The sequence below is a fragment of the Corythoichthys intestinalis genome, chromosome 5 (genome assembly GCF_030265065.1).
Source record: "Corythoichthys intestinalis isolate RoL2023-P3 chromosome 5, ASM3026506v1, whole genome shotgun sequence".
Classification (NCBI taxonomy): Eukaryota; Metazoa; Chordata; class Actinopteri; order Syngnathiformes; family Syngnathidae; genus Corythoichthys; species Corythoichthys intestinalis.
In genome coordinates, this window is record NC_080399.1 from 52,343,444 (window position 1) to 52,415,532 (window position 72,089).

Consider the following 72,089-nt stretch of genomic DNA (forward strand, 5'->3'; position numbering starts at 1 on the left):
CAGGGGTATATAGAGTGAGAGTATGCAAAAGTTTGGGCGCCCCTGATCATTTTTACGACTTTCCATAGTAAATCACTGATTGTTTAGAACAAAAATTTTAGTTAAAAATAAAGTGGGGCAAATAAGTATTTAGTCAACCACTAATTGTGCAAGTTCTCCCACTTGAAAATATTAGAGAGGCCTGTAATTGTCAACATGGGTAAACCTCAACCATGAGATATTTGGTCAATACCAAAAGTTCATCTCAATACTTTTTTTATGTACCCTTTGTTGGTAATAACGGAGGCCAAATGTTTTCTGTAACTCTTCACACGCTTTTCACACACTGTTGCTGGTATTGTGGCCTATTCCTCCATGCAGATCTCCTCTAGAGCAGTGATGTTTTGGGGCTGTCGTTGGGCAACACGGACTTTCAACTCCCTCCACAGAATTTCTATGGGGTTGAGATCTGGAGACTGGCTAGGCCACTCCAGGACCTTGAAATGCTTCTTACGAAGCCACTCCTATGTTGCCCTGGCAGTGTTTTTGGGATCATTGTCATGCTGAAAGACCCAGCCACGTCTCATCTTCAATATACTTGCTGATGGAAGGAGATTTTCACTCAAAATCTCTCGATAAATGGCCCCATTCATTCTCTCCTTTACACAGATCAGTCGTCCTGGTCCCTTTGCAGAAAAACAGCCCCAAAGCATGATGCGTCCACCCCCATGCTTCACAGTGGGTATGGTGTTCTTCGGATACAATTTAGTATTCTTTCTCATCCAAACATGAGAACCTGTGTTTCTACCAAAAAGTTCTATTTTGGTTTAATCTGACCATAACACATTCTCCCAGTCCTCTTCTGGATCATCCAAATGCTTTCTAGCGAACCGCAGACGAGCCTGGACGTGTACTTTCTTCAGCAGGGGGACACATCTGGCAGTGCAGGATTTGAGTCCCTGGTGGCGCATTGTGTTACTGATAGTAGCCTTTGTTACTGTGGTCCCAGCTCTCTGTAGGTCATTCACTAGGTCCCCCGTGTGGTTCTGGAATTTTTGCTCACCGTTCTTGTTATCATTTTGACACCACGGGGTGAGATCTTGCATGGAGCCCCAGATCGAGGGAGATTATCTGTGGTCTTGTATGTCTTCCATTTTCTAATAATTGCTCCCACAGTTGATTTCTTTACACCAAGCATTTTACCTATTGCAGATTCAGTCTTCCCAGCCTGGTGCAGGTCTACAATTTTGTCTCTGGTGTCCTTCGAAAGCTCTTTGGTCTTGGCCATAGTGGAGTTTGGAGTGTGACTGAGATTGTGGACAGGTGTCTTTTATACCGATAATGAGTTAAAACAGGTGCCATTAATACAGGTAACGAGTGGAGCCTTGTTAGACCTCGTTAGAAGAAGTTTGACAGCCAGAAATCCTGCTTGTTTGTAGGTGACCAAATACTTATTTTCTACTCTAATTTGGAAATAAATTCTTTAAAAATCAAACAATGTGATTTTCAGGTTTTTTTTCCACATTGTGTCTCTCATGGTTGAGGTTTATCCATGTTGACAATTACAGGCCTCTCTAATCTTTTCAAGTAGGAGAACTTGCACAATTGGTGGTTGACTAAATACTTATTTGCCCCACTGTATCATATAGCAGATGAACACAGTAATATTTGAGAAGTGAAATTATGCTTATTGGATAAACAGAAACTGTGTTGTGTAATAATTCTATAAACAAAATTAGACAGCAGCTATTGTGCCACACTCTGATGACGGTACTAAGGACCTTCTCTGCCACACAGCTATAGAAGCTCCTCAAAACACATCACCCCAAGCACTTTGCAGCTTCTGGAAGATGTACAGACATTGGTGAACTTTCCTCTGCACACTGGAACTGTTCCGGCTCCAGGTGAATCCTTTGGAAAGGTGGTCTCAAAGAGAAAGACTCTGTCAAGTGGACTATTTGCATGTGAGGTAACAACAAGTTTTTATTTATTTTTGTAAATCACTCCTATGAGGCGTGATCGTTTCTTCTAAAGAGTTTGTTCTGAAGTTGCTTCTTATCATGTATTTCTGTCTTTTCCTGGTCCATTGCCCACAGTGAGAAAAACAATGATGGCCCTTCCATCGGGCTATTTTACATCTGGGAGTTTTCTGTCAACTGCTGGGGCGTTGAGATTTCCCTTCTCAAATGCCGTTAAATACAGCATCCTTGGATTGTCAGTCACTCTTCTTCTGGTGGCACTGGGTATCTTGGCCTGGCAGGCCTTTAGATGCTTCAAACGCCCATCCACCAGACGCCCTCAGTCTCAAGCAGGTGAGCAAAGATATAATTAATACAAAACATATTTTTTTCTTGTTGGAAAACAGAAAACATTTGATGAATAGAATTGTTTTATCTTTGCTGCAGTGAATGGTCATTTGTTTTACGGAGGCGAACTAACAGGACAGTATAGAGAAATTCCAACCATCAAGGTGAGAAGTGACTGCAAAACACAATTTCAATCTGCTAAATTGGCATTATTCTTGGAAATAAAAATAAATATATTATTGATTATTGATATGCTTTTTTTTGTTCTCGTTTTTACCTGTCCCATAGATACAGAAAATGGAAAATTTGACGGCCTCTATGGGCTGAAACAGTTTAATGTACCACATGGAAGTTTAGTGTATTATGCTTATTGTTGTTTTTATTGTGAACAGAAAGAAAGAAAGAAAGAAAGAAAGAGAGAAAGAAAGAAAGAAAGAAAGAAAGAAAGAAAGAAAGAAAGAAAGAAAGAAAGAAAGAAAGAAAGAAAGAAAGAAAGAAAGAAAGAAAGAAAGAAAGAAAGAAAGAAAGAAAGAAAGAAAGAAAGAAAGAAAGAAAGAACGGAAAACAAAAGCATAAATGTATATTTATGCTACCTAATTGTTAGTAGTGTCTCGAGTGGTAGGGTACACTCTGGTTAACAAATACCACACATTTATGTGCATTGTGTACAGTATTTACCCAGTAAAAGATGGGTAACTTCAGATATGTTTACCAGTCTGAAGCCAAAAACCTATTAGATGTAAAGGACAATTAGGAGTAGGACATGCTTAAGAAAAATAATATTACTGTAATTTAAATGCATATGCAAACTTTGTAGGTCGAGGATTTTGATGCGAACATCTTGGGAACTACAAAAGAAACAGGAGACAAAGTCTGTATCATCATCTTTTTGCTATAAATTTCACATCTAAACCTGCTAGAATACTTTAGTTTAGTTTATAAAAGTATAGCATTTGTATGCCTTTGCATGGCAGTCCTCTGAAAATACCAATGATTCTGTGGTGGCACTGTTAAAATTGGGCTAAAATAACATTTATCACATAGGGAAAAAAGCAGTGCTGTATTCTTTGCTAAACACTGTCTCACAATCCATCTCCTCAGGGGTTTGACGGATGGCTCCATTATTCATTGTACTATGACGAGCAGCAGCATCATCTTGTGGTTACTATTTTGAAAGTGGAAGGGTTTCAAGACCAAAAGCCAACAAGCAGCCACCAATTGTTTGTCCAAATTAAGCTGTTATGGACTGGATGCGAGAAAGATGTAGCTCACATTGATGAAAGGGTAACTCACATCCTCATGATTTATTTAAATATATTTGAAATGTGAACAATATATATGTTGTAAAATGGGAACAAAAACAAAAGTGTAATGTTGTTATACAGTGGTACCCCTACATACGAATTATTTAATTAATTTTGTGGTTCCCCATTAACTGCGAAAAACGAGGACACCGTACATTACAATTTGATTCATTCGTTCCACAGCACAAAACCTAAGATAGATCCTTAATAAATACTTCTGGAACAATTACAAATGGCAACTACACATAGCAAAATTATTATGAATACAAATCGGAATAAAATAATAAAAAATAAAAAATTAATAATAATACAAATAAAAATAATGTAATGAATCGGGTCCTAATGTTGGGTTGTCTTTTGCATGCTGTTCTTGAATGCACCGTGTGACTGAAGATAGAGTGAGAGATGTGCGGAAGAGTTTTTACTTTCTGTTTTCATGTAGTTGTTGGAGTCGGCTACGGCGGACAGTCGTCTTGTTGTGTTGCACAAGTTCTAAAATAAATCATTAATGATGAAGCTAGTGGCTTCCTTGCCGATTACTACCCATCCTGTTAGAATAATAATTGTCACCTTAACTTATAAAGACTGGCCAACAGAGATCGGAGGAGGACTGTCGAGACCGTTGACATATTCCATCCAGCCGTATCGTCGAGCCAGTTCACTGACGCGCACACCACGCTCATATTTTTTGTTTTATTTCCATCTTAATTTCAATGCTAATCGTCACTTTTTTCCTTTTTTTTCACCACCCGCACTAGACATCTTGGGACCCATGTTGATTTCTCTTACAAAAAAATCCGCCGTGCGTCCGTCTTGCGGGAAAACAATAAAATTGCAACTCTGTCATAAAATGTCGTATTTCGAGCATGTTGTCACACATAACGAGACAAGTGACGAGCCAGATTTTAAGTTGGATTTTGAAAGGCTCGTATATCGATGAGATCTTATGTCGAGGTACCACTGTATTTTTGTTCAGTGTTTGTATGTACAGTGGTATGAAAAAGTATCGGAATCTTTTGGAATTTCTCACATTTTTGCATAAAATCACCATCAAATGTGATCTGATCTTTGTCAAAATCACACAGATGAAAAAACACTCTGCTTTAACTAAAATCACCCAAACATTTATAGGTTTTCATTTTTTAATGAGGATAGCATGCAAACAATGACAGGAGGGGGAAAATATGTATGTGAACCCTCTGCCTAAGGAAACTTAAACAGCATTCGAAACCAATTTTACGAAACAATTTAAGTCAGGTGTGTGCCCATTCACTGACGAGTGGCTTACAGTTGCCCTGCCCACTATAAAACACACACCTGGTAAGAATTGTCTTGAAGTGCTCCATAGCTGGGTCAAAAGAGCTGTCTGAAGACCTACCATCAAGGATTGTTGATTTGTATAAAGCTGGGAAATTATACAAAACCATCTCTAAAAGTCTGAATGTTCATTAATCAACAGTCAGAGAAGTTGTCTACAAATGGAGAGAGTTTAGCACTGTTGCTTCTCTCCCAAGGAGTGGTCGTCCACCAAAGATGATGCCAAAAGTTTAGCGCAGAATACTCAGAGAGGTAGAAAAGATTAAAAGATTAGTACTGATCGATATGCCAGACTGATCTGCAACTACAGGAAGCATCTGGTTGAAGTTATTGCTGCCAAAGGGGGAGTGCATGAAATATTGAATGTGATGCTTCACTTACTTATTTTTCCCCCCCTCTGTCATTGTTTACATACTATCCTCATTAAAATATAAAAACCTATAAATGTTTGGGTGGTTTTATTTAAAGCAGACAGTTTTTTCATCTGTTTGATTTTGACAAAGATCAGATCACATTTGATGGTGATTTTATGCGAGATGTGAGAAATTCCAAAAAGGTTCAGATACTTTTTCATACACTGTATTTATATACTATACATATGCTGTGCATACATACTGTACATTTACAACTCTTTAAGTGTGGTAGTCATTTTAACTTACTTTAAGTACACTGATGCACCTGTACATTACAGCATTTTTAATTTCAATGCCCAATTAACAAAGTGACACCTTGCATCTCAAATTGTTGCTTTAATCCAATTAGAGTGAAGGGACATCACTTGCTCTGTGCACAGTGCTGCAGGACTGGCAGACTCGCATTGTAAAAGGCACCTGTAACCCATTGTTTGGAGACCAGTTCAGTTGTATTCTGCGTGATGAACAACAGCTGGATCATATCGCCCTAAGGATGGAGGTTGGTATGACGTAAATTATTTAAGACATTGAAAAGAAAGTACGGTTGTATCACCATGCTGTCAGTTTGGCATTATTGAAATCTTAGTGAAGTTAAGACAATAGGCTGTCATGACTATGCTTATTCAAGTGAAGTCTGTAACAAGTCCAGCAAACTGTGAATATTTTCCCTTTTGGTCTTCATGTTTCAGGTGAAAAACTTTGACAAATTCTCCAGACACACAGCATTAGGGGAGGTGAGGACTTCTCTCGGACAACTCAATATCTCCTACCCTCTTGAGCTAAAAGGAAAGCTCATCACTCCCCGGAAGGTAAAAATGCACAAACTAAACTTTTATTTTTGCACCAAGTTTTTTATGAGATGAATTAAAGATCATAGTTAAAAATCAAAAAACATTTCTAAAATATACAAAGTGACTATTTCTTTTAAATAATGTTCACAAATCTGTGACAGTCAGAACTCCTCCTTTGTTGAGATAATCCATTCCATCTCACTGGTGTGCGTATAGAGATACATACTGTATGCTGCACATTTCATTTGGCAGGATCTTGTCGGGGAAGTGCTTCTGTCCCTGAGGTTTCTTCCAACGTCTCAGAGGATTGAGGTTGGAGTGTTAAAGGTTCGAACGATCCATAAGGAAAAACACATGGATGCAGGTAAATGACAAATATGTGTGTGCAATATGTAATCAAACAAAGTACATACTAATGGATGTGCATTCTTTGTATTAAATTTCAGATTCAGCTCTCTATGTCAGGATCAGTGTGCAGTGCGACCGATGCAAGTTGAAGTACCAGAAAACATCCGCAGTGACGCGTGGCACTATGACTGTCTTCAATGAAGTTCTTGTTTTCTCCTTGCCAGAATTTCCTCTTCAGCAGTGTAAAATTTTAGTTTCTCTTTATGGGACTCACTTAAGTAAGAAATCACCAAAGCAACTGATTGGACAATTAATGGTGAAGAAGGACAAGAATTCTGAAAATGAACACTGGGATCTTATGCTCCGATCAGTCCGCCAACCAATTGCAAGGTGGCATGCTCTGCTTATCTGAGTTATTTCCCAGCAACTTTTTCTACATGTCTTAATTGTTTTTAAATTAAGTAGGTAGAATAATATCCACATAAGAGAGAGATTTTACCCCCTTCCCACATAGCACACGCATTTAAACGTATTGCGGTGCCTGGCAATAATGACGCTCATATGTGTTATATGTCATTTATGCTAACCCTGGGGCTTGGGCAAAAAAATAAAGCTTATAAATAAATGCATGTCGTCAAATAAAACCACGAGCGCAAGCTCATCTTGATCATCCCGAGACGTATTGTTATTTTATAATGAACAAAACAATACCCAGAGGAAGGTAGAATAGCCAAAAATTTTACTCATGTAAGAGTAGCGTTATTTCTAAATAATATTACTCAAGTAAAAGCAAAGGTAGCGGCAGAGTGGTTAGCACGTCTGCTTCACAGTTCTGAGATCAAGGGTTCAATCCCTGGCTCTGGCCTTCCTGTGTTGAGTTTGCATGTTCTCCCCATGCTTGCGTGGGTTTTCTCCGGGTTCTCTGGTTTCCTCCCACATCCAAAAAACATGCATTGCAGGCTGATTTAAAACTATAATATTGACCAACTGATTAAAGGTGTACCCCACCTACCACCCAAAGTTAGCTGGGATAGGCTCCAGTAGAGCCTAGTTCGGGCCTAAAAAATCCAGCCCGACCCGACACGGCCCGCCGGTATTGAGGCCCGACCCGGCCCGAGCTCGATCACTTAACTAGATTTGCAGGCCCGAGCCCGAAAAACCCGATTTTTTTTTTTTTTTTTTTTTTTTTTTTTTTGACTGACGCGGGAAAAACGCAGCAGCAGCAATTTATTTTCATTTCTTCGAGTTGGCAGAAAAAAACGCAAGTTTTCTTAATGTTTAAATAATCTACATATTGTTTTGAGAATTATCAAAGCATTCACACAACGAAATAACGCTGGGAAAGTTTGTTAAACATATTTCTGAGTGTGTGGGATATTGTTCTCACATGGACGCGCCTCTCTGACAAGGAAATGAAAATGAGGGCGGTGCCTTGGCCGTGCGCAAACGGTACAGCGGGAGGACAAGAAGAAAAAGCGGCCGGCGCCACGGCGTTCGTGCACACGCACAAGCAAAAGCGCAATACAGAGAGCCTGCTCTCCATTTTTTTTTTTTTTTTTTTTTTTTTTTTTTTTTGAGTGACGCGGAAAAAACGCAGCAGCAGCAATTTATTTTCATTTCTTCGAGTTGGCAGAAAAAAACGCAAGTTTTCTTAATGTTTAAATAATCTACATATTTTTTTTAGAATTATCAAAGCATTCACACAACGAAATAACGCTGGGAAAGTTTGTTAAACATATTTCTGAGTGTGTGGGATATTGTTCTCACATGGACGCGCCTCTCTGACAAGGAAATGAAAATGAAGGCGGTGCTTCGGCCGTGCGCAAACGGTACAGCGGGAGGACAAGAAGAAAAAGCGGCCGGCGCCACGGCGTTCGTGCACACGCACAAGCAAAAGCGCAATACAGAGAGCCTGCTCTCCAATTTTTTTATTTTATTATTTTTTTTTTTAATAATTTATTAGTCCGGCATGGCGGCCCGACCCGACCTGACCCGAACGTGAATGCTTAAAATGTGGGCCCGACCCGACCCGACATTCGGGTCGGGTCGGGTTCGGGTTCGGGCACAAAATCTAACCTCTAGGCTCCAGCACCCATGCGACCCTTGTGAGGATAAGCGGCTCAGAAAATGAATGAATAAAAAGTAGTAGTCATCCAACAATTTACTCAAGTACAAGTAATAAAGTATCTGTTGAAAAGAATACTAAAGTAATGAGTAACATTATGAGTAACTGATTACAATTTCTGATTGGTTTTGTTTTCTGAAAATTGGTGTGTATTTTTTTCTGATCACAACTGTATGAACTAATAATAATATACTGAACTATAACCTGTTATATGACCGTATTATGCCAAAAAAACACAAAAATCATCAAATTCAGACAAGAACAACACTATGACCCATTTCCCATTCAAAGAGCATGAGTGCCCCTAAGTGAAGAAAAAACATTGTTAATGGTACAAGGGAGTTATGTGTTTATTTTTGTGACATCTCATTGGTGAAACTGAGACAGACGCTGTCGGCATATCTGGCAAAAATGAAGTCAATATGTAGAATAAAGAGAAAACGTAATGATTGTAGTCTAGCCCAAAGTTACGGAGTAAGAGTAGTTTTTCATTTTCACAAATCTACTCAAGTATAAGACAAAAGTACTGCATGGGAAAACTACTCTAAGAAGTACATTTGTCTCAAAAAGTTACTCAAGTAAATGTAACGGAGAAAATGTAACGCGTTAATAGCAACCTCTGACAATATGCAGGCACACACAAGAGACTCCTCCAAAGTGGGATGTTCAGGAACAAAGTGCTCTGTAATACTGCAAGTGAGAAAACGAAGGAAGGCGGGAAAAACAAGATCTGCAAGAAAAAAACCTTAAACAGGCACCCTTCTTTAAAGGGAACTTCGGACTTAAAGACTCGCAGGCTCTTGACGTATGGAGGGCGCCATGTTTTAAACGCGCAATAGACGCTTTGGGGTGATGACGCAGATTGTCACTGTCACTCGACGAATACTACCGGGTTACTGCAATTCCTTGTACGTAGCAAGACGTCCAAAAGATGCACTCATTGGTTAAACTTATTGGTTTTTATTACCTTTTCATTGCCTCAAAATACTTTTTGTACGTGTTTCCCTCTCATACTTTTAAGCATTGTGTTTTCTTGTGGTAGCTCTAAAGCAGATTGTTGATCTGTTGACCACATAAGTCACATAGCATATTTAAACCAACTCTATTTGAGCTTACTACATTTAAGTATTTTCTTAAGGCATCTTTAAAGCCCGACGTGGCCCGAGCCTGATCAATTAACTTGATTTGCTTGCCCGAGACCGAAGACCCCCGAAATTTTATGTTTTATTTGTAGGCACGAGTCCAAACAAACCCTCGAAATTTTATGTTTTATTTGTGAGGACTCAGGAGAAGGAGGAAATGTGGGGATGCGATGCGTGGTTACGTTTTGTGTGATCACGTTTGTGACGATGCCGGTGCATATATGCATAATGATAATAAATTAAAGCCTGTCTTTTGTAACGAATTCTCCCAGTTAAACAAGACTGTAAGATGGATATTCATGAATTCATATTCATATTCATTTTTATCTTTTATATTTGTGTGTGTCACACTTGGATGGAAGGGAGCAGACTCACGTGCAGAATTCAGTTCAGTCTTTTATTTAACACAAACAATAAGAAGCAGGAACAAACTGAGGGCGCTCCAGAAGGAGGGAATAACGAGCTATAAAATAAAATGATACAAACGAGAAACAAGAGAGCCAGGCAAAATGCACTGGAGTTTACAACTACAACAAAGGGCTATGCATGAGGCACGAAATAACAAAGAGCTATGGCAAAATACTATGAGCAACTTACAACTTAGAATACTGTATCTTGGCTGTGGTGGCAACGAAGGGCGAAGACACTTTGGCACGAGACTAGGGAGTGACAAACAATATAAGCACATGAGGAATGGGGCACAGGTGGGAACAATAGGTAATCATAATCAGTGACAGGTGAGACGGCAGGAAGGGTGAGTGGTGGAAGCAGGAGGGTGAGGCTTCAAAATAAAGCAGGAAGAGACAATATACCAAAACATGACAACCCCTCACCCAGACGTGACAGTGTGTCTGTTCTAACAGGCGGATAGTGGATTTGACATTTATTTTAATCTCAAGTTGGAAGAAAAAAGAAAACAAGTTTTCCCAATGTTTAAATAGTCTACATATTTTTATGATCCTTATAAATACATTTACCCAACAAAATAATGCTGGAAAGTTTGTTAAATATATTTCTTGTATGAGACCAAAGCGCCACATTCGTGTACATTCAGAGAAGCCGAAACAGGTTTCTGTATAGCATCTTCAACAATCAATTTGAATCCTTTCCATCTATATCCCTCTGCTATCAAAAGTGTTTGCTTTTCAATTTCCCTGTCTTAAGTTTGTTTTTCACTATTAGCTGCTCCATATCGAAAAGGAAATACCAGGATACTCGCGGAGGGTGCCAGGGTGGGAGGGGAAGAGAAAGAGAGCAGGGCCACTGCGTTTACGTGCACAGGCATGGACAGCGCCTTCTCTGTTTTATCCAAATTATTTTATTTAACATACATACATCGTTTTAGTATAAATATATGAATATATATTTATTTTTAAAAAAGCGAGAGAGAAGTCGGCCCGACCCGACCGTAAATAATCACACATAAGTCGCTCCATAGTATAAGACGCACCCTCTGCCAAACTATGAAAAAAACTGTGACTTATAGTCCGAAAAATACGGTATAATTTGATGATACTGCATACAACCTATAGCAAATTCTTATTCAAATACTGTACTTGTGCTGCCTTATCTACTATGTACTACACTCCACCTGAAAGACATAAGTCTGACATAATTGCTTATTGTCAACTGATATTATTTTATTCTGGTAGTGTTGACAGGTACAACTTAAGCCTTCTACATTCATCATCACATCCCAAATATTGAGTCCGTTTAATAGCTCAGTACTTGGTATGTTAAGCTGATATTCGCCAAAGTGACAAGTAGAAGTGGAGTGTCTAATGCGGACTGTCAAATTAGATTGTTCTAATTGATTTAGCAATTTTATGTTAGTCAATTGCATTATAAATTGTATGTTTATTATAATTATAAATTTTCTCATTTATGTGCTACATATGAAAGCGACAATAAAATGCATTACTGATCCTGACTGATATCCCTGACTCTCATTTGTCTCTTTACCTATGTACGATTCAGCCGAGTAAATTGAGCTGCTCAAACTGACTTTGTTAGTAGGGAAACAATGAACACTAAAGTTCTTTTATTGGTAATGTTTTTGCTACCTACAGAAAAGATAGGCATCGCCAGTTTTCAATTAAAATTATTGTAAAATTATGATTTTATGATTTTGACTTCACATTCTAATTCAAAGAATACATTGTCAGACACAAGAAATAATGACAGCAGACATTTTTTTATGAATTGAAAAGTGTTTTATAGTGGCATATTTCACAACATATTATATGAGTTGAAACATCCCATCACGAAAATTTACTTTATTCAGCTGCATCTTTCCCCTGTAAGAACACAAAGCTAAAAGTTAAATCATAACAATATTCATTTTATTGTGACAGACAATAACGCCAAAACAATTTTCTGCGCTCTTGTATTAGTACTAATCATTTAAATGTGTTTTATAGTATTTACCTTGCCAGAGTCGCGGCTTTTGGCTCTCAGTTTGTTGACCTGAGACTCTGCAATATCAGCACGCTCTTCAGCCTCTTCCAGCTCATGCTGGACCTTCCTGCACTTGGACAAATGAGCATTGGCCTGCTCCTCCTGGAAGGTCAGATGGACAGATAGATTTAGCTGGCAATAGAATTAACTTTGCAGCCTAAATTATTTGGCAGTGAACTTTTCATATACATTTCACACAGATGTCATTTTTGGTCTAAATCCTTACCGCTTCCTCAGCCTGTCTCTTATAGGCCTTCACCTTAAGTTGTAATTTATCAACCAGATCCTGCAGCCTGCTGACATTTTTCTTGTCCTCTTCAGTCTGTAATAGAAAAATCAGGTTTTCAGGTTAAATTCATTTAATGATTCAATTTAGGTTAATTTCTTTGCAACCACAATTACGCTATATATGATAGGCTATGTGTTCTATGTCAGGACTTCTAAAGTGGAAGGAGTGCTTCTACTGCAAGTAAATATTAGTTGGCCCTTCAAAGTTTTGCATCATTTTGGTTTTCTGCCTTTCTAGCCACTGTCCTGTATTCTCAGTTTAGTTTTTGAGCTTCATAAAGAGCAGGCATCGATCACATGCAAACATGTTGATAACATGAACAATAATACCATTTATATGTGTTACATGATAGGTCTTTTTGGTCTACTTGTATATCAGTATTGGCACAAAAACATTAAAAAACACGCATGACACCCCCCTAAAAAGAAGTATGCATACTAAATGATTATATATTTACCTGGTAAGTGAGCTCCTTTACTCTCCTCTCATATTTTCGGACACCTTTAACAGCATCAGCTCCACGTCTTTGCTCTGTCTCAATCTCTGCCTCAAGCTCACGGACCTGGGGATTGTTTTTGAATTTGGCATTTATCATTTTAATAAGATGTTACAACTCTTTTGTTGTAACACTCATACCCTAGACTCCAGTTTCTGAAGCTGCTTCTTGCCACCCTTCATGGCCAAGTTCTCAGCCTCATCCAGGCGGTGCTGAAGGTCCTTGACAGCAACCTCAAGGTTCTTTTTCATCCTCTCCAGATGAGCACTAGTGTCCTGTTCCTTTTTGAGCTCCTCAGCCATCATTGCAGCCTAGAAAGGACAGAATGTGTATGTCACAAGAAGCAATCAGATAAAACAATCTTATTAAAAAGGTAACATACATCAGTAATGGCCTTCTTGGCCTTTTCTTCTGCATTTCTGGCTTCCTGAACTGTGTCATCCACTTCACTCTGGATCTGGACAAGGTCAGTCTCAAGCTTCTTCTTTGTGTTCAGAAGGCTTGTGTTCTGAGACATCGAGATAATTGTCATCAGAAAAAAAGACAACAATGCTCCAGTGTTGAATCATAAAACTTGACTTCACATTATTTACCTGAGAGTGCAGGAGCCCAACACGTTCACTGGCATCTACCAGCTCCTGCTCAGCAACCTTACGGCCTCTCTCTGTTTGTTCCAGAGCGGCCCTAAGTTCCTCAATTTCAGACACCATGAGGCCATTCCTGCGGTCCACCATGGCAGCTTGTTCCTTGAGGTCATCCTGTGCTCTGACAGCATCATCAAGGTGCAGTTGAGCATCCTGATAGAAGAAAAAAACCATCGGGGTGATTAGTGAATGAAAGACAACATGAAAGAACTGCAATCGTGTATTTGCAATTAACATTGTCATACCTTCAGTTGTGCCTGCACAATCCTCAGCTGCTTCTGAGACTCCGCTGCCTGCCGATTGGCGTGGCTCAGCTGAATCTCCATCTCATTCAAATCTCCTTCCATTTTCTTCTTGATTCTCAGGGCATCATTCCTGCTCCTGACCTCAGAATCTAAAGTGCTCTGCATGGAATCAATCACCCTCTGGCTGTTCCTCTTAATCTGCTCCATTTCCTCATCTTTCTCTGCCAGCTTCCTGTCCACTTCTCCTTTAACCTGGTTAAGCTCCAACTGGACACGTAGGATCTTAGACTCTTCGTGTTCCAGAGTTCCCTATGTCATTGAATTATATACAGTATAAACACAGATACCGAATAACAATTTTGCTACGTTCATATTAGTTCAAATCACCTCAGCCTCTTCAAGCGCAGTTTGGATTTCAGATTTCTCTGTCTCCACCTGCTTTTTGGCCTTTTCAAGCTCATGGATGCTCTTTCCGGTCTCTCCAATCTGTTCTGTCAGATCAGATATCTCCTCTGGAAAGAGACAAAGAAGTTTTCAAATTTGTTATTACTTTCACCATATGCAGAACGAAAGGCTAAAATTGAAATTCCACTCAAAATGTCGTGCTCTGAAAAGAAAAAAAAACTTACGCTGCAGATTCTTGTTTTCACGCTTCATGGTCTCCAGCTGATCCAAAGCTTCCTCATAAGAGTTCTTCATCTTGAAGAGTTCAGTGCCAAGAGAGCGCGCCTCCTTCTGAGCTCCCTCAAGCTCGGCCTGACCCTCTTCAAACTTCTGTTTCCATTCTGCCAACACCTAGTTTAACAATTTATACAGTACAAAGTGGTCAGTGTTTTTCTTTGTATGTCATGGGAGCACTTAGATTTAGTTTTACCTTGTCAAAGTTTCTCTGCTTTTTGTCAAGGTTGGCAGCAAGCCCATTGGCCCTTTCCACGTCAATCATGAGGTCTTCCACTTCACTTTGAAGTCTCTGTTTGGTTTTCTCAAGAGAAGCACACTTGGAATTCACAGCCTCAATCTGTTCCTCAGCCTCTTGGAGGCGCTGTGCCAACTTTTTCCTGTTGATAAATTCAATAAACAAGAATAAAGTTCTGTATAAACACTGAAAAGATAAGATGCAAGTTAACGTCTAGATGTTTTACAACATTTTGGAAATTATGATAAGCTTACATGACATTTTTGTTTTTTTACAATATCACATGCCCACCTTCATTTGTAGCTTTTGTTTGCTATTAAGCAGAGATGGGTAGTAACACGTTACATTTACTCCGATACATTTAGTTGAGTAACTTTTTGAGAAAAATGTTCGTCTTAGAGTAGTTTTACCTAGCCATACTTTTTACTTTTACTTGAGTAGATTTGTGAAGAAGGAACATTACTCTCCCTCTGCTACTCTGGGCTTCACTAGAGTTGTTACATTTTCCCTCTTTCTATGTAGTGACTGTGTTTTTGCCAGAGATGGTGACACTGTCGCCGCGACAGTGATCTCAGTTTCACCCATGAGACGTCGCAACAATAACCACATGACTGTATTATAACAATCAGAGGTAACAATGTTTTTTTTTTCCACTAGAGGGCACTCATGCCCTTTGGACAGGTGATGTTTCATAGTTGTGTTCTGGTCTGAATTCAATTAATTTTGTGTCTTATCTTTTTGGCCTAATCTGGTCATGTATTAGGTTATAGTACAGTATAATAGTAACAGTTCATATAGATGAACTTGTGCAAAGAAATAAAACATCATTATTTTAAAAATCAGACATTGTGACCAGGTACTCACAATTTCACTCATTACTTGAGTTTTCTTTTCAAAGAATATTTCTTTACTCGTACTTGAGTACATTTTTAGATGACTACTTTTACTTTTATTTGAGTAATTTTATTTTGAAGTAACGGTACTCTTACTTGAGTAAAATTTTTGGCTACTCTACCGAACTGTGCTACTAAGTGTGGTGATCCATTTCATACCATATCCATTTCAGACCATTAGGTATTGAGTGTCAAATATTAACCATACAATTATGCTCCCTATTCTGTGATTATAAGTGTGATTGAAGCAAGCGAGCATAAAACAAAATACATAATAATGTATATCTGAAATTACATTTTTCCCCGATCTTACTTGGCTTCTTCAAGCTCCTCTGTGCGCTGGATGGCATCAGTTTCATACTTAGTTCTCCACTGAGCCACCTCACTGTTGGCCTTGGACATTCCACGCTGCAACTCAGCCTTGGCTTCCTGCTCTTCCTCAAACTGCTCCCTGAGCAGATCACAGTCATGGCGCGCTGACTGCAGTCCATGGGCAAGAGCATTCTTCGCCTGGCAACACAAACATCCTCTATGAACACACTTCAGCCTCCAAAAAGTCTTTAATTGAAAGTAATGTTTCTTACCTTAACCTCCTCTTCAATCTGTCTCTTCAGTTCCTCAATCTGCTGTGTGAAAGCCTGCTTACCTCTTGTCAACTGTGAGACAAGAGCTTCCTTTTCCTCAATTTGACGACCAAATTCACCTTTTTTTTAAACATATAATCATGTAGCGTGAGTATATTCTTAGTCTTTCATCGGCCGTGTAGTTTGACTGTCAGATGCATACCATTTTCTGTAAGAAGACGGGCTTTCTGTGCACCCAGGTCATTGAGCTGACGAAGATTCTCATCATTCTTGGTCTTCAGTTCACTAAGTTGGTCCTCAAGTGTGCGGCACATCTTTTCAAGATTTCCCTTGAATTTTGAAGATGTAATTTGTATTATTAGCCAGTTTTTGTTTAATAGTTCTTAATTCATGCTACATACTGTGTGAAATAAATTAACATAGTGTAACAAAGCTTTACCTTTGCTTTAGCAACAGCCTCCATGTTGCTGGAGAGATCATCAATCTCCATCTTGTATTCACTTTTTTCCTTCTCAAGCTTCTGCTTGACACGCTGGAGGTTGTCAATCTGTTCACCCAGCTCAGCAACACTGTCAGCCTGCTTCTTTCTTAGAGCGGCAGCAGTGGCTTCATGCTGCAAGGTGGATTCCTCAAGATCACGGCGCAGCTTCTGGAACTCAGCCTCGCGCTTCTTGTTCATCTCAATCTGAGCAGCAGTGGCACCTCCGGCCTCTTCCAGCCTCTCGCTGATCTCCTCAAGTTCCCTGGAGAGATCGGCTCTCTGCTTCTCAACCTTGGCACGAGCAGCACGCTCAGCCTCAATCTCCTCCTCTAGTTCCTCAATACGGGCCTATTAGAACATATTTATATTCAATTTTAAAATCTAACATTTATTATTGAGAAAAGATCATTTCCAGGAAAAAAATGAGGTTAGCCTACCTGAAGTTCTTTAATCTTCTTCTGAAGCTGGGCACCCATTGACTGCTCATCCTCAATCTTGCTAAGAAGTTGACTAATTTCAAAGTCCTTCCTATGAAGATTATCAATATTTTTTTGTAACTTCTTTGGGAAATCATTGTTGATAATACAGTACAAAAAAGAGAAGAAGAATGAAGCTTTTACTTTTTCAGTTTTTCATCAGACTGCTGTTTGTCATTCTCAAGGTCCATGATAGATTCCTGAGCTAGTTTCAGGTCACCCTCAAGCTTCCTCTTAGCCCTCTCCAGATCCATACGTAGCTTCTTCTCTTGTTCCAGAGAACCTTCAAGCTGCGTTATATTATTCGGTGAGTCTGGTATTCAAGCCACATCTTGTCATTCTTGTAGAAATAACTAACAAATCAAAACTTACATCGTCCACTTGCTGCTCAAGCTTGGTCTTCGCTTTGGTCAGAGTGTTGACCTTATCTTCCTCAGCCTGCAGGTCATCAAGAGTCTGCTGATGAGCCTCCTGAAGAGCTTTCTTCTCCTTGGTCAACTTAGCTATGCTCTCATCCTGAGAGGCCATCTCCTCAGTCAGGTTCTTCACCTACAATGGAAACAACAATTTTAATTATTACACAAAAACTGCACTGTCTGATGTGGGGCGTCTATACAGTATTTATAAAATTATACAGTATATTGGGTATTGCACACCTTGTTCTCAGTGGCATGTTTCTCCTTCTCCACTTTGGCCAAGGTAAGCTCCAGGTCATCAATATCCTTCTTGAGCTCAGAGCATTCATCCTCCAGCTTTCTCTTTTTTGCAGTAAGCTCAGCATTGATTTCCTCTTCATCCTCCAACCTCTCAGTTGTCTCCTTGAGTTTGGCTTCCAGTTGAATCTTGCTCTTGATAAGACCCTCACATCTCTCCTCGGCATCTGACAGATTTTCTGATTCCTGTTGCACATTGAACAAAAAATGTAATCATACAAAACATAACTAAAAAAACAAATCCAAACAATGACTTATTACTAACAGAGGCAACTTGCAGCTGCAGGTCATTCTTCTCCTGCAGAAGAGACACCATCTTCTCCTCAAGTTCCTTCTTCTTTGCAAGAGCAGCAGCCAAGTCAGAGGTCATCTTTTCGTAGTTTTCCTTCATTTGTGCAAGCTCCTTCTCTGTTTCCGCACTCTTCAGCAGAGGCTTGATCTTGTAGTACACCTTCATCCATGGCCAATGCTTGACATTCATGAATGAGCGCACGTTGTACTGGATGGTAAAGATAGCCTCCCTGGGCATGGACATTTCAGGTTATGCATGTGCTTCTTTTATGTTTTTTTTTTTTTTTTTGGTTAAATAAATACAGTGGTACCTCTACTTATGTACGTCTCTACATACAGAATTTCCAGGTTAACACAGGCTTCAAGGGGAAAATATTGCCTCTCGTTACGAAATAAATTTCCGGATACTGTATCTGTATGTGTGTAATAACTTTTATTCTTTACTGTATTCTGTTTTTTTACATTATGCACAACTCTGATTTTATGTTTATTGTGCAATAATCTAATTATAACATGTATTTTTGTTACATGTTTTGATGCATTTTTATGCATTATAATAGATTTCTGTCTGAATTTCTGGGGCCTGGAATGGATTAGGGCATCGACATGGAAAACACGTCTCTACTTACTGAATATTCATGTTACGAAACTACTTATAGAACCAATTAATTTCGTAAGTAGATGCACCACTGTACTTGGTTTGAATTTTTTTTCTCCCTGAATTTATAACATGCCTCCGCTCCATCATTTTCACAAACTCCTTTCTCATGAGGTAACCACGGCAAAGGGCCTGAGTCATAGTAACAAGAGCTGCCAGCTTCTCATCTCTCATTTCCTCAAGGGTACCCAGAAGACCTGCTTTGAAGAACACCTAAAGAGAAATAATGTTTTTTTTTTAAATTGCTGTGCCGCCTGGAATAAAAAACAGAATTGGGTGTCTATAATAATTAAAAAAAATAAAAAATATTTTTAAAAAAAGCTAGGGGTGGGCTGATATAATTGGACATAATAAATTAGTCATATTATTTATTTACCTTGGTGTGACCAAATCTGTATTGGTCATGGTCAATGTCGATTGAACCAAGAAGCTTCTCAGCAGCTTTTTTATTGTCAATGAACTGGCCCTCAGGGATGACACTGGCATTCAGCACCTTGTACCTTTTTAGTTCAAGATTTGTTAAATCCTGTCACTTTTTATGATTGATTTATACTGATGATAAAGCATGATAAAGCATGTATAATACCTCTGCTTGAAGTCACCATAGAGGATTCTACTGGGGAAACCTTTCCTGCAGATTCTGATACCCTCCAGCACACCATTGCACCTAAGCTGGTGGATGACCAGGAAATTCTCCATCAGACCTAAGGAAAGGGAAACATTGCATAGTGTTTTTTATTAACAGTGGCAACTCCAACTCCAAATCAGGTGATAAGATATGATGCCCATAACAATTACCACAAATGGTTTACAGTGTATCACAAAAGTGAGTACACCCCTCGCATTTCTGTAGATATTTAAGTATATCTTTTCATGGGACAACACTGACAAAATGAAAAGTAGTCTGTGTGCAGCTTATATAATAGAGTTAATTTATTTTCCCCTCAAAATAACTCAAAATATAGCCATTAGTATCTAAACCCCTGGCAACAAAAGTGAGAACACTCCTTAGAAACTACGTACATCCCTAAATGTCCAAATTGTGTACTGCTTGTTTCCCTCCAAAATGTCATGTGACTCGTTACAGGAGTGCTGTCAGCATTGCTTCAGAGATTCAAGAGGTGGGGGGTCAGCCTGTTAGTGCTCGACCATACGTCGAACTCTACATCAAATTGGTGTGCATGGCTGTCACCCCAGGAGAAAGCCTCTTCTGAAGACGGTACACAAGAAAGCCCGCAAACAGTTTGCTGAAGACATGTCAACAAAGCACATGGATTACTGGAACAATGTCCTATTGTATGATGAGACAGGTGGGCTTTCTTGTGTACCGTCTTCAGAACAGGCTTCTGAATCTTCTATATTTTGAGGGGAAAATAAATTAACTCTATTGTATAAGCTGCACAGAGACTACTTTTTATTGTGTCAAAGTGTCATTTTGTCAGTGTTGTCCCATGAAAAGATATACTTAAATACCTGCAAAAATGCGAGGGGTGTACTCACTTTTGTGATACACTGTATATGTATTCTACTGAGATTTTTACAAAATAATTTACCTGGCGTCTTTGACTCATTAGGAATCAGACAACGCACAAAGTGAGGATGGGTGCTCCTCAAGTTTGTCATCAGTTTGCCCAAATTTTCCTATAATTCCAAAACAGTCAATTTTAATAAAATACAAAATACGCAAAAATCTTTTGCCAATGAGAACTTACCCTAAACTGCGAAGATACAGTCTGCATAGAACCACCCTTCTTCTTGCCTCCTTTTTTGCCACCACCGGCTTCTGTTTACCATTTGGAGGGTATCAATTGAGTAGAACAACATTTAATATTCGTATAATGCATCAGATTTATTTTTTATTTTATTTTCCAACCTACCTTCGGCAGCAGCAGGTGGATAAAGGTAAGCCAGCAGTTTCACTGAAGACTTCTGATAGAGTTGCACAACAGACTCATTCAGGGGGTCCTTGTTCTTGTCCAGCCAGCCAGTGATATTGTAATCCACAGTACCAGCATAATGCACCAGCGAAAAGTGGGCCTCAGCCTTGCCCTTTGCAGGTTTTGGCTTCTCAAATGCCTTGCATTTGCCAAGATGCTGGTCATACAGCTTGTTCTTGAAGGATGTATCTGTGGCCTTGGGGAACATGCACTCCTCCTCAAGAATGGAGAAGATGCCCATGGGCTTAAAAAAGTAAGAATAATATTATAGGTCACTCGGTTGAGCTGGCGTCACTAACCAAAATCTGCCTCTGAATCAAATGTCCACCTTTTCAATCAACTCGATGCAAGCAGCCAGGTCCATGCCAAAATCAATGAACTCCCAGATAATACCCTCCTTCTTGTACTCTTCTTGTTCCAGGACAAACATGTGGTGATTAAAGAACTGTTGCAACTTCTCATTGGTGAAGTTGATGCACAGCTGCTCCATGCTGTTGTACTGTGGGAAGACAAATCGTCACACCGATAATTTACACGACGACAATGACTAACATTTGTCTTTCTATGTGAATGAAGCTTACATCAAAGATTTCAAAGCCAGCAATGTCTAAGACACCAATGAAGAACTGCCTTGACTGTTTTGTGTCCAACATCTGGTTGATACGGATGACCATCCACAAGAACATCCTCTCATAGATGGACTTGGCTAGGGCTGTTACTGAGTTCAGCACCTAAAAACATACATCGAATGATTCAATCTAAAGGATGGAACCAGCCGTATGTTTTTGTGATTGACACCGTGATATGTCTTTATTGATAATACCTGGGGTACAGTCTGTCCCTTGGTAACAAACTCATTTCCAACTTTCACTCTGGGATAGCACAGAGCCTTCAGCATGTCAGCTGAGTTCAGACCCAACAGGTAGGCAACTTTATCAGCATCTGAAATATTTTAGAGTGCTTTTGATTGTTTGACAGAAGCAGTCTAACGGCAATAAAATGGCATGCTGATACTTTTGGGACAAATTTGACCGTTACAACGTACCCTCTGTGCCATCAGGTTCTGCCTGCTCCTCACGCTGCTTCTGCTTGAATTTCATGTTGCCATGATGGAGTACAGCACCAGTCATTTTGTAGATGCTCATCTTCTCCTCATTGGTGAAGCCCAGGATATCAATAGCATTCTGTGCGTACAAAAAAAATATCTTTTTCAAAAAGAAGCATTTGCAAACAACAAAATATGCAAAGAAAAGGTCAAATAAAACACAAAAGGACTAAAAATATTTCAAAACTAACTACTCACATCAGTGGCTTCCAGCTCAACTTTGTCATCAATGCTGGCCACAGTGATCTGACCCTGACTGCACATGGGGAAGTCGTAGGGGTTGGTTGTGATGAGTGACATCTCTTTAAAATAGAAATAATATTTTGAAAATTAGTTGACTTTTTTATTGGACATTGAAATGTGTGAATCATGTATTTTAAAATGACTTCACCAATCAGCTCTGGTTTGTGGTTGGTCATCATCTGATAGAAGATGTGATAGCCTCTCTCATCAGGCAGCTGGAATGTCACTCGGGACTTTTCCAGCAGATCTGAAATAGTTTTAGGCAAATCGCTCATGTCACATCCCATAATCATGTTGCAGTCAAAGCATTTTCAAAACTGTGAATTGCATACTTACATGTCTCAATATCAGCACTGGCCAGTTTGCCAGTTGTGCCGAAATGAATTCGGATGAATTTACCCTGTTTAGAAAATACAGTTTTCCTAAGACTCATTTCTTCATAACGTACAAAGCATAGTTATTCTCTTGCAATTTCAAAATACTCACAAAACGAGAAGAGTTGTCATTCCTCACAGTTTTGGCATTACCGTAGGCTTCCAGAAGAGGATTGGCAGCGATAATCTGATCCTCAAGTGACCCCTGTAATCATTTTTTAAAAAATGAAATAAAGATCAGCCTCGACAAGTCAAGAAAATTTCTGAAAACACTGTTCTTTTATATATGAATATACCTGATACTTTCCCTGTTCCTTTTGTTTCTTATCTCCACCAACTGAGATTGTGGCAAAGTACTGAATAACACGCTTGGTGTTCACAGTCTTTCCAGCACCAGATTCTCCGCTGAGAAACAGAGACAAACTCATTAAAGTGTGCTTATATATGGCGGAAAACACAGACAAGGCTGAAAAAGGAGTTTCTGCTCTTGCATCCCTCTTTAAAATAAACTGCTGTATTTTAAGCTAAAAGAGCTGTTGTGTTTGATAGAACAATTTGTCTATATGCTGCCATAGCAGATTCATGGCGCAATAAGCCCCCGAACTATTTTAAATTTGTTCGTTTTACCCTGGAAACCCCTGTTTACAGACGTCGCGCAACCGTTTCTGTTTCAACCTAGCCATAAAAAGAAGGTAAGTAAACGTATTTATTATTCGAAATGTCATTTTTTTAGCTTAGAATCATTAATTGATGTCTAATATTTAGTTTAAAAAAAAAAAACGACTTTAAAAAATCATTCACTCATATATTTTAAACTTTTAAACAAATTACGTCAAAATGAAAAAATTGGCATCTGTAAAAAAGTCACGGATATCTTGCTCATAACTATCGCTTGATTTTATTTTTTTCATTACTGTCGCATTTTCCCCAATATTTTAGATGATAAATAATCGATCCAAACAAAGAAAAATGTTTTTTTTTTTAAGTTTAAAAGGGTTAATATATGAAAATGAAAATCTCAATTACTCCTTGATGTCTGCGATTTCTGCATCGCGACTGTTGTTATATTAACATGTTTCACCCATAAAATCCCCCCAAAATCTGGCTGTGGCCATTCACCTCAATGTCTTGACACTCGATGATACATGCTACATGTAGTTTTTGGATCGATACAAGGTAAGTATGCAATAATATCTCGTTAAAATCATGGTGTCTTTAATTATGCTCTCCCGTGCTCTCACCTCGAGTTAGGGTTTTGCTGTTATTTTATTTTATTTAATTTTTTTCAAATGCCCTCAAAATTTTTGTTCCCCCAGAAAATTGATATTTTAAGCTTTCCAATGATGTATCACACATGCATATAGGACCATTTTGAAATTTGGCCAAATTGGGGGTCTCAGAGCGGAACTTCAAGTCACCTGAGTGTTTTCCGCCATATATATGTGTTTTGTTTTTTGTTTTTCTACATTAAAAACACTACTCACGTGATCAAGACAGACTGGTTCTCCCTGTCTGTTAAAATGGAAACATGAAATCAATTCTGCAGCAGCATCAAAAAATAATTATGAACTCATACATGTTCAGTTTATAACATACCAGTAAGCATGAACTGGTATGCATTGTCAGAGACAGAGAAGATGTGGGGTGGAGCCTCCATACGTTTCTTGCCTCTATAAGCAGACACCACTTCAGAGTCATACACTGGGAGCCACTTGTAAGGGTTCACAGTGGCGCAGAAGAGCCCAGAGTATGTCTGTGAGAGAGTCCATGTGCAAAACGCTTAATTAGCTATTAAAGACATATTACCAATATTATGTATATTCACTTACATTTCTACACACTTTACAATATCCGATTCAATGGAAAATACATGTGCAATGATAACAATCATGAAGAAAATGGTCTTACGTAGATCATCCATGCTGCATAACGCTCTTTGAGGTTATACAAGACAGAGGCTTCATTGAGATGGGTCATCATGGCCATGTCCTCAATTTTGTCGAACTTGGGAGGGTTCATCGGACTGACGTCATCTTCTTTGACTGTCCTCTCCTGGAAGAAGACATTAGAGTGAGAATTACTTTCAGCACATGAGTTTAACATAAGAAGGGGATTCCAACCTCTTCATTCTCCAGGACTTTGACGGTGACTTTGCCACCTTCTTTCTTGAGGATTGTTGCCTTGAGATACAGTTCCTTGGTATCAACCACATAACAGGCTGATTTGGCGTCGAATGGTTTGCTCTGGGCCTCAATTCTCTCCTTCTCTGGTTTACGGAGGTAGATGGCAGCTTTGCCATAAACGGCCATTTCTGCGTCGGTACTCATGATGGTGGTTTATGTCTATGAGGGAATCAGAATAATATTCTCAGTAATTTGTATCATATCCATATACTGTAATTAATATAAGGTGTCCCCCAAAATATTGGTTTAATTTCACAGGCCAATAATTTTTGTAATCCTTTTTAAAATAGCCTCAAATATTCTCAAAATTTAAAGAAACATCAAAGTTTTGTATTTGTTATGTCATATCTTTCATTTTTGTTTATTTTTAGCTCTTGTTTATTTGGTTGTTAAATGTTTGTTAGTGTCATGAAAGCCGCTTCAAAATCAAATATTATAATTATTATTATTATGTTCAGGTTAAGCAATCCTGTTCATTTACAAAGAATAGTCATTTTGATCTCAAATGCAGTAACCAAAGATTATATCAACTCCCAAATAAATTTGGACATGGTACCAAAAATTTACAGAATAAGGCTCCATGTTTGGCAAGAACTTGAATCCTGACTTGACATGTTACGTGTCACAGGCGGCGCACATACTGAAAACTTGGTCACAGAATTTAAAAATCTTTGAATTTCTCTCATATATGGAATAATAAAACGTACACCAAGACCCAAATGTCTTTTTCATTGAGCTAACTTTAGTAATTTAAGAGATGTTTGCTTCTAAAGTTGTGTCAATTTTTTTAAAGACAAACTATATTTTACCTGGCTCATGTTAAAATGAATCATACTTCTCTTCTTACAATTCACTGTGTTGTGTTAGTTTCAATTCCTTTGCTATATGGAGTCACACTCGTTTGGATAAACTGTAAGGTCAGCACAAAAGTCTGCGGTATGTACTGTAAATCCTCATTCAAGCCATGTGTGTGTGAGCTCCAGCCTAACCCAGTATACTTTGGGTGACAGATAGCGTACACCCTGGACTGGTCATCAACAAATTTCACGGCATATACACACTAACACTATTCACACTTCCAAAGACACAAACAGACAATTTGAAGTATTCAATGAACCTCTGTGCATGGTTTCAGAATGTGGGAGGAAATAAACACAAGACCTCCCAAATTCCACTCTGAAAGATAAGAATTTACGATCTCACATCAGTATATGCTCACCAGTCATCTACCGTGCCACACCTCTGACAATTAATTTAATATTTGTTAGATTATACAAACAAAATAGAGTAACAGTTTCATACCTGACTTTCTATCCTTTGAATATTTGAATGTCACAATCCTGTTGAAATCAAAATGCAATTTTGTTACTGACGTATTTCAGATACGATCATGAAATATATATTTTTTTGTAATGTTTAATGTACTGTATTTTAAAAAAGGAATATACTAAATTGCTTCAAAGGAGAGAAGTTGTACTTACTACACACTGGGGTCTTCAGGGTCCTTCACCACACACTGCTTCAGCCCCCTTGGTCTCCTTTTATACTAAGTGTTGGTTGCTTATATGGCAAGAGTTAAATAAGGACCACAGGCCAAATTGGTGTGGATGACCTTGAAAGCCAACATCCCTAGAAACACGTCCACTCACATTCTCTTGAGAGGTTTATTTTCATCGGTTCAAATTGATTTCTATGTAGCTATCAATATAGGGGTTATCATAAACACATTTTTTGCCCTGGTCCTTGTAATCTTGTATAAGTGAAGACGTCAATACACTACGGCAACTTATTAATGCTACTTTATTGTGTAGTAATCATTTATTTTCATCATGGTAAAATGACAGTAGATGCGTTTGTTTATTGAAAGTTGTGTGATTTTGTGAACTTTCCATTAAAAAATCAATCAAATGAAAGTCTTACGTTTTGTGGGCAGTACATATTGTATTACCATACTTTAGGGCTGCAACAAATGATTTTTTTTTTTTTTTTTTATAATCGATTTGTCATATTTGTGTGTGTCTCAGTTTTTTTTCTTTCCTTTATGCAGCACCTGATTGAGCCAGATTGGCGGGGTAATGCGACACACCTGTGCTTGATTAGGAAAGCTCAGTATTTAAGGAAGCTGGTCACCATCTGCAAGTGTCGGACTATTGCTTGCTATTTGCCTTGCTTACCGCCTGTGTGTTCATCGTCATCCTTCGAGTTTCCCGACGTTCTACGGTCGTATTCTGGTTTGGTCATCTTTACTTTAGTGCTCTTTTGGGCTTTGTAGTCAGATTCTTGTACTGTGTTATATTCATGCATTCTAGCGTGCTCTCTTAGTTGTACTTTGTTAAACTCGCATTTTTCGCGTGCTCCCTTTGTTGTATTTTATTATATCCGCGTTTATTCGCGTGCTCCCTTTGTTGTATTTTATTATATCCGCGTTTATTGGCGTGCTCTCTCAGTTCTACTCGCATTTTGGCGTGCTCCCTTTTGTTGTACTTATTAAATACAAACATTAGCTCTACCTGATCTCCTTGTCTGTTTTTGGGATCCACATCAACGGCTTGCCGTTCATAACAGAATAGTCCGACCACATGGATCCCACGGACTCGGAGGGTCTTTGCCGTGCTCTCGTTGGTCACTACCATATGATCAGTCAACACGAGCAATCGATACGCAAATTAGTGGATGTGATCGGCTCGCTCACCACAAGAGTTGCGAATATGGCTTCGCCTGTAAAGCCCGGTGGTATAATTGACGCTGCTGCGGCGCCCGATCTACCCGCCCCGCCCCCGATGAGCCCGTCGGCTTCTTTTCGGGAGCCGATGTTGCCACACCCTCATCGTTATGAGGGAGAGCCAGGTGCTTGCCGACAGTTTTTGCATCAGTGCTCCCTAATTTTTGACCAGCAGCCTTGTACGTTTGCGAGTGACAGATCCCGTGTAGCTTATGTAATGAGTCTCCTCGCCGGTAAAGCGGCTACATGGGCCATGGCGGTAAGCAACACAAGGCCCGCGATCCGTAATTCTTTTGAAACTTTTGAGACTGAGTTTGTAAGAGTTTTTGATCATCCAGTTAGAGGCAAGGAGGCAGCCAGCCGCCTGTTGGATTTTTTTCAGGGCGATCTAACTGTTGCAGACTACTCTATTCAGTTTCGCATTTTGGCCGCTGAGTGCGGTTTTGGGGAAGCGGCGCTGTGTGGGATTTTTCGGCGTGGGCTGTCTTCTGCGGTGAAGGACGAGTTGGCGGTTCGGGATGATTCATCGAATCTGGAAGACCTGATTTCTTTGTCCGTGCTTTTGGACAATCGCCTGAAAGCGCGTGAGAGGGAACGTGCCATGGAGCCTCGGAGACGTCGTTGGTCATCGCCGCGGAGCGGTCCGACTGCGGTCCGTGGGGACAGCTTCGTCAAACCGCCGTTCGTTTCTACGCCGACGCGGAGTCCGGTCCCGATAGGAGGGGAGCCTACACAACTCGGTGGCGGGCGCCTTTCTGCTGCGGAGCGACGGAGGCGGTTGGAGGCAGGCTTGTGTCTTTATTGTGGCTCGCCGGGGCACCATATCGCCGCCTGTGACGCTGTCCCTTCGCGTCTATCTGGATCTTCGGTCCCAGGGGTTCCCCTTGCCCGAGGGGGGCCGAGGTTCGTACATGACAGTAATCAGTCAAGTGAATTGCCCCGCGACGTGATAAAGGAACCCAGCGAACCCCAAGGTGTTATGAGACTGCAACTGCCGGGTGAATTGTCACACGGTGGGGTTAATATTAAGTTTTCTGCTCTAATCGATTCGGGGGCTGATGATTGTTTTGTTGACCAGAGTGTTGTGGACGCTCTTAAATGTACATTAATAAGACTCGCTAGGCCCAAACGGGTTTTAGATCTCGATGGGCGACCCCTGGCGGACGTGAGGTTTATTACGCCTCCGCTCAAAACAAAACTGTCCGGAAATCATTTTGAGGTCCGTAGCTTTTTGGTAATGCCGTGTAAATCTGCTCCAGTAGTGCTGGGGCTCCCCTGGTTGAAAGTACATAACCCCAATATTGACTGGGCTAAAACGCAAATAGTAACTTGGAGTACTTTTTGTTATGCACACTGTTTACGGTCGGCGTGTCTGCTTCCCAGTCAAGCACACACTGCTACAGAGCCAGTTAATTTGGACAATGTTCCTTCTGATTATCATGATCTCAAGCGCGTTTTTAGTGAAGAGCATGCTAAAACCTTACCGCCGCACCGCCCTTACGATTGTGCCATTAACTTGCTGCCCAATGCCACGCTGCCCAACTCAAGGTTATACCAGGTCTCTAAACCAGAGCAGGAGGCAATGAGGGAATACATCTCCTCTTCCTTGGCTGCTGGCCTTATTCGCCCTTCATCTTCTCCGTTGGGGGCGGGGTTTTTCTTTGTTGGCAAAAAAGATGGGGGTCTTAGGCCGTGCATTGACTACCAGGGTCTCAATGACATTACTATTAAAAACAAATACCCGCTACCGTTGTTAGATTCAGCTTTCGCCCCATTGAAATCAGCCACCATTTTCACAAAATTAGATTTGCGCAGTGCTTACCACTTGGTCCGGATTCGTGAGGGAGATGAGTGGAAAACCGCTTTTAAAACCCCGCTCGGGCATTTTGAGTACCTTGTTATGCCTTTCGGCCTCACAAATGCACCTGCCGTGTTCCAGAGTCTCATAAACGATGTACTGCGTGACATGTTGAACATATTCTGTTTCGTATATCTGGATGATATTTTAATATTCTCAAGAAGCCTGCAAGAACATCGGCAACATGTTCGCCTTGTTCTCCAAAGACTTCTGGAAAACCGATTGTTTGTCAAGGCAGAGAAGTGCGAATTTCACCGAGTTTCAATACAGTTTCTGGGGTTCATTGTGGAAAAGGGACAGCTCAGGCCCGATCCCGCTAAAATCCAGGCAGTGGCCGAGTGGCCAACTCCGACATCGCGTAAGCAATTACAAAGATTTCTCGGGTTCGCCAACTTTTATAGACGTTTCATCCGTAATTATAGCATGAGGGCCGAGCCTCTTACTAGGCTGACCTCTAACAAACGGCCATTTATGTGGTCATCGGTGGCAGAGGCCGCATTTGTAGGCCTAAAACGAGCGTTTACGAGTTCACCTGTCCTGGTCCATGCTGATGCTAATCTTCCTTTTGTGGTCGAGGTTGACGCATCGAGTTCCGGAGTGGGGGCCATCCTGTCCCAGAGGTCTTCGGTCGACCAGAAACTGCACCCCTGCGCTTTCTACTCCCGCCGCCTCAGCCCGGCGGAAGCGAACTATGATGTCGGCAACAGGGAGCTGCTCGCCATTGTGCAGGCTTTGCAAGAATGGAGGCACTGGTTGGAGGGGACAGAAGAGCCGTTCCAGATACTCACGGACCACAAAAACTTGGAGTACCTTCGAGCAGCCAGGCGCCTCAACTCTCGTCAGGCCCGTTGGTCATTGTTCCTGACCCGCTTTAACTACATTATTACTTACCGTCCAGGGTCAAGGAATGGGAAGCCCGATGCACTCTCGAGGATCCATGAGCCAGTGGAGGAAGGGCCTTCCGACGAGCCGGTCGTTCCTGACAACCTGATTGTAGGGGCACTACGGTGGGAGATCGAACGTCTGGTGGAGGAGGCCCTGCGGGGTGTAACTGTGCCTGGAGGCTGCCCCACGGGCAAGTTATTCGTTCCAGATGCTCAACGTGCAGGAGTGCTGAAGTGGGGTCACGTTTCCAAGTTCGCCTGCCACCCGGGTGTGTCCCGCACGTTCTTCCTCATTTCACAGAGGTTTTGGTGGCCGGGTATGCGCAAGGACGTCATGGACTATGTTGCTGCTTGTACCATCTGCGCTCGAGGCAAGGCGGTTCACCGCCCTCCAGCTGGATTGCTGCATCCACTGCCTGTCCCATCTCGCCCTTGGTCCCATGTGGCACTGGACTTCGTCACTGGACTCCCGCGATCAAAGGGTCATTCTGTCATCTTGACCGTCGTGGACCGGTTCTCAAAGATGGCGCATTTCATCGCACTCCCCAAGTTGCCCTCTGCTTTGGAGACTGCTGACCTGTTGGTGGCGCACGTATTCCGGAGTCATGGCATTCCGAGTGACCTTGTCTCCGATAGGGGGCCACAATTCGTGTCGAAAGTTTGGGGAGCGTTCTGCAAGGCCTTGGGGGCCACGTCGAGCCGGTCTTCCGGTTATCACCCACAGTCGAATGGACAGACTGAACGGGTCAACCAGGAGCTGGAGGCCGCCCTTCGCTGTGTTTGTCAGCTGCATCCGGCCTCCTGGTCATCACATCTCCCGTGGGTGGAGTATGCCCACAACACCCTCATTTGCTCAGCCACTGGGAGGTCGCCATTCATGACCGCGTACGGGTTCCAACCCCCGTTGTTTCCGTCGCAAGAAGTGGAGGTAGTTGTGCCGTCTGTCCAGGTCCACCTGCGGAGGGCCCATAGAGTCTGGAGGAACGCAAGGGATGCACTCGTCCGCACGGCAGCCCGCAACCGCCAGATTGCTGACCGCCACAGAAGGCCTGCTCCGGTCTATCGTCCGGGCCAGATGGTCTGGCTGTCGTCACGAGATTTGCACCTCGCTGGGACTTCTAAGAAGCTGAGCCCGAGATACGTCGGTCCGTTCGCTGTGGATGCTGTGGTGAATCCGGTCTCTGTCAGGCTGAAGCTTCCGAGCTCCATGAAGGTCCACCCGGTTTTCCACGTCTCCCTGCTCAAGCCGGTCTCCACCAGTCCCTTGAACCCCCCGCCAGTGCCTCCTCCTGCTCCTCGTGTGGTCGACGGTGGGCCAGTGTATACGGTGCGTTCCATTCTCGATTCTAGGAGGCGGGGTAGGGGGGTGCAGTACCTGGTCGACTGGGAAGGTTATGGCCCGGAGGAACGCCAATGGGTCCCCCGCTCCTGGATCCTCGATCCGTCGCTGCTGCGGGATTTCCACTCCCTTCATCCCACGAAACCAGGTGGTCCGCCAGGGGGCGTCCGTTGAGGGGGGGGTTCTGTCATATTTGTGTGTGTCTCAGTTTTTTTTCTTTCCTTTATGCAGCACCTGATTGAGCCAGATTGGCGGGGTAATGCGACACACCTGTGCTTGATTAGGAAAGCTCAGTATTTAAGGAAGCTGGTCACCATCTGCAAGTGTCGGACTATTGCTTGCTATTTGCCTTGCTTACCGCCTGTGTGTTCATCGTCATCCTTCGAGTTTCCCGACGTTCTACGGTCGTATTCTGGTTTGGTCATCTTTACTTTAGTGCTCTTTTGGGCTTTGTAGTCAGATTCTTGTACTGTGTTATATTCATGCATTCTAGCGTGCTCTCTTAGTTGTACTTTGTTAAACTCGCATTTTTCGCGTGCTCCCTTTGTTGTATTTTATTATATCCGCGTTTATTCGCGTGCTCCCTTTGTTGTATTTTATTATATCCGCGTTTATTGGCGTGCTCTCTCAGTTCTACTCGCATTTTGGCGTGCTCCCTTTTGTTGTACTTATTAAATACAAACATTAGCTCTACCTGATCTCCTTGTCTGTTTTTGGGATCCACATCAACGGCTTGCCGTTCATAACACGATTACCCTATTTTTTCGGACTATAAATTGCACCTGAGTATAAGTCGCACCAACCCAAAAATGCGCAATGAAGAGGGGGAAAAAAAGCATATAAGTCGCACCGGAGTATAAATTGCATTCTAGGGGGATATTTACTTGATAAAATCCAACACATAAAACAGTTATGTCATCTTAAAAGGCAATTTAAAATAAAAATACAATAGAGAACAATATGCTGAATAAGTGTACAATACGATACTGCTACATGATGCATGAACAACGAAATGCGAATGTGGCCGGTATGTTAACGTAACATATAGCTATTAAGAGTTATTCAGATAACTATGGAATAAAGAACATGCTAACAAGTTTACCAAACCATCAGTGTCACTCCAAAACACCAAAATAACATGTGAAATGATATAATAATGTGTTAATTATTTCACACATAAGTCGCTCCAGAGTATAAGTCGCACGCCCAGCCAAACAATGAAAAAAACTGCGACTTATATTTCGGAAAATACGGTAATCGGACTATTAATTACACGATTAAAGGATTAATGGATAAATGTCACTTCTTTCAATTACCTTCACAACTTAACTTTAAGCTGTTTTGGGCAAGTAACAATGAAGACAAAATGGATGACAATTTCCTTCAAAAATAGTATTTTATCTCAGGTTCCTGACTTAATTGTAGTCTACAACTGTGCTGTTTTTAAGTACATAAAACTCATTTTGGTTTTAAAACTTAAACTTAATTAAGGTTCTGAGTATGAAACATGAAAAGAATTTCTCAGTACACAAATCAGACAAAAGTCCTGTGAATTCAAATTAAAAAAGTGCTGCTGATTAACATTTTTTTTGTGGGCAAAGCACTGATATAAATGTTGTCAATGACTCATTTATTTTCTTGAAACAAAATCACTAACAAAATCAAATGAGGTGGCAGACTGTAATGAATCATTTTCTTTACCAAGCAGTTGTTCATGAATACAGTCCAATTTCAAATCACACTCTTTTGTTTGACAAAGTTTGTTTGTGTTGAAAGGAGACTTTAAAGGGTGCAATGCCCGTGTGGGTAGCTCGTAGCAAAAAAAAAAAGTTTGTTTATTTTTTTTCTTTTTCTTTTTTAAATTCACATTGTTAAATATGTAACACAATTAACTACGTGTATTTAAAACATTTTATTTTGCGAGGGGCTGGGGACCAGCCACCCACTGTTAAGGTAGATCGCGGAAGGTTGTCTTCTTGAAAAGTAGATCTTGGAGCAAAAAACATTGAGCATCCCTGATCTAAGCTTTTATATGGATAAGTTTATGTGTGTGGTTACTGTTAAGGCCGGCGACTGCGGAATACAAGATTGGACCCAAGAGCAGACAATTGAGGGGATGCCTACAAAGGTTTATTGATACAAACAAAACAGACACGCAGTCGTGGAAAAGGGGGAATAGTGAAAAGGATCTGTGACAAGTGTCCAACAGAGATCAGATAACACTACACTAAGCGGTGGGCAGAGAGTCAATAAGACAACAAAAAAATGAACACAGCCATTACCTGCACAAAGTAGAGGAATCACAAAACAAAAAACAGCTGACAAACAATCTAGCAAATACAAGGAGCCTCAAAGTACAAGTGTCGAATGGCGATCAGCAAGTTAATATCTCGGCACCCTTGCTTGGGTTGCCTGCGTTTAATACGCAGCTGATGAGCATTGGAAGCACCTGCATCCAGGGAACCCCGCCCACACTCTGAAATGAGATAATTGACAAGCAGCCGAATGTGACAGTTACAATGTATCACAAAAGTGAGTACACCCCTCGCATTTCTGCAGATATTTAAGCATATCTTTTCATGGGACAACACTGACAAAATGACACTTTGACACAATGTAAAATAGTCTGTGTGCAGCTTATATAATAGAGCTAATTTATTTTCCACTCAAAATAACTCAAAATATAGCCATTAACATCTAAACCCCTGGCAACAAAAGTGAGTACACCCCTTAGAAACTACGTATATCCCTAAATGTCCAAATTGAGTACTGCTTGTCATTTTCCCTCCAGAATGTCATGTGACTCGTTACAGGAGTACGGTCAGCATTGCTGCAGAGATTGAAGAGGTGGGGGGTCAGCCTGTTAGTGCTCAGACCATACACCGCACTCTACGTCAAATTGGTGTGCATGGCTGTCACCCCAGGAGGAAGCCTCTTCTAAAGACGGTACACAAGAAAGCCCGCAAACAGTTTGCTGAAGACATGTCAACAAAGCACATGGATTACTGAAACCATGTCCTTTGGTCTGATGAGTCGGGCCGGCTTTCTTCTGTAAAAAAATTAGTTGGCACCTAATTTATTAATTGGGTTTAATCAATTAGTTGTTGCAGCCTTACCATAATTTTAAATTATAGTTAACATTTCACTTTTTTAACCAACATTTTGTGTGATCTAAAACTACAGAATCTTTTACAATTCAATAATCAGCCGTTGGAGAAGTGAATTGATGGATTAAGTGGATACACAGTATACTTATCCTCCAAAACCTGAAGGGTGTCCAAAACTATGGCCTGTGGGCCAACTGTGGCCCAATTTTTATTGGCCTGCATCAAATTATGAAAATGTCATTGAATATGGCGTTCACAAAAAGCTTGAGTTCAGCCTACATTCTGTTGCACTTCTCAGCTTGAATACTAGATGGAGATAATTACTTGAACAATACCATTCCATCAGCGCTGTCGTCAAATCCTGACAAAATGTTGAAATCAATGTAGGAAACTGTAACATTTCAGTATTTTATTTTTTGCTTTTGGTGGACAATTTCTTTTTGTTCTCCAAAGTTTGTTTCAGTAAAGATTAGAATGTACATAATGACTATATACTGTATATCATGGTGTTTAACATCAATACATACAGTCACATACATGAATGCATGTACCGGTACATGTGTCTCATTTATATGGTGTAACTCTATTAGGCTTAACAGTTGAATGTTACTGCTGTGTACCTACACACACTCATTGGCTTTCTTTGTGTGAACAGGGTTTGCTTACAAAGCAGTAGTTAAATTTGAGACATTCCAAAAAATGTGTGAAGAACAGCTGATGTGTACATGTCTTCAAACATTTGTCACAATGCCAATACATCTTGCGTATCACATTTCCATCAACAAAGGATGACTCTTGATATGATCTCAATTACATGCAATTTAATATTTAATTTCCGGTAGGCTTGTGTTGATTCTTTTATTTGATATCACATTGATTAAAGTAATCACGTACCAAATCAAATATAGGATTCTAGCTCTTCTCAAGAATTTGTTGATATTTTCAAATATTAATCAAAGAAGTCAAGTCAAAGGAATATTCATAATCTTTTTCAAGTTCAATGATTTTATCGTTTTAAACAAATGGCATCACTATTTGTAATTACTGGATGTGTAACAGATATGTCTCTGGTATTCACACATATCATGCTATTAACACTTAAATCTGCACACATAGCTGCATGTCCATTTTTGGCTTCACACACAACACTGTTCGTCACAGTTGTTGAGCAATGCCGTTACTAAATGTCACAACCAACTGAGACGATTTTGTTCTGTGAAGGATAAATAATATCACTAAGTTGCTTATTATATGTTTGATTTAAATTTTTCAGAAATGAAAACAGGATCAACAGTTCAGGATAAAGTAAATCACAGAAATTGAACAATTCTATAACATCATTTTGTCTGAATGAATAAAAAAATGTAATGATAAGATGACGTTCAGATATAATTGTATTTTAATTGATATTGATATTTTCTGTTGTATATTTGGTAATAATTACAAAATGTGGAGTTTTTTTGTATAGCAAAAAATTCACAGATAAATGCTCATTTAGCGCCAAGGCAGTTTGCATGCAACATGCAAAGGTTTGGGCCAGTGTGGGTATGGCATAAAGATTTGTAAAATAAGTAAATACATACATACATACATACATACATACACACATAAATAAATAAATAAATAAATAAATAAATAATCAAAACTAATTGTGGTGGTATAAAAGAAGCACTCACTATCCCTCTTGCTAAAAATAAGACGTAAATCGACTTCAGAACGGTTTCAGAAGAACAAAATACACGTTCTGGAGTGGCCAGGTCAAAGTCCAGACTTCAAGCCCATTGAGGTGCTGTGGCATGATCTAAAGACAGCGATTCATGCCAGACATCCCAGGAATCTAACTGAACTACAGCAGTTTTGTGGAGAAGAATGGGCCAAGATTAGTCCTGATCGATGTGCCAAACTGATCTGCAGCTACAGGAATTAAATGTGATGGTTTACTTACTTGTTTTTCCCCCTTCTGTCATTGTTTGCATACTATCCTCATTAAAATATATAAACCTATGAATATTTGGGTGGTTTTGGTTGAAGCAGACAATTTTTTCATCTGTGTGATTTTGACAAAGATCAAGTCACATTTGATGGTGATATTATGCAGAATTGTCAGAAATTCCAAAAGGTTCAGATACTTTTTCATACCACTGTAAGTCGCATAAAACACACAACTTAACCAAAAAAAATAGTTTTTATTGGACAGAGGAGCACAAATTTGCATCGGAGAAAAGTTATAGGTACAAAAAAAAACTAACAAAATGTAAAACTATAAAAACAATTGAGCTGCAGTTTTCTCCTGACCTTTCCCATTTTGTGGTGTTGTGGCTTCTCGGGGTTGTCTTTCACGAACTGGTAAGTTAGGCAATGGCATGTAGCCCTAAGCTAATCTTCTGTGAAACGTGGATCATTGGTCCTGCATATTTTGGGTCCGCTGTGTGTAGTTCTCATACAGTACATGGCACTTGCCCTTGGCTTATCACCTGGTATTTATTTATTTATTTTCATTTCACTTATTGGCATCGCGCTGTTCACTGTTGCTACTTATTGTGCATCTGCATATGCTTCGACTGACAGGCTGCGAAAAAAGTTGGGACTCACCTGATATAAAATTTCTATCATGACAAATCAGTAACATAGGCTTGGTTCATACCGCAGGTCTTAATGCACAATTCCAATTTTTTGTCATATCTGTTTTTTTTTGTGTGCCTGTTCAGCCTGCTTTTGTCCATGAGCCCGTTCACGTATTACGCATGCGCACTAAAGCCTGAGTTATGCTCCTGTGTCAGACCTGCGCCGTCAAAGCAGACCTGATTTATGACCCTCCGCCGTAGCCTAAAGTGCATCTCCAGAATTTTCAGACTTCACTGACATTGACACATATGACGTGGCCGAAGTGGACTGCGATTGGTCCGCTCAGACCGTGGTTTCCGGTTCAGCGCGAAATCACCGCCATTTTCAAACATTGTTTTGCTACACGAAAAAATGGACCAAGCCGACCTGAGTATCATCGAAGAGCAAGTACGACAACTTCTACAATGTCTCATCAAGACATTATAAAGATTGCCAAATGGCAAGGTCAGCGATTGCATCAAAAATGGAAGAACCACCAAGACCAGTATGTGTGTGTTCGGAAGCGAATGGCCACCCGAAGCAGTGACCCAGCCACCCCAAAACTGCCAACTTTTTAACACTTTATGTTGTATTTTTGGTTGGTGCACTTTATCATTTATTGTGTGCATATGTTTACTGTGAGTCTGTGACTTATCTATATTTCACACTTCAAGTATATGAGAAATAAACCTCAGGTTTGGTGTCAAAAGAGTTGTTTTGATGTTTTATTTTTAACAACAGTTTACACACTTGTTACATCATCACTGATTGAGAGTGCCTCGGTGCATTTATGATAAGGTGATTACCATCAAGACTTCCAACGTAGTTTGGGAAGTTCCATAGCCACCAGAAATCTGCTATGGCTTTCCACTAGCTGGTTATAGGACATCGCAAAAAAACGGGCTGTAGGCCTGTCCACAATGCTTTGCAGACCTCAGACACAGTGCTCGACGCCAGTTTGAAGCTAGCCGCCTCAGCTTGCTGGTTTCAACTCGAGGGTAGAACTCTGTGCGGCGTCAAAAGTCGGACAGTCTGCCTTGAAACAGTCTTCTGCGTCGCCTGCGCCTCAACATTGTATGATCAACATTTGTTCAATGTTGATGAGATGAAGATCCACATTCAAGGGTTTTATCTGGCATTGTTTTTGTTTTTTTTTCTTCGTTGGCGTTGTGTAACCAGAAAAAAACTAAAGGAAGTCGGCAAGCGCCCAAAACAGTACAAACACAACGCCACAACCCTCTAGTGCAGGGGTGTCCAAACTTTTTGCAGAGGGGGCCAGATTTGGTGTGGTAAAAATGTGGGGGGCCGACCTTGGCTGATGTCCTTTACATAGAACAATATATTTAAGCAAATTTTAGCAAGCCATTCTGTGTGTCACATTTGCTGTATTATTTTTTTTTTAATAATTTCAACAATCTTGCAACTAGCCTTTGTGGTTTTCTTTCGACTCTTGGGCTCTTACGAAATACTGCTGCTGTAAAAAACTAGCTTCAAGTTGCTTCAATTTCTCGCTACGTATCTTCCCTGTAATCTTGTCGTGCATGTCTGCGTGTCTTTTTTGGTAATATCGCCTCACATTGAACTCCTTAAAAACAGCGACTGTCTCTTTGCAAATGAGGCAGACACAGTTGTTGCGTATTTTAGAGAAGAAATAGTCCAATTTCCACCTATCCTTGAAGCGTCGGCCGTCACAGTCAACTTTCTTTCTTTTTTTGTTGATTGTCACAAGTTTTGAAAATTGGGAGTAAAGAGTCACACGAGGGTAATGTTGCTTAGAGTGCTGCTGCCTTTTAGTGGGTAAATGAGGAGCATCATTTACTGTGTAAGCTACTTCATATGTTGGTAGCAGTACTGCTGACCAATTTATTAAGTCTGTGTGCAGGCCAGACGTTATTGATTTTATGACAGAGGCTGGGGGCCGGATGAAATTTTACCACGGGCCGCATTTGGCCCCTGGGCCGGACTTTGGACATGTCTGCTCTAGTGGCTTGGCGGTGAATTACAGAGCAACACGTTTTCTTACTGCAGAACTATCGAATGCTCATTGATGCCGCACTCGCTTCGCCATCACCGCAACGCAGGAGCATAACTCAGGCTTAACTCGCAGTCCGACACGTGCTGGGCAAACTGACCCACATGCGCACAAACATCAAAACAAATGACTGTACATACTGGCACTATGTCGTTTTAGGGTGATCATATTCTGATTTCCAAAAGGAGGACACAAATAACATACATGAATAATCCACGTTTAGTCTAAGATTCAACGTTTATATGGAATTGATTGAACGCATGCACACACAAACGGCCAGTTTGCCCTGACCCTCGGCCATGTAAGCAATATTGAAATGTTGCTCATATGGCGCGCAGAAAGACAACCGAGCATTCTTAGGTGAATCCTTATTTTTCCTTTTTTAAAATTTTTTTATTTATGACTGTGGTCAGAAAACCGAGTTTAAGCTAGGCGCTAACGCTAATGCATAGCTGCATAGCTGCATTGCTGACGTCCTCCCTGACGCTCTCGCTCTTTGCTGACATAATTCCTGCAAGAATTACAATTTGGGAGACTTCAGAGTTCAGAACACAGCCACATTCTGGAAAAATATGGTCCGGATTTTATTTTAACCACATACGAAACTGACCTAGATAAGATTTGAAATTGTCCTCTTCTATGAGACTTGTCCCTTTCAGACTGTCAAGTTAATGCCTCACTCGAGTTGGGAAAACACGAAAAATCGGATTTGTGCATTAAGACTTGCGGTCTTAACCTAGCCATAGTGTCTGTTTTACGAAAAATGACGCTGAATTGCTTCACTGACTTCATGAGTGTTCCACTCCTTGCTTTGAAAGAATGGCAGCTGGGAAGCTCTGCAAAGCTGTCTACATAAAATATCTGTCTCTGACCAAAAACAAAACAAAAAAACCTCAAATGTTCTGCTTCCTTGTTTGGAAACCAATCGAAACCTATTTGAAACCCATTGGCACTGTCATATTTCGAAGAATATGTTCATATAGGATTTATAAAGGTCATCATGTATTCCTATAGCACATTATTTATTTTTAGGGGCACTTTAAGAAAAATCAAAGTATGTAAGGGCCAATTTGAATTCCTTTCATTTGTTTAACACAATTATATGTATAAAATAAAATGATGGGCAGAAATGGTGTATTTTCATCAGTTTTAAGATAATAACCTTCTAAATCAGGGGTGCCCAAGTCAGGTCCTTGAAAGCCCCAATCCAGCTTGTTTTCCATGTCTCCCTCCTCCAACAAACCTGAATCAAATTATCAGGATAGTTATCAGGCTCAAGCAGAGCTTGTTGATGAGCTGATCATGTGTGTTAAAGGAGGGAGACTTGGAAAACAAGGAGGATAGGGGCTCTCAAGGACCAGACTTGGGCACCCCTGTTCTAAATACATAAAGAGTATCTAGCGTATGTTGTTTGTCTCATTGTGTCCTGCGACTGGCTGGCAACCAATTCTCCTACTGCCCATAGTTAGCTGGGTTTGGCTTCAGCACCTCCGCAACCCTCAAGAAAAAGCAACATGGAAGATGAATGAATGAATGAAAATGAGACTCATGAGGACTCTGCTATTCCTGGACTCATTCATCACTTCATGAAATTCTAGTTTCCTACCTTCATTTTATCTTATTTCAAAGTTTGACCCCTGACCTAATGGAGCACACTGTCTTGTGATGAAGCTGATAAGTACAACAGTATGTCGGCTGAACTCAAGATTCTTGGTCGTATTCCATAATATTTCTATAATTTGCTGTGGGCCAATAAAAAATGGCCCGCCGGCCAACTGTTCTATAGCCTTTAATCACAACAAGGTTTCAAAGGGCTTCACTGGCCCACAGTCAACAAAACTAAACCCTTTAATCGGGCAACGAGAACCGCAAAAGCTCATTTTTCAGGATTACCAGATGAATGCCAAAGGAGCAACATTTATCACATTGAATAGATGAACTGTACCGGTGACTTCAATGAACATAAATGTGTCACTAAAAAGCAAGTACTGTTTTCCTGGGGTAGTCTCAAAGAATGACAAGTATTCATTCCACAGTTTAGTGTTTAATGCTCATGTAAAACAGGCATTTAAACTTTCTCATCCTTGATGGGTTCACTGCAGTATTTTTGTGTTATTTATACCTTAGCTTTTTTTGTTTGTTTTGTTTTGTTTTGTTTTGTTTTGTTTTGTTTTGTTTTGTTTTGTTTTGTATTGTTTTGTTTTGTTTTGTTTTGTTTTGTTTTGTTTTGTTTTGTTTTGTTTTGTTTTGTTTTGTTTTGTTTTGTTTTGTTTTGTGTTTTGTTATGTGGTAATACTTTCAGTAATCCCACAATACTGTAGAAGTTCTTCATTGGGTATATACTGTAGTTCGAATAACATAAATTATTACCGCTACAAATGAAATGGTGTTAGCAAGGGCATAGGTTTGCATAAGGAAGGTAGGGACATAACACTACCAACTTTTCAGGATGCTGAAATTGTTCCCACCAACTTTTAAGCAACCTTATTTCACGATATAAAGAATTCAGATATACAGTATAGGTAATTTAGATTGTCTTACCATATGTTGTTAGGATAAAATAGACCCCACCATTGTCAATTGAATTATTTTCATTATGTTCAGACTGACATTTATCCCTTTTCACTTGCTGAATGTGCCGGTCCATTTTTTCCCCCCTCAAACAAAGGTTTGGTTGGCTGATGACTTGAAGCACCATGTCCCGCCAAAAAGACACACACAGACATACTAACACAAGCCCAAAATATTCATGTTGACAACATGCCGCCTCCTCCACCCCCTCCGGAGAGAAGGGATCTTAGAAGTTTTATTTCGTTAGCAGCAGCCACTGTAAGTCATGTAAAAAGATGTCAATGTTATGGATATGGGGGAAACACCACAAATAAATTTTGCTACTGAAAGTCCTGCATCAGAGTTAGCATAACATCAAACTTGTTAACCGTCAAAACTACTGTGGTCAGGCGATCCTCCACAAGGTACAACAAAGTGAAGCTAGTCTTCCCTTATTTGGATCATTGTTTGTATTATGTGCATGACAGTAATATCTTCCCGACCAATGTTAAGACCAAACTTATGCCCTTGGATGTTAGTGAGTTAAATGAATAGGAAAATTGATCAGTTAGATGTAATCATGAGACATAAAGTTCATCACCAAGAATGCTGATTAGATTTTCGAAATAGCTTAGCATAGCCCTTTATTGTCATTATACAGTTGTACAATGAAATTGTGGAGCATCTCCCTTTACAGTGCAGGATAAGTTAACATCTCAAAAGTGACTTGCAAGTGTAAAAGCATCAAATCTAAATAAATATAAAATGTGTGTGAGATAGGCGATGCAAATAATCTAAGTGAAGTAGCAGCAGTTTGACAGTGAAGGCATTGAATATTGCACATTAATTGCACGTAAGTAAGAATTGCACATAGAATATTGCATGTAAAAGAATATTGGACATTGTGTGATGTGGGGTTACATATGGCAGTTCAGGTTGGAAATGGCTTTAGCGAGGAAACTGTTCCTCAGTCTGTTCTGTTCTTGCTTTTAAACACCTATAGCGTCTCCCAGAGGGGAGCAATTTAAACACCAGGAAACCAGGTGAGCTGTCTTTGAGGATGTTTAGAGCTCTGCTGAATCACCGGGAGGAGTAGATGTCCATCAGGGAGGGGAAAGGACAGCCATTGATCCTCTGTGCTCCCTTGACTGTCCTCTGAAGCCTCTCCCTGTCTGCAACAGTGCAACTCCTGTACCAAGTGGAAATACAGTATATTAGCATGCTCTCCCTGGATGAGTGCTCGAAGGCCAGCAGCAGCTTCCTATCCAGCTTGTCTTTCGTGAGGACTCGCAGGAAATGCAGACGCTACTGAGCCTTCTACTGTATATGATAACATTTATGTTTGCTGTCCATAAGAGGTCATCTGAGATCTGGAATCCCGGATGTACTGAAGGTTTGGACCCTATCCACACAAGCCTCGGTTCTCCATGATGACTCCTCCTGAAGTCCTTGATGACCTCTTTGGTTTTGGTGGTGTTCAGGGCTAGTTTGTTGTCTGAGCACCAGGCTGAGAGTTTAGTGTCACATAATTGCATTAAAACAACATGCCAATGATTCCAATACAACAAACACATCCACTTGTCCTTAATTATGCCAAAGAGCTGATGGCGGGTGTGAGAAAGGATACACCCTGGACTAACTAAGCTTTTCTTTCAGAACAGCGGAAATTAATTTGTGTTAAAATGGTCGAAGGCTCAGCGCCTCTGAACCTCTAATCTTAGAATTGCTCCTGTTATGACATATCACTGCTGCTTTGGTTGTGCTATTTGCAGGCTGTCGGGCATATATTTGTGAGGCAAATTACTATATAGAAGTGCATTCAATTATTTGTAAAAAAGAAAAAGAAAAAAGTGTTTTTTGCAACTGAAATATTTCTTGCAGTGAAATGTTCTTACAGAGTACACACACACAAACACGGCATGGGGAAAAAAAACATTTTAAAAAATCACATACCTAGTATATTCACATGTACACTCATAAAATGCTTACTTTATACTGAAATGCATTCATTCTGAAGTATACACATTGTAGTAGTGTATAGAAGAAGTGTGTCTTAGAGCAGAGTGCATGCATATAAAGTAATCCTCAAGTCTAAGTTTTTCTCTGACAGCCTGTAGTTTATAAACTTGCTCTTTGTACCAATTTCATCACTATTTTATGTTAATTAGGATTTAAACGAGCATGGACTAACCACAGGGGAGAAACTGTGAACCCAATTACATGTTGTCTGTGTATTTGTCATGTGTGTTCATTTGAGTTTGTGAGTTTCCGTCCATCAAATAGAAAATAAAAAAATAAATACATAAATAAATATTCTACATTTATAAGACAGGCATCTTGAAATGCCATATTTCCTTCACAGGAAAGAGCCATTGAAGTCTTTGACCAAACAAAGTTGTTGTCCTCCAAGAATAAACTTGTATCATAAGCGGGATGACCCATGTCCAGTAAACTGAGCACACTGTGAGTTATGTTTATGCTTGACCATCCACCTGTAAATGAATCTCAAAATGCTTTGATGTGATCATAAAGCAGTGGTCCTTTCAGCTCAGAGCAGAGAACAAGCCACATTTCAAATTTGGAATAAATTTTGGAAAATTATGTTGCCTTCTTTTTTCACCGAACCGCAAATGGCCTGTTACATTGTGTTGTGGAAATAGTTAATTAATTTACATGAAGTTTCAACTTGCAGTCCATAGGCTGAATGAATAAACGGTCTGTTTGTTTAGCAATTAATAATAATTCCATACAAATAAACACCCCCAAAACTGTGTGCCTGATTTGAATTGAACTGAGGTTTGTATCTTCATCACATGATGAAAAAACCTTTTATAATTTTCTTCCGGCTTCAGTTCACTACAAGATTCACACATTGCAACATGCATGTTGTGTGAAATGTGGTATAAGACCAGCTGAGGATGTACTATTTTAGTGTTAAGAAGCTTGATGTGCTTTTAAGGTCAGTGAAGTTAATGGTGTTGAGCTGTGAGGAATGTGCGGTTGTTATCATAGTTAAAGAATTTAACACGTCCACATCGGACCTTTAAATCTGTTTCCATCTGTCTCAAGTGACCATTTGTTGTCTGATCTGATTTCTCTGTCCTATTTGAACAGCCAAAAACCAAAACATGTTTTTCCATCTGAAACATACTGGACTGTCTCAGAAAATTAGAATACACAATATTCTAATTTTCTGAGACAGTCCTGTACATTAATCCACCATTTAAAGCAGGGGTGTCCAAACTTTTTGCAAAGGGGACCAGATTTGGCGTGGTAAAAATGTGGGGGGCCGACCTTGGCTGACGTCCTTTACATAGAACAATATACAGGACTGTCTCAGAAAATTAGAATATTGTGTATTCTAATTTTCTGAGACAGTCCAGTATATAGATCTTTTCCTGACCAAATTATTCTTAAAAATATGGTAAATACTGAAATTCTTGACAATTGAAATAAACCCTCTCTGTGAGGAACATGTCTACAGCATTTCTTCAATAGAACACAAGGGCATCAAGGAATCAAATGATACATGATAACATGACATTTTCAGTGGATTGTGGTGTTAATCATGACTTTGAACAGAGTTGGACAGCTGTTCACTTTGGTAACACTATTCCTTACTTGCTAAGATTGTTCATTAATTTAGGAATTCGCTTGCATCCTCGTGCTGCATATAATGCTACTACCCAGTTAATATAGTCTTAGGACTCAAGACCTTGACCGATCTCAAGACGACGTTTTAAAGGTCTTAGTCTTGTCTCGGTCTCTATAATTGGCCAAAGTCAGGGTTTTCTGGCGCTGACCTGCTATTCTTCAACTTCGTGAATGTAAAAATCAGAAGCAATGGGTAAAACATTAAATACTTTCAATTGTTGTTTCACTATCCTTCCCCATACTCCGGTAATGACTGCAACCTCAAAAACGTAAACACAGGTAAACTACCTAACATTAACATAACACTAGCTAATCTAATTTTGTATTTTTTACATGATTTTTTTTTAGAAAGCGCTGTTAAATTAATCTTGTATTGTTATTTTATGGGTCTGGCCAAATCAACACTTTATCATGATTATTATTTTTATTTTTTTGAATGCATGCAAGCAGTTAACAAGGCATGCCAGATTGATTGTTCCATATACCTGCTACTAATATGTACTACACATCAATTTGGGAAAGAGTCAATCGATGCTGATTAGACAATTGTCATCATACTCACGTTTCCCTTTGAAGTAAGCTTTTAGTGATTTTTCTTTGCTCCTCTTTTAATGAGGAAATTAAGTGTATTTCAGACAAAACCTGGGAAATTGACTTATCTACAAATAAACGCTTTGGATTCCGCCATCGTATCCAAGCAGGTAGTCGTTTCCTGGTCACGTCTGCAGTTCCCGCCTCTTTCCCCTGATTGGGAAGAAGCAGATGAACATTAAGCCACAGTATGACATATTGGTTCGCGGAAAAGCAAAACATTGTTTCCCTCCAAGATAGTGTTGTTTTCGTCAACAATGACAATATGGAATCATCACACATTAATTGTAACTCTTGGCGTTGTCCTTGTAGAGGCTACAATATCTGCTCTTCTGTCAATGTTCCTTCGAAATAGTTGGAAACCTTCATTTATTAATTATTTTTGGATTTTTTTATTTTTTTATTTCAGAGACAAACATATTTTTAGTAAATGTCAACTAAAACTAGAAGAAATTAAGTCTTCGGGTTTTCGTCAACAAAAACTTGACATTTTGAGATGACTAAAATATGACTAGGACTAAAAAGTATTATTATTCTAAAGACTAAGACGAAAATTAAAAGGGCTACCAAAAACAACACTGCTGCAAGAAAAGCTTTCGTGACGTTCTTTCCTCTTCTTTTAATGAGGAAATTAAGTGTCAAACATCAGAAATTGAACTAACTACAAGAACCACTTTGCAGTTCAGCATTGTATTCTACTAGATAGTTGCTTCCTGGTCACATCTGCAGCTCCCCTTTTTTTCTCATGATTGGCTGGAACATCAGATGACTAGGGAAGTGATTGGCCAGTTGAGGCTTGCAAGAATGTACTGCATGAAGAATCAATGAATCAGGAAGTACCATCTTGCTTGCAAGGCTACAACAATTTTATGTTGCGATACTTGAGGGTGAGAATGGGCATTCTTATCTGGTACCTTTTAGAAGACGAAAATGTTGAGGTATGAACCAATTCGTGTTGAATATAGTTTTTTTACGGTATTGTTGTTGAATCTTATCTAGTGGACAAATGGTTCCCCCAAACCAAATTTTGTAACTATTTTCGAAGAATTCCCTTTATCAAACACTTTTTCTGCATAAACAATTGCATAATCTTAACTCTGAACCAAGTTTATGAGCATTCAACTTTTATTTATTTTATTTTTTATGAATTTATTTAAAATTTTGTTGATTTTAATTACAATTGCTTATTGCCAGTTTACCAAGTTCCAATAGAATTTCACTGATCAAGGCATCACCATAATACAGTAGGAGTAAAAAGGAATGAGAAATTTATGAAATGCCAAGGTTTTGCATTAATTGGTCAGAGAAGGCAGTCTGAACTTATTAAAAATAATAAAATTAAACATATAGACTTACAAAATCTTTGTGGATTTGTAAATAATAGTGATATATATGTGAAAAATAATATAATTTTAAACATGCAAAGGAGCGTGTAGAATGCACGGACAAAAGAGTAAATAAATAAATAAATAAATAAGCACAAAGGAGGTTCAGGAGAAAAAATTGTCGGCAAACAGTAAGACAGTTTATTATAGGAATTATAGCTTGTGAAATATTTCTTGTCTCTTTTTCTGCCACAGCTACTCCTTTAAACCAGCTGGATTGTTTTTCCCATTTAGTAATGTGTAATTACTGTTTTTCTAAACTAATAGTTTTAACTTTTTTGCATACAGTAATGTGAAAAAAATGGGACACCCAATTAAATATTCAGTTCTTTATTACAAAATGTTCACATATCAATGTCTCATCTTGTTTTTCTTTATAACTGGAAAAGAAAGTGATTTAATTGTAGGTAAACAACAAAAATGTGCATTGTTTTACTCATTAAACTAAATAACTTCAGTGAGACACTTTTTGTAGCTATCTACCAGTCTTCGATATCGGTCTGAAGAAAATTTACTCCACTCCTCAATGCAGAATACTTTTAACAGTGACTGACTTTTGAAGTGAGAGAAAACAGCATGGTGAGATCAAAGGAGCTGTCTGAGGCCTTCAGAAAGAAGATAGGATATCCTCAAGAGTCTGGTGTGGGATTTCAAAAGATCTTAAAAGAATATAAAATCCGCCATTCCACTGTCCACAAAATAATCTACAAGTGGAGGACATTCAAAACAACTGCCAATATGCCCAGGTCTGGTCGTCCACGCAAATTCACCCTGAGAGCAGACCGCAAAATGCTAAAATACGTCTCCAAAAACCCTAAAACGTCATCCCGGGACCTACAGCAGGCTCTTGCTACTGTTGATGTGAAAGTGCATGCCTCTACAATCAGAAAGAGACTTCATAAGCTTAACCTTCATAGGATGTGTGCAAGGAGGAAACCTTTGTTCTCCAAGAAGAACATGAAGGCCAGACTGAAGTTTGCCAGAGTGAATGTAGACAAAGACCAGGACTTCTGGAATAATGATCTTTGGACAGATGAATCTAAAATTGAATTATTTGGACACCAGAAAAGAGGACATGTTTGGCGTGAACCCAATACAGCATTCCAGGAAAAGAACCTCATACCAACTGTGAAGCATGGAGGTGGAAGTGTCATTGTTTGGGGATGCTTTGCTACAGCAGGACCTGGCCAGCTCACCATCATACAATCCACCATGAATTCGATCGTGTATCAGAGGGTACTTGAGGAACATGTGAGATCATCTGTGAAAAAAATTAAAGCTGAAGTGAAACTGGACCCAACAAAAACAATGACCCAAAACATACCAGTAAAACCACCAAGGAATGGCTGAAAAGAAATGGAGAGTCCTGAAATGGCCGAGTCAAAGCCCACATATTAATTCGATTGAAATGCTGTGGGGTGACTTGAAACGGCTTGTACATGCAAGAAACCCCTCAAACATCTCACTGTTGAAAGTATTCTGCTTTGAGAAGTGGGGCAAATTTGCTTCAGACCAATGTCAAAGACTGGTAGATACAAAAAGCGTCTCACTGAAGTTATTTCAGCCAAAGGGGCTAACACTAGCTATTAGGTGGTAGGGTGTCCTAACTTTTTCCTCAGTTACAATGTTCTTCAGTGGTTCACATCTTATTTTCATGATAGGGATTTCTTTGTGTCAATCGGAAACAGGGGCGGACTGGTAATCTGTGGGTTCTGGAGGATCACAGAACGGCCGGTGCCCTGGACGGCCGGCGGCCGCCATTCATTATTATACATCACTGTTTTTATCCCGTCTATCCTCTGATTATCTACAGTTCACATCCAATCCGACAGGTGGCAGCAATGCGCCTGGCTGTTGACTGCCAATCTGATAGACTAGGAACGAAGAAAGCACAGAGTAGCCTTCATTGGTTCCTTCCTTGTGGAAGCAAAATAGCGACGAGCGTTAATGCACAATATGGATGGTGGTGGCAAAAAACAGAAAAGAGCAGGATGGCGCGGAGAAGGTTAGGGAGAAAAAAATTAAACTGGAGAGTGAAGCATTAAAATGTCATAAGTCGACAAATATTTTCGCAAGCAGCAGTCTGGCTGCAACGGCCACGTCGGATAACAACAGCCCAGCTCCCGGCAATGGTGAGAGGGAGCGGCAGCCGCTCTGACGTGCAGCCGGTGCAGGGAGAGAGAAAAGAAGAGGGAAGTAAGCTGGAGGAAGTTCCCCAGACAAGCGCAGGGCAAGTAAATTGGGATGAAGAGGGTTACTTGCTCGGTATACTGGCAATTGTTATCCACCAGGTAGCTACATTTTAAATGAAATAAATGACAATTAAAGGGTTAGTGCCAGCTAATCGATGTACCCGTTTGCAGTCGTGTCAAGTTACAGTATGCTAGTCCTACTATCCCACTCTTAAGAAAAAATATTTTAGCCGTAAAACAATGTATGCACACGCAGCATAGCGATATTAATTCAGAAGAAATATAACAAAATATTAATAAAATGAATAGTTTTACTTTAAAGTTTAGGTAGTTAAACTGATATGATATACAATATATTTTTAATCATTTATATATCGTTTTGTTGTCTGGTTAATACTTTCCAATGAAGGTTATGTATACAGGATTTGTCTTGAAATGTTTATTGTATTTTCATTGAAATTGATTATTTGTATGGCAGGGGTCTCCAAACCGGTCCTCAATGGCCGCTGTGGGGCCTGGCTTTTGTTTCAACCGATCGAGTACCGACAGTTTAACCAATGAAGTTTCTGCTAAAACAAGCAGCACCTGACTGCAATCAACTGATTACACTTGTAAGACACCAGATCGGTGCAGAGGTGTTGTCTTGTTTTGTTAGAATGAAATAGAATGAAATCATGTGCCCGCCGCAGCCCTATGTGGAATAGTTTGGAGACCACTGAATTATGGCATAAACAATGAAGTCATTTTATAGACAGAGATATATAGAGATATATTATAATCAATTGGATACCTAAAACTTGCTTTGAAAAATAAATTCTTTAATTTGTTTATTCAGGTTGATCATAGAGCTAGTACAGAAAATGAATCCAACTCCAGTTCAGACTTGCAGTACTTTGAGCGCCCCAAGTCAGACAGTCACAGTCTAGACACATTTTCTTAATTTTTCTCTGAAAGTGCACGAAATTGATGCATTTTACAATAAAATGTAAAAAAAAAAAAAAAAAATTCTCCCCGGGGGGACATGCTCCCGGACCCCCCTAGGGGTTCTGTGTTTCCTTTCATAAAGCGATTCTTGTGGGCTGGGCTGAGTCAAAGTCCAGGGCTGCTTTTTAGTCCCAGTCCGCCCCTGATCGGAAACCATCAGTCAGAACGAAATTCACATGTGAAGTCCCTCAAGGGTCAATTCTTGGACCACTATTATTAACATATACATGCTTCCCCTAGCTCAGATTAAGGAACAGTATGAAATCTCCTATCACACCTATGCAGATGACAGACAACTCACTTCTGTGTCCCCACATGATTTTAGTCCCTTAGTCTCCCTGAGTAAATGCATTCATCAAATCAATGAATAGATGTGCCTGAATTTTCTCCAGTTATATGTGGAGAAGACAGAAGTGATCATTTTTGGGCCAAAAAAAAGGAAAGTTCAAAGATAAGCAGGCACCTTTGCACAATGTCACTTACAGCTACAAATCAAGTCAGAAACCTTGGCGTAATTATTGACTCAGACCTAAAATTTGATCGCCATCTAAAGTCCGTCACTAAATCTGCTTATTACCACCTAACAAATATAGCCAGAATTAAGGGGCTTCTGACTCAACAAGACATGGAAAAACTTATGCATGCATTCATTTTCAGCAGATTGGACTATTGCAACAGTATATTTACAGGTCTTGATAAAAAAGCAGTCATGAAGCTGCAGCTAGTATAGAATGCTGCAGCCAGTCCTCACAAATATAAGGAAACTGGACCACATTACACCGGTTTTGAAATTGTTACACTGGCTTCCAGTGAGTCAAAGGATAGACTATAAAATACTACTGCTCGTCTACAAAACACTTAATGGCCTTGGACCAAAATACATGCTTGATTTGTCGGATCCCTATGAAACAACTAGACCCCTAAGGTCGTCTGGAACCGGTCTCCTGTATGTTCCAAGAACAAGAACCAAGCACGGTGAGGCTGCATTTAGTTATTACGCTCCTCACCTCTGGAACAAGTTACCTGAAGGTCTGAAGTATGCTCAAACTGTTAGCTCCTTTAAATCAGGGCTAAAAACGCTTTTCTTTAGCACTGCATATCCATAACTGTCTATACAGTGCCTTGCAAAAGTATTCGGCCCCCTTGAACCTTGCAACCTTTCGCCACATTTCAGGCTTCAAACATAAAGATATAAAATTTTAATTTTTTGTAAAGAATCAACAACAAGTGGGACACAATCGTGAAGTGGAACAAAATTTATTGGATAATTTAAACTTTCTTAACAAATAAAAAACTGAAAAGTGGGGCGTGCAATATTATTCGGCCCACTTGCGTTAATACTTTGTAGCGCCACCTTTTGCTCCAATTACAGCTGCAAGTCGCTTGGGGTATGTTTCTATCAGTTTTGCACATCGAGAGACTGACATTTTTGCCCATTCTTCCTTGCAAAACAGCTCGAGCTCAGTGAGGTTGGATGGAGAGTGTTTGTGAACAGCAGTCTTCAACTCATTCCACAGATTCTCGATTGGATTCAGGTCTGGACTTTGACTTGGCCATTCTAACACCTGGATACGTTTATTTTTCAACCATTCCATTGTAGATTTGGCTTTATGTTTTGGATCATTGTCCTGTTGGAAGATAAATCTCCGTCCCAGTCTCAGATCTTGTGCAGATACCAACAGGTTTTCTTCCAGAATGTTCCTGTATTTGGCTGCATCCATCTTCCCATCAATTTTAACCATCTTCCCTGTCCCTGCTGAAGAAAAGCAGGCCCAAACCATGATGCTGCCACCACCATGTTTGACAGTGGGGATGATGTGTTCAGGGTGATGAGCTGTGTTGCTTTTACGCCAAACATATCGTTTTGCATTGTGGCCAAAAAGTTCAATTTTGGTTTCATCTGACCAGAGCACCTTCTTCCACATGTTTGGTGTGTCTCGCAGGTGGCTTGTGGCAAACTTTAAACGAGACTTTTTATGGATATTTTTGAGAAATGGCTTTCTTCTTGCCACTCTTCCATAAAGGCCAGATTTGTGCAGTGTACGACTGATTGTTGTCCTATGGACAGACTCTCCCACCTCAGCTGTAGATCTCTGCAGTTCATCCAGAGTGATCACGGGCCTCTTGGCTGCATCTCTGATCAGTTTTCTCCTTGTTTGAGAAGAAAGTTTGGAAGGACGGCCGGGTCTTGGTAGATTTGCAGTGGTCTGATGCTCCTTCCATTTCAATATGATGGCTTGCACAGTGCTCCTTGAGATGTTTAAAACTTGGGAAATCTTTTTGTATCCAAATCCAGACCTGCCTGGTGTGTTCCTTGGTTTTCATAATGCACTCTGCACTTTAAACAGAACCCTGAGACTATCACAGAGCAGGTGCATTTATACGGAGACTGGATTACACATAGGTGGATTCCATTTATCATCATCGGTCATTTAGGACAACATTGGATCATTCAGAGATCCTCACTGAACTTCTGGAGTGATTTTGCTGCACTGAAAGTAAAGGGGCCGAATAATATTGCACGCCCCACTTTTCAGTTTTTTATTTGTTAAAAAAGTTTAAATGATCCAATAAATGTTGTTCCACTTCACGATTGTGTCCCACTTGTTGTTGATTCTTGACAAAAAAAATAAATTTCATATCTTTATGTTTGAAGCCTAAAATGTGGCGAAAGGTTGCAAGATTCAAGGGGGGCGAATACTTTTGCAAGGCACTGTATATTTTAATCTATTTGCTTTCTCTTCCTCTTGTGCTTATCTCTATTGATGATTTCAGTTATTTGCAGAAGTAGTAGTATTTGTTTTATCTTTTATTTTTTTTATTCTATTTGTGAATAAATGCAATTTTTAAGTATAATTTTATTTCCTATTTCGATTGTCTTTGTTTTAACGATCTATTGATTTCAATGTGATTTTTAGGATCTTCATGTGGTGTAAAGCACTTTGAATTGCCTTGTGTTGAATTGTGCTGTATAAATAAATTTGCCTTGCCTTACAATTTGCCTTTTTGTTGATATATTTGGTTTAATGAGTAAAACAATGTTAATCTTTGTTGTTTACCCGCAATAAGATCACTTTCTTTTCCAGTGATAAAGAAAAACAAGATCAGACATTGATATGTGAACATTTCTTAATAAAAAAACGAATATTTAATGGGGTGTCCAAATTTTTTCTCATGACTGTATATATACCAAATAAAGCACCACATGCCAGGAATTTTTTCTTCGACATACGCCTGCAGTGTGCAGGAATGGAACCGGCCAGTGTATTTTGGGCTCACCGTGACAGAAACATTTTTATGGTTGTAATTATGAGGCCATGGATTTGTTCACACACAGCCGCAATTTGCCATACAACATGTTAACAGATCCTCACTGCAGATAAGAACCTGAGCCAAGATTTTTAGCTCCTTGTTGTAAAGTTTTATCGTCCTCACAAGCTTGCAGTGTTAATTGTCTTTCTATAATAAAATGCTGAAATCAGAATACAAGTCTCCAATATTAAATTATGAAACACTTACATGAAGTTTCCATTATGTAATTATTAATCTTATTTAGTTATTTATTTTACTTCACCTATCTCGCCTCTTTTCCAGCTCCAAAATGGAATTTTCACAAACTTTACCACAGGATCTTTATGTGTAGTTTGTTGATTATTTGATTCATATGTGTGTATTTTGGGGTAGGGTTGTTTATAGAATACAAATCATCAGACATGAAAAAGAAGGGGAGTAAGCATTTTATACGTCATTTAAAGTGCGTATGACATCAAAAACCATGTTTATTTCATATTTCACGCTGTGTTTTATGCTCCTGAATGAAATGGACCACTTGAATGTGTGTGAAAGCGATCGTTTTATTTATTCAATTTTTGAATCCCACACCATGAAAATGAACTGACTTCCGGCTCCAATCTCAGGTTTAGGACGAATGCAAATATGACGTCACCCGGGTCAGCATCTCACAATACAGCATTGCTTTATAGCATACAGATGGACTGCGGATTCAGCTGATTTTGCGGATTAATTTGTTTATTTTTCGCATCATGCCAGCCAAACGGCTGGAGAAAAATGTTGCTGCACCAGGGAGAGGCGTGTGAGCCTTTTTGGGGTTTCAAAAGGTTCCCATTCACCGGCGGATATTGGCCAAAACAAGCCCTGCTACTGTGGGACTATTGGACTTACAAGGAAGTGAGTAAACATCGTGTTTTGTATTATGTCAAATACTGGGATCATTTTAATACGGAGGTAGCTTGCATTTTGTGGCTGACATGCTCTTGTCCACTCGGCCGACGACCGGCAGCTTGTCGCACATCCCCCCGCCGGGAGAGCACTATACTCGGCTTATAGACCTCTTCGTGTGCCCAGTGTTCTTTCAAATTTTTCACCTGATCATAAATTGCAACTTTGTGTGACAAATGGCTGCGAATACAACGATTACAAAGTAAACACTACAAAATTTCTTTAATTAAAGGACTATTTACCATAATTTTCGCACTATAAGGCACACCTGACTGTAAGCCGCGACCCACCAAGTTTTGTAAGAAAACGACATTTGTTCATAGATAAGCCGCACTAGAATATAAGCCGCAGCTGTCGTCACTGTATTATGGGATATTCACACCAAAAGATATTAACCGGTAACACTTTATTTGACGACGGCGTCATACGACTGCCATAAGACCAAATGAACCACCATGAAGCTTTGAACCAATTGGCTGCAAAAGCTTCATTGCTTCAAGAAGCTTAATTTGATCATCACTGCTCCCTAGTGGGAGACAGTCAACATCTGCTGCCACCTGCTTTCAAGACTGTTGTTGTCCAACATGCCTCCTAGCATGCATTGCAGCGCTACAGATGTAAATAACAATCAAAATTAATGTTCTGTGCTAATTATTTCTTCAGTTACTGTTCCAGTTGTGTCATTAATTGCTAGCTATGGTATTTGGTAACACTTTATTTGACAGTAGCTTCATAAGACTGTCATTAGACACTCATGATTATGACATGACACTTTCATGAGCATTAATGAATGCTTATAACAAATGTCATTTAGTGATGTCCAGCAAATTATCTCACTTTTGAATGGATGTAAAAGATCCGAGTTGGGCATAAATGGATTTAGTGACATAATTTGCCAGATGATAGTTAATGACATCGTTCATAAGCATTCTGTAAAGCCCTTGATAGTACCATGTCATAATTATGACGGTCTTGCGACACCGCTGTCAATTAAAGTGTTATCTATTAACCCAAATAAATCAACAAATAAGCCGCACTGGACTCTAAGCCGCACGATTCAAAATGAAGGGAAAAAGTAGCGGCTTATAGTCCGAAAATTACGGTTCTTACGTTTGATCATGGATGAGCATGTAGAAAAGCTCTCCTCAGACACATTCCACCATGTTAGCTGCAGAACAACTGCAACTGCTGCCGTGTAAAGCATTATTTTGCCATATTCGTGTTGACCATTTGCCAGCTACGCTCTCCTCCGACGTCGGCCGGCTTGTCCTGCGGTCATTGCTCAGCTGCTTCCCCGCAAACGAGCCCTCTGCCCTCAGTAGGGGAAGGACGAGGTCTAACTTGCTTGCCGCCGGGCGGGTTGCCGATCGGCGATAACAATCGACAACCCCGCCGCCGTGTGAAATAATCCGGATTAGTTATGTGTGATTTTCCGCTTCGAAGACTGAAACATCACTTGGTTCGGGTTAGCATGTCGGCTAGCTGTCACACATTCTCTGAAGCCGGGGCAAGGAAATGACAAAAGCCGAACTAACTATGGTGGCATAAAATATCGTTCGGGAGGTGCGACAGCAAAGGTGAAGTCGACAGTTTTGACCATTATGGAGTAATTTTGCCATGTCGTACTGAATAAATGCATTTTTATTATTTCATATTCCATTTAGCTCAAGACTGTTATTTGTCATGACCATACCATTTATTTAGCTATTGGGGAAAACACTTGGATAAAAGAATATCCTGAAACAATGACATTTTACGGCTCTGTCCGTCACATTTTCCTCATTCTGAATAATTCCCCCTCAATGGGCTGAATAGTAAAACAGATGAAACCATTCTCCTGCCGACGTCATCCTCTAGTTGGGGACGGTAGAGCCCTACAATGGTAGGCGTGGCTAATTAAAAGACTAATTTCTCGTCATCTGCGCTTTGCCAAATTGTTGTATTTAGTCGAATCGTCTCAAAATATGATTCTAATTCACATAATAATATTATTTAAGACTTTTTTTTCTCCTGTCCTACGCACTTTAAACATCATTAATACGGTAAAAAGTCCATCTGCCACTGTATTTCTATGCTGCAGGTCACTAAATTTACCACTAGATAGTGCTATTACTGCATTTTATTTTCTGCCGGTATTACAGTTGGTTTGCAGTAATTTACACAAAATAACTCCCTAAACAACAGTTCATCTAACAATCATGACATTGTAGGAAAGTATAAGGCTATTTGTCAAGAATGTTACCATTTTTTGCCAAGAGATAATGCGTTTAACCTCCTTTGTAACTTGTTATTACAAGATTGCATTTTCACATACAAGACTCATGCAAGTTTTATTGACTCGTAAACCTTAATCAGAATACAAACACTTACATTTAGCTTTGTTCAACATTGTTTGGACAGAAATTCAGCTATGTATGTCTTTAATGAGATCCTTGTTTTTCATAATTCTGATTATCATTCGAACACCACATAGAACTAGTTGTTGAAGAAAGTAATACAGTGGACATGGAAACCCCCCTCCCTCCCACCATGAGTGAAATTGTATTTGTGATCCAAATTTAATGTTCTGGAATATTGTACTTTTTATCTATTTATTTATTTATTTATTTATTTATTTATTTTGTTTTAATATTTCTGTTTTCTTTAGGATTTGTTGTTGTTCAGTATGTCTCTCCTGAATGTGTTGATATATGTAACTACTGTGTATTTTTTGTTTACATAAAAATAAAAAATGAACAAATAAAATGTATATACTGTATATCGGGATTATCATAGTAATCGATGTCCGAGAGTAAATTTCAGTTGCTGAGTTGGGTTTTATTCATTATTCGATCACGTAGACCAGGGGTGCCCATTACGTTGCGACCAGTCGATCGCAACGCTACTGTGGGTAGCTCGCGGCATCAAAAAATAAATCAATTAATTAATTAATTAATAACTTTTTTGCTTCTTTTAATGTAAACAGTTAATTATGTTATGTGAGTAAACATAATGAGCTGTCCATTTTTTATTTGTTTTTTTTAATGTACATAGTTAATTATGTTGTGTGAGCAACAGAACCTCATATGTTGCTAACATACCATAATTACTGTAACTACATTTATTTATTTATTTATTTATTTATTTGTTTATTTTTAATTCACCCTTGTCTGTTCAGGTAGATCGTGGGAGGTTGTCTCCTTTAAAAAAGTAGATCTTGGAGCAAAAAACATTGAGCACCCTGATGTAGACATTTCAACCTCCTCGAGTCATTATTTTGGTATTTTGGTTTGCTAGTATGCAAATTCAACTTGCATATTAGCGAAATATTTAATCTTCACACATTCACTTAACATTTAAGATTAAGATATACCATTAAGATGTAGCATTTAATATTTGGATTGAACTATTAATTTGACAAATATGGTTTATGAATTGCAAAAACCTGACTGAGAAATTCAAACCAGGTTTTTAAGCATTGCTTGAAACAAAATGTGAATAAATGTTGCTGATCGTTTTTCTTAAAATCATGTGACGTATGACTTCAAGGACAAACAACAACATATTGATTTGACTAAAACAGGGGTCGGCAACAGTTCTTTTCTATCTAAAATTTAAACCTGTGGCGGCGGGGCGGTGGTGTGCGCTATAGTATCCCGAGTGTGGGCACAAGCAGGGCCGGCCCAGCCTATACGCAGACTATGCAGCTGCTTAGGGCCCCTGACCACTAGGGGGCCCCCAATCTGGCAATTGTTTTGTTTTTATTCCATTTTGTTTACTACAGTTTGCGTTATTTGACTTTTGTGAGTTTTGATACTTGATTACAAGCTTTAAAAAATAAAAATTCTTCCTTAACTTCTTTCTTTCCACTTTTAGAAAAAGGTTTGGCGCTATCTACTGTAACTACTGACAATCATTTGGGGTGAGAAGTTTGAAGTATGCAGTGCAACAAAATCTGATTAATATACAAAATATGGACGTATGGGTTGGATTGCATGTATGGGTTTCACAGTACACTGTGACGAAATGGTGGGCCAAAAATATGTGCCCCTTTGCATTATTTTGCTTAGGGTCCCCAAATGGCCTGGGCCGGGCCTGGGCACAAGATGCCAGTTCACCAGTGGTATTTATCACTGAATGCAAGAAAGGTTGCCGACTGCTGACCACTAAATGAATAGAGAATCACTTGAATGGTTCGGGGTGGAACCAGGGGACAATAAACTGGTTTTGTCGGCGTAGGACTTGTAGAGCATTATTCTAACCATTTTTATTTATTAATTATTGCATTTAATTATTTATTTTACTGTCGTCAGTGTTTTGTCATTGTGTGACTGCTGAACTGATCAGTTATTATCAGTGTTGTTAATAACGGCGTTACAATATAACGCCGTTACTAACGGCGTTATTTTTTTCAGTAGTGGGTAATCTAATTAATTACTTTTCTCATCTTGGCAACGCCGTTACCGTTACTGAGGACGGAAAGGCATGCGTTACTATGCGTTACTACAGTATATTGGTCGAAAAGTCTGAGGGAGACGGACTCACCGAGACGACAGAGCAGAGCAGGAGTGTGGAGGAGGCAAGAAAGTTGTGACGCCAAGCAAACGCGATGCTAGGTAGCTCCAATAATACATGTTGTAGCCGATAGCCTGCAAACTACGCCCGCATGTTATGGTAGATATGGTAGACATGGTAGATATCACATGTACTGTATATAGATATAACTAGATGCAAAATGACAGACATGGCACTAAATGCGTTAGTAGACAGCCGCCATCTTGAAGCAGTAGACTTTTTAGGACGGCTCTGTTGTAGAGAACCTTCCTAGCGAACCTAAGTAACTTTTTATATAAAATACTTCTAAATCGGCAAAATCTTGACTTGAATCTATCTTTAAATGATGAAACAGTTTTAAAACTTTCATATGTCGAAAGTAGAGAGAAGGGAACTAATGCAATAATGGGAGCAATTCTAACAACTTTTAACAGTTGATTCAGGTTAAAGAGTAAATTAGGGTAAAGAATTGGGCTCGGGCCAATTGTACCCAAAAACCTTCACAAAAAACTTCACATAGTGTAGTCAATGTTTTTTTTTTTTTTTTTTTTTTTTTAATTGAGGAGAAAAAAAAAAGTAATTATCACCAATTACTTTGCCAAGTAACTAATTACTCTTACATTCAGGTAATTGAGTTACTAATGCAATTACTTTTTGGGAGAAGTAATTTGTAACTATAATTAATTACTTTTTTTCAGTAAGATTAACAACACTGGTTATTATAAAAGCAAAGATGTGTTAAAATTTACTTACAACTTCAATTTTAGCCAACAGGGGACGCAAAAACCAAAACTTTAATGAAAGCATCAATTTTTAAAGCAAGGATGTAATGCATAATTTTTTATTTTTTTTTTTAAACTAGCATTTTTTTTTTCTTTTAAATGTGTAAGCCTGCCCATGAGAGGTTTTTCTGTTTTGTCAGTCATGCAATTGTTAGACTTACGGCACATGTGTAATAAGTCTTCCACAAATTCATTAAGTAAAGTTCAGTAAACTTATCTCTTCGAGAATGTCTTGCTTTCCACACAGGGTCATAATGGGTCACTTTTGGACTTTTGGTACGTCAGAGATATACTGAGGAGAAGCAGCAATCATTTCTGGACAGCAGTATGGGTTGACATAGGCGGAGTTTGACTTTTGGGGCAGGGGGGTACAACATGTTGATGACCCCGAAACGCAGTGTCAGCAATAAAAATTAACTTACATGAATATTTATAATAATAAGTTGACATTGATCGTTTTTTTTTTTTGTTTCCCATCATTCTTGAGGGGAATTTTAAATCAGGCTTCTTAGGCAATACTTTTCGCCAACATTGTCATCGATTGAATATGGCACGCCCGCCGGTGTCGTGCTAATGTAGTTCAAATTGTATCCCCTGAGCGGAGCCATATGGAGGTAGATTTGTGTCTTTATCATTCAATAAAAAAAAAAAAAAAAGTTGCTTCAATCAAAATATATATTGTCAACAACAACAAAAAATCGCTTCAATAAAAAGAAAAAAAAAAGTGTTTGAATGTAAATATAAATTTGAAACACAATAAACTCCCCGAAAAATGCATGTGAAAGCTATTTTTCTTTGATTTTTTTTTTTTTTTTTTTTTTTTTTTTGGAAGTCGTTTGTGTTTGGGCCACATTGGCTAAGACATTTTTGTCTTTATTATTCAATCAAAAAATAAGTTGCTTAAAAAAATATGTTTAAAAAGAAAAATTCCTTCAATCAAAAAAAAAAAAAAAAAAAAAAGAAAAAAAGTTTTTGAATGCGAAAAAATATTTGAGATTGAAAAATTTGCATTCGAACATTTAATTTTTAATTGAAAAAGTTTTCTTTGATTGAAGCTATCCTTTTTGTGTTTGTGCCATATTACTGTAAGGGTAGGACATTTGTGTCTCAATCATTTAATCCCTAAAAAAGTTATATTTATTATCTTAAATATTTTCAATCATAGAAAAAAATCATTTGAAAATAAAATTGCCCTCCTTTAATATTTTTTTCTTTTATGAAAATTATATGCAAAGCAAATGACCGTCTAAGGTGCTAGTCACATGATCTGTTCGAAAAATAATTTTGACCCACTATAAAAATATACTTTTTAGGGCTGTCAAACGATTAACATTTTTAATCGAGTTAATCACAGCTCAAAAATTAATCGTAATTAATCGCAGTTCAAACCATCTATAAAATATGCCATATTTTACCGTAAATTATTGTTGGAATGGAAAGATAAGACACAAGACGGATATATACATTCAACATACTGGACATAAGTACTGTATTTGTTTATCATAACAATAAATCAACAAGACTGCATTAACATTACTGACATTCTGTTAAAGCGATCCATGGATCGAAAGACTTGTAGTTCTTAAAAGATAAATGTTAGTACAAGTTATAGAAATTTTATATAAAAACCCCTCTTAATGTTTTCGTTTTAATAATATTTGTAAAATTTTCAATCAAAAAATAAACTTGTAGCTTGCCATTGTTGATGTCAATAATTACACAATGCTCATGGGACTGAAACCCATAAAATCAGTCACACCCAAGCGCCAGCAGAGGGCGACAAAACACCAAAAAACACAAGTAACAAGTGGACATGACACTGTGATGTCATTTTAATCTGTTTGAGCGGGCATGTTCGTAAAATTCGTCAAACATTTTTACGTGATTAATTCAAAAAATTAATTACCGCCCATTAACGCGATAATTTTGACAGCCCTAATATTTTTTTGTTAATTTCATTCATTTTTGTTGCAGTTTTATTGATTTACTATTATTATATATATAGGAAAGTCAATTACATGCAATGACAATTTTTGGCCACCAGAGGGGTCCACTTATGTGAGTTGATGGTGCCAAAATAGGCTAAAGTATATTTTGTTTACATAAGAAAACACTCTCTATTCAGTACACTGTGGTTCAGATGGACGAACAGACCGAGCGACAGACAGACTTATTTTTGGTTGGTTGTATGCAGAGGTGCATAGAGTAGCCAAAAACTATACTCAAGAAAATGTAACGTTACATCAAAATAATATTACTTAAGTAAAAGTAAAAGTAGTCATCCAAAAAAATGTACTCAAGAACAAGTAATAAAGTATTTGGGGAAAAGAATACTCAAGTAATGAGTAACACTGTGAGTAACCGCTTACAATGTTTGATTATTATTTTTTTTTTAACAGTGGTATTTTTTTTTCAGCACATTTATCTATATGAATAATAATTGTTATACTGTACAATAACCCATAAAAAATACACGCACAAAAAAAAAAAATCATTGAATTACGGTGAGAGAAAATAAATTACAGAAATGAAGCATAGATAATACATAGAGCATGAGAGCCCTCTAGTGGAGAAATTAGTTCCTAGTTTGAATGGTTAAATAGTGAATACTTCTTTTAAAGTTCTGATTATGTGGTTAAGAGGACCATATCTCTGGTTTTCCATGGTCAATCGGTGCCAAATAAAAACTGGGAGAGAGGTTAAAATCTGCACTTTCGAGTAATGTTGATGGCAGCACTTAATTTTTTTACTGTGTCTTAAAAACACCACATGATTGAACAGTTCGGCGTGATCATAGAACGGCAAGCTGAAGTCTGATTGGTATAATGGAGTCATGTGACTATCATTAAAACATCTCACTGATGAGACTGGTAGAGCTACTGTCAACATGGCTGGCAAAAAAGTAAAATCCATTATGTAGAATAGAGAGGAAAAATGTAACGACAAGTGTAGCCCAAAGTAGCGGAGTAAGTGTAGCATTTCTTCGTCACAAATCTACTCAAGTAAAAGTAAAAAAATAAGGCTTTGTAAAACTAAACTTAAAAATATTTTTTTTCTCAAAATGTTACTCAAGTAAATATAACGCTTACTACCCACCTCTGGCAAAAAAAAAAAAAAAAATGTGGGCAGCCATGTATTACAGAATGTCTCAATCCACACCAAAAAAAAACGACGTTTAAATTAAGCTTGAGAACGATAAACCGATACAAACGGATATCCGGTTTTACGGGTGAGAGATACAGCTGTATCGATAGTAAAGTTACCATTCGACAGTAATTAGCCATTAAATATTCAATGAATGATAGAATTCGGCTATCGCGAGCACAAGAATCGGCTTCTAATGCCTAGTTCAATCCATTGCTTAATATGATAATAATTTAGCTTTTAACTCACAATCTGCGCTTGTGTCATTTACTACACAGCGCACTTAGATTGTGGCCGCCGTCGTGGTTGCCTCAACTTCCCATTCATTTCGGCAGAACCGTTAGTAGTCGCCGTCATTACCTGATCGTCTAGGACGTGTCATAACAACGCGAGAGCTAACAAAACCACTGTAACGCACGCTCCGTAGCGTTTTCTTCACAACCCAAAACGAAAGTAGAAGTGGCAACGAAGCAATATGCTAAATCAATGGACAGTGCGCACCACGCCAGCGACGTGCAGCGATTCATTTTCAACGCACCCAGGAAAACAAAAGTCGGACTTTGAAGTGACGAAGGCAGCCAGATCTGTTCGCATGGGACAGATCTAGTGTGAAGCGGTACAGAGATCGCGAGTTTTTAACCCTGAAAAATAACCCACTACAATGGTGGAAAGGGCAGCACGATCTGCTGGAGATATTGTTTCCACGAAACGCAGTCTACTTAAACATGAACATGTGGATCAGTTGATCTTCCTCAAGAAAAATCTGCCCTTCAAAAGAGATATAGACAGTGATGAGGAATAAAAAATGTGGAAGCACAGGCATAAGTGAATGACTTTGCTGTGTATAAGGTTAAAGTAATGATTATAGACCTGTGTCTAAAATGCCATGTTTTTATTCGCCCAGTTATACCAGTGGTAAAGCATAATTTATTATTTATTTATGATAACACTAACAGGTTTAATTCTTTTTTTCAAGAGCTGCTGCATATAATATTTTTTGCTTGCTAGACGTTTACGTTGGAAGTTTGCACTTAAATTACTTACCTATTGTGTTTAAAACACCAGGAAATACAGTAATTAAATTATTGCACTTTATTGTTGTCTGTCACTGGAGTTCTATTGTATTATCAATCCCATCCAACAAAATGACGGTCATATAGTAAGCCTTATTTTTTTTCTCATAAAAAAAATAAAACATAACATTGGTATGAAATTTTGTTGTTTAATTTTGCTATTAAAAAATGTGGTCTTTTTTATATTTTTAAAATAATGTACGAACACACTCAACAAATGTTTCACTCTGTATCGAACCGTATCATTCTTAAACTGTATCGAATTGTATAGAATTGCTCGGCCTAAAAAATATATCGTTTTTTTAATCGAATCATAACCTGTGTGTCTAGATACATATCGAATCGGCTTCATAACAGAGATTCTCAACCCTAGTTTAAATGCGGTTTTACCACAAGGCGGAACGACTTTTATTTTGACGGCTGTGTTGATATACTTCCTGTAACTCACTGCATAATTTTTAATAACTTGGTGCAGCTCGCTGTCAGTGGTGGAAAAGGAGCGTGTCTTTCCTCAAAGGATGATTTAACTATCAACTGGGTTTTTTATTATGCCGAATACAAACATGGCAATTGCGCCATCCCTTTTCAAAACAGCTCAATGAAAGAAAAAGTTTGAAGCGAAAGCTAATCCTCTGCGCGCAACTAAATAATTTGTCCCAGAAAGAGCAGAACAGAGAAGTTGGACGTCATTTTCCCCACTTCTTTCTTTTTTTCTATTTATTCAAACCAAGGTAAGCGTTTATTAAATCGCAGCTCAATTGTGCAGTGTACTGGATAAAGAGGGTAAATGTAAGAAGATGAATATCATACGAAAATGTAAGGCATGCTTGTTAAGTGCGTATATGCACGTGGTTTGTCGTGAAATGCTGGGCGCAAATTGGGGTTTTGTTGACGACAAATTGAATATCGTGTGAATATAAGTACGATCGGAAATATTCAGTTATATTGCTGTCATCCATGCCCAGCTCATCTTCTTTAGCAGAAACTGTCGCTGTGGGCAGGTGACTTTTACAATAGGTGTGGATGTGTGACTGTAAGTGTAATTCCTCAACTGAGAGGTGAAGAAGAAAAAAAACAACAACATGTGACTTCTGCATAGTCTACAGCACTTAAATATGTCGTTGGAAATCTACCACACTTATAAATTGCAGGACCAGAGAGATCATGAGGATTTGATTTTTATGCATTGATGCTAAATAGTCTGTATGTAAACAATGTAATATGGAATATTATGAGGAGGAGGAGGTGTCTAGCGTTTCTATTGTATACTGCTGTATGATATTATTTGTATAATATTCCCTATCATGTATTGTGAGGTGTTAAGTCCTTGCCTGCCATTGACGACGATAGACGTCAAAATTCATTTCAACTGGAAGGGTTATCAGTGATTACTCTCTGCCAGCCCTCCCAGTTTATCGCTGTCAATGGCAGTGAATAAATTAAAATCTCTCACTCTCATTTGACACCAGGTGAGCAGCAGGTGTTTTGTAAAAAAATGGGAATTTCACTGTGCCTTTAGTACATCACCACTACCAGTGTGACATCACAAGGGCAGGATCATGTTGGTGATGACACATTATGTATCTTAGCAACAGACAGCATCCTCTTGCTGTTCTTCTGTGAACAAATTCACCCTTATGGACATGAAGTGCTGTTGCTACATTTTTCGACAGAGGTATCGAGGAATCAAATCCCATTCGGTTTGCATACGAATGGTTGTCTGTCTCTATGTGGGCCCTACGGACTAACTGGTGACCAGTTTAGGGTGTAGTCTGACTTTTGCCTCAAGTCAGCTGGGATGGGCCCCAGCACCCTACGTCCCTGTAATGATTAAAAATTTATATAGATTGCTTTCAACAGACATCAACTATGTATTTGGGAAAAAAATTAAGAGTATTTCCTTACTGCAATCAAAACATCAGTTTTTACTACGCCATGTTTTATGCTTTCTTTCTTTTTTTTTTAAGCTTTGCCATTGCCATGATGTATGCACAACTACAGTACGTAATGTTGTACAACCCCAATTTTAATGAAGGTGGGATGTTGTGTTAAAGTGCCTGCGACAGCATTAAAAAAAATCTTAAATAGCATTATTATGTGAATTAGAATCATATTTTGAGACAATTCGACAATATGCAACAATTTGGCAAAGAGCAGATGACGAGAAATTAGTCTTTTAATCTGCTGTTTAGACCCGCCTGTCATTATAGCCCTCTAGCGTCCCCAGCTGGATGATGACGTCGGCAGGGTCACGATTTCATTTGATGTAGAATTCAACCCAATGAGGGGGAAGATTCAGAACAAGGAAAAAAGACATCGAGCAGCAAAATGTCATCATTGTTTCAATCTCCCTACTCCAATATTTTTACAGGATATTCTTGTTATTTAAGTATCTTTCCCCAATTGCTAAATAAATGTTACGGTCATGACAAATAACAGTCTTATGCTAAATTGAATATAAAATATTAGAAATGCATTTATTCAGTACGACATGGCAAAATTACTCCATAATAGTCAAAACTGTCAACTTCTTGCACCTCCCGAACGATATTTTATGTCACCAGAGTTAGTCCGGCTTTTGTCATTTCATTGCCCTGGCTTTGGAGAGCGTAAACAAACCAGGAGGGGTGACAGATAGCCGACATACTAACCCGAACAGATCGGCGTTTCCAAGTTTTATAATTGCCTTTCGAAGCAAAAAAATCGCACAAAACTACCCCGGATCATATCATACGGCGGTGGGGTTGTCGATAGTCTTCACCGATCGGCACCTACCCTGGCGAGCAAGTTACAGCTCGTCGTTCCCCTGCTGCGGGCGGGAGAGCTCGTTTGCCGGGGAAGCAGCTGGAGAACGGCCGCCGGACAAACCAGCTGACGTCGGAGCGGGGCGCTGCTCGTGGCCAAGCCGAGGAAAGCACATTCTGCTAGACCTATTTCCGGTTGACACCATGTTGGTGGCCTGTTGACCAGGGAGAGAGGGGGTGGGGGAGTCTATAAGCTAAATGATTGAAATGGGTAGAGTGTACACAGGAGGAAAGCACATTCTCAGCAGGCACGCGAATTGGGCCGAGCATGCTGGATCGGCCATCCAAACTGGCCGACGTCGGAGCGGGGCGCTGCTCGTAGCCAAGCTGAGGAAAGCACATTCTCGCCGGGCAGGCCTTTATCGTCAGCCACGTGACCTTTTCGGTGGACATTTGGTGTCCTCGGTGGGGTATTTTCACCCACAAAATGCAAGCCATCTGCTTATTAAAAAGTGTGCCATGATTCCAGTATTTGACATAATATAAAAGACATCGATTACTCACCTCACAATGGTCCCACGGTTGTCAGACTTGTTTTGGCTGATATCCGAGGTGAACGGGAAATTTGTGAAACCCAAAAAGGCCAACACGCCTCTCCATGGTGCAGCAACAAAAGCCTGCAGCACATAGGGCTCGCGTGATGTGAAAAATAAACGAAATAATCCACAAAATGGGCTGAATCTGCAGTTGTTCTGCATACTGTAGTATTGGCTGTATACTGAAGATGATTATCCCACTGACGTCACATTCGCTGTCTTCGCCAAACCAGGAAGTCGCTCATTTTCATTGCACAGAATTTAAAAAATTGAATAAATATATTAATCGCTTCCACACATATCCAAACGGTCCATTTCATTCAGAAGCATAAAATACCAGGTGAAATATGAAATAAATATGCTTTTTGCTGTCATAGGCACTTTAAACATAAAATAAACAGATTACAATAATTTGCAAATCAAGTTCAGCCTATATATATTGGAATGCACTACAAAAACAAGATGCTTAATGTTCAAAATGATAAATGATATTAATTATTTTGTTTTTAGAAAATAATCATTAATTTAGGATTTTATGGCAACAACATGTTCCACAAAAGAGACAGAGAAAGTTGAGGAATGTTCATCAAACACCTGTTAGCAACATACCACAAGTGAACAGGCTAGTTGGTGGGTATAAAAGACGTTTTTCTGAATTGATCAGTAATTCACCCTTAAAGACGGGGTTAGGTTGACCTCTTTGTGAACAAGTGTTAGTGTGGAAATAGTCCAGAACAGTTTATGGATAATGTACCTCAACGTACAACTGAAAAGTTTAGGAATTTCATCATTTATGGTCAGAGGTGGGTAGAGTAGCCAAAAATGTTACTCAAGTAAGAGTAGCATTACCTAAAAATAATATTACTCAAGTAAGAGTAAAATTAGTCATCCAAAAAATGTACTCCAGTACAAGTGAGAAAGTATTTGGTGAAAAGAATACTCAAGTAATGAGTAACATTGTGAGTAACTGCTTCCAATGTTAGATTTTTTGGTTGTTTTTAAATAATAATAATTATTATTATAATTAATAAAAAGTTATTTAAAATGAACTGTTATTATTATACTGTACTATAACATACATAACCACATTAAGCCAAATATTTTATTTTATTTTTTTTAATCAGTGAATTCCGGGAGAGAAAAAAAATCTGCAGAACTGAAGCATCATTCATCAAAAGAGCATGAGTGCCCTCTAGAGAAGAAAATAGTTCCCAGTTTGAATAGTGAATAGTTCCTTCATCGTTCCTATAAAGAAATTAAAAGGATTATACTAGTATATCTGGTTTTCCATGGTCAATCAGTACCAAATAAAAACTGGGAGAGGGGTTAAAATTCGTGTTTTCGAGTCATGTTGAGGGCAGTGCTCTATACCAAATGCATATTTTTTTACGGTGCTTTAAAGACGCCACGTGATTGAACAGATCGGCGTGATCATAGAACAGCAAGCTTGAGTCTGATTGATGTAATGGAGTCATGTGATTATTGTTGGGACGTCTCATTGGTAAACTGGTATAGCTACTGTTGTCATCGCTGAGTAAAAAAAAATGAAAATGTAAAATCTAATATGTACAATAAAGAGGAAAAGTGTTTCGACTAGTGTAGCCCAAAGTAGCAGAGTAAGAGTAGCGTTTCTTCTTCACAAATTTACTCAAGTAAAAGTAAAAAGTATGGCATAGTAAAACTACTCCTAGAAGTACATATTCCACAAGAATATTATTCACGCAGATGTAGTGGAGTAAATGGAAATGCATTCCTACCCACCTCTGTCCATGGTACATATTATCATAAAAAAGTTCAGAGAATCTGGAGAAATCACGACATGTACGGTAAGCAAACAGCAAGGCAGAAAAACCTTACTGATTAATTGCATTAATTACAAAGTAGTTGCAGACTTATTTTTGCCTGTAAGTTCTGAGTTAGCCAGTAGAGGGAGCCGGGATCATTTTGAAGTTGTTTGATTTGTAAATATAAAGTTGCTGATCCAAACATCCATTGATTTGTACATGAAAACAATGGAACTTGTCAGGGGTGCTCAAAATTGTGCTCAGTTTTCCATATCACTGTACAACTTCTATTTAACACATAATGACAAACTACTGTACTCTATGCATGGATTATGTACAGTATGTGGCTTACAAAATGTAACAATAAGTAAATAAATAAAAATAAATAAAAGTAACTCACTTTCACAAAGTGCACAGTTTCATCAAAGCAATTTATTTACAGTTTGAATTGAAAGCAAAGTAATTTAAAGCGCAATGGCCAATGTAGTCAACTAATTCTTTGTAAACATCAATCACATACTTCAAGTTAGTCCTCTGAACAAAAACATCATGATGGTGTGTATACCAAGTTTATTTTATTAATTTTACAGTACATCAACTGATTTTAAATGGACTTTTTTTTACTTTTTGAATTTTTTTTTTTTTTTAAATATTCAGTCTGACTTTTTGTGTCTTCAGACAATGGCCTACACTTTGGGCTCAGTCATTGAGGGCCAGACACGTGGTGTAGGACCTCAGCACTGTATCACACGGGTGGAGCTTTCTGTTACTGCTGCCAATCTTCTGGACCGCGATGTAGCCTCAAAGTCTGATCCATTTTGTGTTCTCTTCCATGAAGTGGATGGAAACTGGATGGAGGTAAGAAATAGGGAGATTGAAATAGCTTGTGTGTTTTAGAAATATTAAATTAATTGAGAGGATTTTTTATTTTTTTCATACCTCCTAAAGTGAGTACACACCTCACGTTTTGTAAATATTTAAACACTGAAGAAATAACATTTTTACAACATTGTTATAATATACAGTACAAGTCAGTCTAAATTAACTTTCCCCTCAAAATACCTGTATTTTCATATAGAGCCATTGTCGAAACCATCCACAATGAAATCAAGTACACCCCAAAGGGAAATCATTTAAATTATGGCCAAAGTATTTTGGAAGCTAGAGACCTTACTTTTTGAGAATGCCCCACAGTTCTTCACTCAGATTTAAGTCTCAGTCATTGTTCATTAGCTGCTGTTTGTGAGGAAGTATAGTGCTACCTAAAATATACTTTAAGGCTAAACCAGAAAACACAAGTTCAGTTATCGGCAATACAAAGCCCCACTATTGTTTTTTGGCAGCCCTTTTAATTTTTGTCTTAGTCTTAGTTTTATAGGACGAAAATACTTTTTAGTGTTAGTCATATTTTAGTCATTTCAAAATGTTTTCGTCTTCGTCTAGTTTTAGTCGACGAAATCTCATACAAATTTCGTCTAGTCCTCGTCGACAGTTACTGAAAATATGTTTGTAAAATTCAAGTTGAAAAATTTAGACCAAAAATAAATAAAGGTTTCCAACAATTTCGAATTAACACAGATAAGCACATATTGTAGCATCTACAAGGAAAACTTTCTGATGACCACTCAGCAAAGACCTTTAATTGCTTGAGCAACATTGCATATTTTTTCATCTTACCGTGTTTTGAAACAAGCAAGATGCAGCACAGCCTACCTTGAGACACATCCTAAACTCCATTGAAGGGGTAGATGCACAGCACATCGACATGAGTGACACGACCCAAACAGTGCCACAAGGCAAGCTGACGTACTCCACGTACAATATGAAACTGTCACGCATTGTGAACATATGACAGAAACAATGTTGCATTTTTGTCTCGAATTGTATCGAAAACTGCCAATTGTCTCGTTATATACTAGTCTCTCTGGCCATGATTTTGGCTCGTCATTGTCAAGTCATCGTCATGAAAAACTTGTTCGTCTATGTAATATTTTCGTTATCGTCATTGTTGATGAAAACAACACTGCAAGGTAAAATGATCACCGATCATGCAGAAACTGGCTGATTACAATCTATAGATATCAACGTAATTGACTCAAAAGCCCAGGTCTGCGGAGAACAGTGTGCCAGTTTGCAGGCTAAAGCCTGAGTTATGCTTCTGCGTTGCGTTGACGGCGAAGCAACGATGTAGATCCTACGCTGTCAATGAGCAGTCAAAGTTCTGAGGCAAGGGAACGCGTTGCTCTGTAATTCACCGCCAAGCCACTAGAGGGGTGTGGGGTTGTGATTGTACGGTTTTGGGGGACTTGTCGACTTCCTCTAGTTTTCTTCCAGTTACACAACAATGCCAAAGGAGATGAAACACTTGGATTTGAATCTTCAGCTCATCAACATTGAACAACAAATGGTGATCATACAAATGTTGCACAGTCGACACAGAAGACGGTTGCGGAGGTGGTCTGTCCGACTGTTGACGCCACACAGAGACTGGCAGTCACATTACGAGTTCTAGCCTCGGGTGGAAGCCGGCAAGCTGCGTTGTCCAGCGTTATGTCCGATTTCTTTGCCATGTCCTACAACCA

General features: G+C 39.2%; 3 protein-coding genes across 4 annotated transcripts in view; 2 read left to right on the top strand and 1 right to left on the bottom strand.

Moving 5' to 3' along the window:
• syt19 (synaptotagmin XIX) overlaps positions 1-7,813 on the top strand; it is an 11,434-nt gene extending 3,621 nt beyond the window's left edge. Inside the window, exons 2-10 of one of the 2 annotated variants that reach the window (XM_057837106.1) lie at positions 1,777-1,948; positions 2,076-2,291; positions 2,385-2,449; positions 3,103-3,156; positions 3,387-3,569; positions 5,669-5,818; positions 6,009-6,128; positions 6,363-6,474; positions 6,557-7,813. In XM_057837106.1, the coding sequence (XP_057693089.1) occupies positions 2,087-2,291; positions 2,385-2,449; positions 3,103-3,156; positions 3,387-3,569; positions 5,669-5,818; positions 6,009-6,128; positions 6,363-6,474; positions 6,557-6,870 (1,203 nt within the window). In that variant the 5' untranslated portion in view covers positions 1,777-1,948; positions 2,076-2,086 and the 3' untranslated portion in view covers positions 6,871-7,813. The remainder of the gene's footprint in view (positions 1-1,776; positions 1,949-2,075; positions 2,292-2,384; positions 2,450-3,102; positions 3,157-3,386; positions 3,570-5,668; positions 5,819-6,008; positions 6,129-6,362; positions 6,475-6,556) is intronic. The other variant, XM_057837107.1, reaches the window with a different exon arrangement.
• Positions 7,814-11,917: 4,104 nt separating this feature from the next.
• Positions 11,918-26,250, bottom strand: LOC130915890 (myosin heavy chain, fast skeletal muscle-like). Its single transcript, XM_057836068.1, has 41 exons — positions 26,192-26,250; positions 26,013-26,050; positions 24,648-24,869; positions 24,436-24,579; positions 24,124-24,280; positions 24,012-24,039; positions 22,824-22,932; positions 22,640-22,732; positions 22,490-22,553; positions 22,302-22,400; positions 22,109-22,212; positions 21,851-21,989; positions 21,629-21,747; positions 21,387-21,536; positions 21,134-21,304; positions 20,746-21,049; positions 20,581-20,651; positions 20,422-20,509; positions 19,455-19,572; positions 19,245-19,368; positions 18,945-19,081; positions 18,185-18,440; positions 17,863-18,105; positions 17,579-17,755; positions 17,351-17,496; positions 17,168-17,258; positions 16,689-17,078; positions 16,452-16,578; positions 16,250-16,368; positions 15,979-16,175; positions 14,731-14,914; positions 14,486-14,651; positions 14,244-14,368; positions 13,857-14,165; positions 13,561-13,764; positions 13,350-13,475; positions 13,108-13,278; positions 12,929-13,033; positions 12,409-12,504; positions 12,153-12,284; positions 11,918-12,022 (listed from the first exon to the last, which is right to left on the bottom strand). The coding sequence occupies exons 3-41, from the start codon at positions 24,852-24,854 to the stop codon at positions 12,002-12,004; spliced, it is 5,811 nt and encodes a 1,936-aa protein (XP_057692051.1). The 5' UTR covers positions 24,855-24,869; positions 26,013-26,050; positions 26,192-26,250; the 3' UTR covers positions 11,918-12,001.
• Positions 26,251-64,863: 38,613 nt separating this feature from the next.
• cpne2 (copine II) overlaps positions 64,864-72,089 on the top strand; it is a 71,104-nt gene continuing 63,878 nt past the window's right edge. The window contains exons 1-2 of the mRNA XM_057836414.1: positions 64,864-65,114; positions 70,186-70,365. Coding sequence (XP_057692397.1) covers positions 70,189-70,365 — 177 coding nt within the window. The 5' untranslated portion in view covers positions 64,864-65,114; positions 70,186-70,188. The remainder of the gene's footprint in view (positions 65,115-70,185; positions 70,366-72,089) is intronic.

Excerpts from the sequence above, each read along its gene's own strand:
- LOC130915890 (XM_057836068.1), bottom strand. The coding sequence starts at position 24,854 with ATGAGTACCGACGCAGAAATGGCCGTTTATGGCAAAGCTGCCATCTAC. Across the intron at positions 18,106-18,184 it reads TGCAGCTGCAAGTTGCCTCT|GAATCAGAAAATCTGTCAGA; the intron begins GTTAGTAATAAG and ends AATGTGCAACAG. Across the intron at positions 16,176-16,249 it reads AGATTGAAGAGGAGGTTAAG|GCGAAGAATGCTCTTGCCCA; the intron begins GTAAGAAACATT and ends TTGTGTTGCCAG.